Raw genomic sequence first — 72,089 nt, 5'->3', positions numbered from 1 at the left:
AAACCAGCAACATCACTACCACGAGGCATATGATGATGATGATGATGATGATAAGCAATTCATGCCTCGAGTGCAATTTGGGATTAGGTTCATGAACTTAGGGACTGATTTAAATTGATGTAAGAAACTTATCTTATCAGCAATAAGAGGGTACACTAAGCGAGTGTCACGTTGGCAGTTAACAGGTCAAGTCAACAAGCCTTAGCCACTTCAGCACATGAGATGACGGAAGGACTAATGCGACTAGATTGGTTATCTTTTGGGGACGAATTTGATTAATTTTATCTTTCGGAGACGAAAATGGAGATCGAGGTATCTTTTAAAGACGATTTTGACTATTAACTCAAATAACTTACAATTTATAAACGGCAGTTTTTTAAATTATCTAGCAATATTAACAATTAAATACCTAACAATCTAAAAAGCGTATTTAAAATTTAAAAAGTAACAACTTAAAAAAATAATAAGTTATAATTAATAAATAAAATTTTAAAATTAATCAACAAATTTGATTTATATTCATTATCCTATAACAATTTATAATTGACAAATATAAAACTAACGCAAGAAACTTGTTAGATTAGAAATGATTTATTTATTAAACTAAATAAAGATATCAGTAGAAATTAACGGAAGAAAATTGTTAGATTAGGAATGATTTTATTTAAAAAGTATAAACAAATTTACGCAAGATATCACTTTTTAAATTAACGTAAGAATATTGTTAGATTAGGAATGATTTTATTTAAAAAGTATTTAAAAATTTAAAATTATAACAACCCAATTATTATGTTATTACGTGAAAACTAATCTACACTTAGTTATAAATCATAATAATTATGTGAAGGGATAAGTATTATTTTGGTCCCTAAAGTTTAAGGTGAAAATCAAAATGTCCCCAACGTTATTTTCAATTTAAAATCGTCCCCAACGTTTTATTTGATGTTAAAATCATCCTTTTGAATAAAATATTTTTGTAAATGACCAAAATACCCTTATCCCCAACCTTTCACTCTTCAAGCAGAGAACATGAACCCCCCATATCTGAAAAACAAGTCTTCTCTTTTTCATTTCCTTCTTTCCAGAGGTTCCAGATCTACACGCCACATGAACCCCAAACCCTCTCTATCTCGAGAAACCCACTTCAAGCAGAGAACATGAACACAACTCTCGATCTCTCTCGCTGAACGGCGATCATGAAGGAAAGCATTCGCTAGTCCTCACCGGAACCTCCACTGTGACCCGTGACTCGCGACTGAAGCAACGGTGAAGACGCACTACAAGAAACATTGTTAAAATCGACGGCTTAGCCGTCGATAATATTAAATTTTGACGTCAAAATGAACGGCGGAGGTGGTCGCTATAAAGCTTGTCGATTTTTACTGTCTATAATATGAGTTTGAAAATTTTACATTCTTACTAAAATCGACAGCATTGCCGTCGATATTATTATATAAAATCGACGCCACTTTTGTCAATATTTGATTCAATAAAATCGACAACGTTTTCGTTTATAATATGCTTACTAAAATCGACAAGATTACCGTCGATATTGGATCCAATAAAATCGACACAGTTGCCGTCGATTTTATTATTTAGATAGCGACAACTCTTTTGTCTATATTTAATTTTTCTTGTCTATTTTAAAATTAAAAAGCGACAACCATTCCGTCGATTTTAATAGATATGTTTTAATTATTTTTTCTATTTGAAAAATAGTAAACAATTAATACAAATAAATATAGAAATAAAATTTATATAGAGTATAAATAACAAAACAAATAAACTTTTAAATATAAAAATAAAATTTATAGTAAATATTAGATAATGAGTCTACAAACTTATCAAAATATTAAATAATCTTCTAACATAAAAAACTCAAGACAAGATAAATAACTAAACCTAGGCTTATATTCATTTAAATTGCAATCCACTAATAATACAAAATATTCAACCACTATCTAATACAGAATACTAAACTCAGCTTTTGTGCCCGCACCCACCTTATATTACGAACCACCCAACTATCTAAGTGTTGACTACCTCGAATTCTTGCATGGGTGTCGGGGAATATTTCAGGATCATGTGTGATACTTCCATCAAGAGAAATTTCAATGGGATAGCGCAGGAGGTGGCCACAAGTGCATAATGGTTGTCCTGTATATCTGTTCCAATTGTTTTGAGCAAGCTGATGGACCCTCTTAATACAACCTTCAAGTTCAGGGTTGAGGAAAGTTTCTTCATATATGCCAAGATGCTCGTACCACAAGGACAAGCGAAAGCGATGGATCTGGCCCCTTGCACCATTTTTATTGGTTGCCAAATAGGAGGGTTGATAAGCTCCCATAGCAATTTCAGTGTCTCTTCCACCATTCATTGATCTCTCGTTGATATTAGCAGATCCAATGATTATGTATTCATCATCCATTGCCCAAAAACAAAAGAATAATACTTATCACTTGGTCGTAGCAGGGCATATCAAAATCTATCTTCAATTTCAAACATATATTACAACTTTAAAGTTATTGTGAGATAAAAATAAAATTTAAAGAGAGCTGAGGGCAGATAAAAAGTTGGTCAATGGATATCCTTCTCAACTTCATTTAAAAGATTAGATTATATAAAGAAAATATTCCGAGTTAGTTCCAAACTTACCTATCATCATCTTGGAATGCACATAAATCATAAATCGACCAGCAGTTTGGGCCTTCATGTAATGAGAACCTGATTTTCGTTTTGCTTTTTGCTTTTGTGTTTCTTTTTCAATAAGCCAAAGTGTATGACACAAGAGAAAAGCAGACGCAAATCAAAACCTGCAATAGTGAAAATTAAACAGCAGCACTACCGGTACTTTTAATTTGTTAAAACCCCTTTTGCAGGCAGGCTTGGGTAGAATAGGATTATAGACTCAGCCACCATCTGCATGTTTGGCAGCGTTTTGTGCTCTGTCAAGCAAAGCAGTGACAACTGACATAAAACTAGGATTAGAGGGGATGGAAGCAGATTTTACTCCCAATTTCTTTTCTTATATATAATAAAGCTTCATGTGACATATTCTGATGATGGCAAGTAGCCACAGGAGACAGATACTCATGCAATTTGAAGCAGAGAGACATGGAGTCTAGCGCAGGTTTAGTCACAGAATCTCATCAATGTTATGACTATTTACCAGACAATTCTAAAGACTAAATTGTTAGGAGAGCAGGACTTGAATGTCTTAACATGTTTTGAAACAGCATAGCAGCATATATAGCTCAATGAATAGGTAAATTTTGATAGTATAAATTATGCAGAGAGAGTAAAGAGAGAATACTTACGGTGTTACCGAGACCAATGGAATGATTGTTGAAAGCAGAGGCGAATCAACGGCAACGGTGGTAAGTCTGTTCCCACGTGTAGCGACGGGATCCATGCAAGTTAAGAGAGTATTGAAAGTTCAATATCATAAAAGGCAAAGTCCAGTATACATATAACATGCATGTATGAAATTAACTGTTCTACTAAAAATGTAAAAATATGGTGTCTATTTAATATGCAAAATTGCAAATAACATGGAACAGACTACAATACTAAGGCAACAATGCGGGAGTGGGACATTCAACAATTAACTAGGCCTTATCTCATTCAGTAAGACTGGAAACTTCTACACAAGTCAAATAATGCAATTGAGGAAGATTAAAAATTAAACTATCAATTAAACAATTGATCTGATAACACTCCTCCTTCTTTTTTACATTGATCATGTCAAGGAAAAATGCATAATGCACAGGCATTGCAAAACAACAAGACAATGGTGTAATTTGACCATTACAGATTTCAAAACCTTAGATAAATTACATGAAAAATGTAAAAGCTATTCACTCCTATATCAAACATCCTAAGTGAACTCCATAGAAACCTCACTTGCCTGCTCACCAAATAATGAAGAAATCAGTGATATAATGTGCTCCTCCAATTCCTCTTGGTACTTTTCTTTCTTGTTCTTTTTATTGACAGGAATCTTAACAACAAAGCACACAACCTGAATTTCAGTCCCATGGACCCATATTTTACTAAGGTAAATGCAAGAAAGTCAAGTACTAATAAAGTCACAAATTAAAAATGCTATGGTTCTGCTACAAATGCGTCGATGCAATGTAAAAACTCACATTTTAATATTATTATATCACAACACATGAACATGAATTGTATTTAAAGGAATAAGGCCACCATGCTTCATTAGTATAATAGAATTCTATTATTTCAAATGCAGGTGTAACTTCCTTTGAGATGAGATGAGAAGAGAAAAGAGAAGGTATTTGTATGATGAAAAAGCTGTACAGATATATCCATAGATTAAACAAATTAAAGCATACATCCGAATCTAAAAACTGGGACTTATGGTTATGGACACTAACTCATTATTAGAATCCCACTTAGTTTTCACTCCACCACATTAAAGTACTTTGCTAAAATAAAATTCATACATACAAACGCTATTTAATATATTGCTAACAATTAAAACATATATAATCATTTCAAAAAGAAAAAAAAATTGAAAAATGAAAAGAGTCCTGGAAGCAATGGCAATAGCATGATGATGATGGTGATGGATCATCTCTTGCAGCTTCGAGCCTTTAATAATGTTTCTCTTAAGCCACCAACAATCCATGTCTCTTTAGCAATATCCGATGAAATCCAATCAGCTGCACCCTCGTATCTCATCACCAACAACTTCTTGTTCTTGTTCTTTTTATTGTAATTATCTTGTTCTGTTTTTATTATTCTCTTTTCTTCCTCCATTAACGACTTCAAACTCTGCCCTCTCACCACCTCCACTTTCTCTTTTTCCTTTTTCTTCTTCTTCTTCTTCTTTTTCATTCTCTCCCTTCACCCAACTCTTCGCCGGAGCAGACCTAAAATATTTTGTTTTTCATTTCCGAGTGAAATAACATATTAGACATAAAATCAACTAATCTAAGACAAATTTTGTTTTTTTCAGGTGCTCATACAATTGGAAGAGGTCATTGCTCTCAGTTTCTGACCGATTATATAATTTCAACAATACCAGCCAAGCCGATCCAACTCTCAACAAAACTTATTTAGAAACATTGAAAACTAAATTGCAGCAACGATACCAATAATAATCCCGGTAACATCACGAATTTGGACACAATTAGGTCATAGTTTACACCTGAAATAGGGGATTTCCAATTGAAACTGAAGTTAGCTTTGAAAACGATACCTGGTTCTTGCAAGATCGATTAAGAGAGAACGGAGAAGGACCAAAGTAGGAGGAGCCACGGCGGCAACAGAGAGAAGGAGCGACGGCGGCGCGGCAGCAGTGGAGCGACAGGCGGCGCAAGCAAGAGTAGCGACAGTGGGAGCGACAGCGGCACGGCAGCAACAGAGCGCGACAGCGGCGCGAGCAAACAGAGTGACGGCGGCACAACCGTGACGCCGGCAGAAGAGAATGAGGGTTGTTTCTGAACTTGGTGGCGGATTGGTGAGGATTGCAGAAAAGAAAAGGATAAAATGAGGGTTGGCGAGGAATTTGGGGGAAAATGGTGTTTCTGGACTTGAAGGTGGGAAGTGGGCGCGGGATGGTATTTTTAGCAAATAAAAATCGACGGTATCGTTGTCATTTTAATTTGAAAAAAAGCAACGGTATTTGTGTCTATTTTATTCATTTAATCCACACCATTCATTTGATTTTAGAAAGTAATCTAAATCGTTTAAATTTATCGACGAGAAATTTGTCGATATTTTAAACATAAAAATAGACGTCAAGTCCGTCGATTTTAGAATAAAAGTATTTCCACCTCCTAATTCGTCGACACTATGACGATAGTTAAAGGAGGGTTTAATGCAACATAAAAAAATCGACGGTCAGGCTGTCGATTTTATTAGTTTATTTTTAATTATCTTTCCTTTAAAATATCGACAGCAAGCCGTCGAAAAATATCGACGGAAGAAATAGCCGTCGATTTTTTGCGTCGAAAAATACGTTTTTTCTTGTAGTGATGACAGACAATTGCGACGACTCATGACTACCTGACTCATCCTCGCCAGAACCTCCACCGTCACCGATGAAAGCTTCCTCCCCTCCTTTCCGTTTTCAGTTCCACTCCCGTTCAGTTCTTGCAGACAGATCCGAACCGTTATAACTTCTCCGGGTTGAGTCTCCGCTTCGAGTTGAGGCTCCACAAGAGCTCCGCACAACAGTGATTGGCGCCGATGACTCAACACCGGCAGCAGCATGCATGTCTTCCTCCTTCAGCGACAACGTTGGTTTCATGACTCGTCCTTCTTCAATTAACGTTTGTTGCTCTGTTTTGTTTCCTTTTTTGATTAATTACGTTTTTTATTAGTTGCATCTCTTGTGAATTGAGATATTGCACCGTTATAATTAGAGTGTTTTTGATTAATTACCTTTTTGAAAAAAGTTTTAATGATGCATCCCATTTTTTGTTTTTTTTTTTTAATTAGAGAAGAATTTGGAGATTTTTTATTCTTGTAATTAAATCTGAATTTTGTTAATGGAAGAAGAAGAGAATTTTAGTTCTAAATTTTGTTGATGGTTCTGAATTTGGTTAATAGAAGAAGAAGTAGTTTTGTTAAAGTTTTGATAATGGAAGAAGAAGAGGAAGAGTGAAAGGTTGGGGGGATAAGGGGTATTTTTGTCATTTACAAAAATATTTTATTTAAAAGGATGATTTTAATATCAAATGAAATATTGAGGACGATTTTGATTTTGACCCTAAACTTTAGGGACCAAAATAATACTTATTCCTTGTGTGAATTTATTGGAAAAAGATCCTCTAAAGTGACAATGTTAGTAAAGTGGTAAAGTGATACTTTAATCACCTTTGAATTTGTAACATTTATTATCTGTAAACTCCATTATCTTAGTCCAATGGTAATTAATAGCGTACTTTTTTCTCTAAAGTGACGGGACAACTTTAGAGGAGTCGGATCCGAATTTATTAGCTTAGGAATAAATTTGAATTAAAATAAATTTAAATTAATTTTTTCAAAAATTTTAATTTATAAACAAATAACTTAAAATTTAAAAAATAACAACCTAAGTAAATAATTTAAAATAAAAAAATACTTAAATAAAATAATCTAAAATTTAAAAAATAATAATCTAAATTAAACAACCTAATCATATAAAAATTATATTGTATTGTCTTATTGATAACAACCTAAAATTATATAAATTGGTAAATAGGTTACAAATTATATATTTTAGTGAATAAAATAATTATATTATTTATTTAAAAAAAACCCAAAAAAGTCTCTCTCATACAAGAAAAGATAATGATATTTAATACACAAAAATGAAAAAGAAAAATGTTGGAAAATACCATATATTCCGCAAAAGGTTAGCATGTAGATATTTTATATTTCACATGCAATTTTGTTAAAAGACACAAAAGGACTATTCCGGAACAACAGAAAACCCAATCCCCCTCACTCCTCAGCTTATATCAACAAAACCCTAAACCCCTTTTCCAGACTCACTCTCAACTCTGAGCTCCGAAACTTTTTCTTCTTCTTCTTCCTCGAAACGATGGCGACTCAGATCTTCTCTCGAATCATCCCCAAATCCCTAACCCTAACCCCTTTCATCTCTCGGTCACTCTCTTCCTCTACCTCCACCCCCCTCGCTGCTGGTTCCTTCCTCCGCCGCCTCCGCCCTCTTGCCTCCGTCGCCTACCCCACCCTCCGCAGCCTCCTCCATCCTCCTCGTTCCTCTTCCTCCCTCTTCTCCACCCGCGCCTCCACCTCCTCGCTTAACGACCCTAACCCCAACTGGTCCAACCGTCCACCGAAGGAAACTATCCTCCTCGACGGTTGCGACTTCGAGCACTGGCTCGTCGTCATGGAGAAGCCTGAAGGAGACCCAACCCGAGATGAGATCATTGATTCTTATATCAAAACCCTAGCTCAAGTCATTGGAAGGTGATCATCAGAAACCTAAGTCTTAGTTAGGTTTCATTTTTTTGTGGTTCTAACTTTTTGCAGTGTTCTTCTATGTAATTCGATATGCTGTTATTCAATTACTGTTGTTTACCTTCTGTAATTAAGAGATATGTAAAATGAAAAAAATATATTTTTTTTACTTTTAATACATTGAAAGGCTGCAACAAAAACTAGCTATTTGTTCTTAGGGTTGAAGAACAATTATTTCAAGGAAGTTAGGGAATGTGCTCGTATCCTGATATTAGTAGTTCATAAAAAAAGTAGAACACTAAATAAATGAACTCATAATTGGACTTTTTTTTTATTGAGCTCTGAAGAAGGGCAGTGCTAGATCGCTATTTGTGTTCTGTTAAAATTTGGAACTGTGTGTCTGCTGCTATTTGAGATGAGGATTCTTATGATTATTATTGTAATGGTTGTATAAAATGTTTTTGCGGTCTTAGCTCTGATCATTTGGTATTTTTTTTATTTTTTATTTTTTTGGGGTGCAGTGAAGAAGAAGCAAGGATGAAGATATATTCGGTTTCAACTAGGCACTACTTTGCTTTTGGGGCACTTGTATCCGAAGAACTTTCATACAAAATCAAAGGTTAATAAATATGCTTCCCAACTCTCTTTTTCTGGTTTCTATTTATGTTGTCTTTGCTAATAAGTTTTGATTTTTGTTTTTTGGTTGAAATTGCAGAGTTGCCTAGAGTTCGTTGGGTACTTCCTGACTCGTATTTGAATGTCAAGGAAAAAGATTACGGAGGTAAAGTCCCTTGTTTTGTCACCTTGCTCATGTTTGTTTGTGTATACACTCGTGTGCACGTGTTATGTTTCTTTCTCTTAATTCATGTACTCCCCCAACTGGAAAATCGTGATAAACAATTCTTAGGCTTTTTAACATGGTATGTCATGATGCCTAATTTTTATGGAGTTGGCTATTGGCTATTGGCTATTGGCTAATGCATTATGGATTTTTTGGTTCCTTCACCAGGTGAACCCTTCATCAATGGACAAGCTGTACCATATGATCCCAAGTATCACGAGGAGTGGGTTAGAAACAATGCCAGAGCAAATGAAAGGAACAGGCGCAATGACAGGCCTCGGAATGCTGACAGGTCAAGAAACTTTGATAGGAGGAGGGAAAATGTGGTGAACCGAGACATGCAGGGTAGGCCTCCCGTGCCAAATCCTGGTGCTGGTGCTGGTCCTGGTCCTAACATGAGTGGTGCACCACCCAATAACCCAGGTGCATACCCTCCCAACAACCAAGGCGGATATGCACCTCCTGGCGGCCCAGGTGGATACACTCCTCCTGGCGGCCCAGGTGGATACACTCCTCCTGGCGGCCCAGGTGGATATACTCCCAACAACCAAGGTGGATATGCTCCTCCTGGCGGCCCAGGTGGATATTCTCCTCAAAATGCAGGTGGATATGCACCTCAAAATGCTGGCGGATACCATCCTCAGAATGCACCAGGTGCCTATCCTCCCCGCAACCCACCTCCTAACACGGGGGCTGCTCCTCCAAACAGTGGCTATGGTCAAATGGGAGGTGTGCCACAGAATAACTATGGCGGCAACATGGGAGGAGGAGTGCCTCCAAACCAGAACATGGGCGGAGTTCCACCAAATCAGAACATGGGCGGAGTTCCACCAAACGCAGGATGGTCGAACAATGCTCCCAACAGGGACTACCAGCCTAGAGACGTTCCAAATAGGGATTTTGGAGGCCCAGTTGGTGGGAACACATACACTACCTGAGGTGTGATGATCTGCAGAGATTATTCTTGTGCTACAATGTAGATAAAGAAGAATTGTCCTGGAGACAACTTTGGGTTTATTTAATTTGGTTGAAGGAATTATTATATAGTATTCTTACTTTTAGTCTTACTTCACTTATTGCTCTACTTTCTAATGAACCTGCATGTCATGGAATTGAAGTTCACAATTTTTGAAGGTTAGATATAATCATTTGTTTGCAAACTTAATAATATTGTCTGACAAAAATGCAATTTAACTGGAAAAAAATTTCAATATATATGGGAGAAAATAATTTTATAATGTTAAATCTCTCCGAATGGTTTGTGTATTTGAGAAGTGAAAAACTATTTAAGATTATTGGTTATTTATAACATAATTGAAATATAAGATTGGGATAAAGTATTATTTGGGATTTTAACGTAAGTCAAATTCTAATTTACCATTTAATGTTTTAAATGAGTTCAATGTTTTTCGGTTGAATTTGACCTGAATAATTAATATATTTAAAAGTTAACATAAAGTTTGATTGCAAGGAAAATTGATTTAGTAAAGTTTTTAAATAAATTTTTACTTTTTAAGAGTAGTTTATAAAATTTAGTTTTTAAAGGTTAGTTTTTTTTAAAAATTATAGTATTTATGTTTGATAAATTAAATTAAAAATAATTTTTAATAAGCATAAATAATAAGAAGGTATTTAGTAAAATAATTTTTAAAATTTAAAAATATTATAATAAATATTAATATAAGAATTAAATTTAAATATTAATTAATGTATGAAGTTATAATAATTTTTTTAATTTTGATAAATATAAGCTAACTTGAAAAGTTTTTGCTTAGTATGTGATTTGGTAGTCCAACTTAATATGAAATTTTAGTACTCTTTCATCCTAAGAAAGAGAAAATATCTATATACGAAGTTTTAGTACTCCCGAGAAAAGAAAAAAAAAAAAACATCAAAATTTTGTTTACTTACAATTTTTTTATTTTATTGTTTTAATTTGAATATATTTTTGAGTTGATATTAAATTATTACTAAATCATAACAAAAATAAAAACAAAAATTAAAAATTAAAAAAAAAATATTTTTTATTATTAATTTTAAAAACTAAAATATCTTTTAATTTTAAATTTATTTAATTTTAATTAAAATTTTAACTTAATTATAAAAAAGGTAAAATAATTTTAAAATGATAATATTCTTTTAAAATAAGAGTTATTTAATTATTTGAAAGATTCAAAATTTATATTTAAAAGATTATATTATTTTTTAAAATTAAAGTTATTTAATTTAATTAAAAATTTAATTTAATTTAATTTTAAAAAGAACACAACTCATTCTAGGTTAATTATAGAAAATAAAAATATACTATTTTAAAATTAGAGTTGTTTAATTATTTTAAAAATTAAATATTTATATTTAATTATTTAAATTTAAATTTCAATCACACTTAATCTAGACAAACAAACTTGGAGGTCCAGCTGGTGGGAATACATACACTGCTTGAGGTGTGATGATCCGGAGAGATTATTTTTATACTGCAATGTAGTTAAAGAAGAATTGTCTTGAAGACCATTTTAGATTTATTTGATTTGGCTAAAGGAATTATTATGTAGTAGTCTTATTTCACTTATTGCTCTACTTTCTAATGAACCTATACGTAAATGTAAGGAATTGAAGTTCACAGTTTTTGAAGACTAGATACAATCATTTGTTTGCAAACTTATAATATTGTACGACAAAAATGTAATTGAACTGAAAAAATGTTAAATTCTAATTTAATCTTTAATATTTTAAATGAGTTTAATATTTTATGATTAAATTTGACATAAATAATTAATATATTTAAATATTAATATAATCTTTGATGGTAAGTAAAATTGATGTTGAGGCTTAATTTAGTAAGATTTTTATTTTTTAAGAGTAGTTTATAAAAATTAATTTTTAAAAGTTAATTTTTTTAAAAAATGATAATATTTATGTTTGGTAATTAAATTAAAAATAATTTTTAATAAGTATAAGTAACAAGAAATGTATTTAATAAAATAGCTTTTAAAATTTAAAAATATTACAATAAACATTAATGTAAGAATTAAATTTAAATATTAATTAATATTCGAAGTTATAATAATTTTTTTAATTTTAATAAGTATAAACTAACTTCAAAAACTCTTTCTTAACACGTGATTTGATACTCTAAAGAACATGAAATTTTAGTACTCTTTAATTATAAGAAAGATAAAACGTATATACATGGAGTTTAGTTTTAGTACTCTGGATCATGAAGAAAAAGAAAGAAGCATCAAAGTTTTGTTTAGTACAATCTTTTCATTTTATTGTTTTAATTTAAATTAATTTTATTTTTGAATTAATATTAAATTATTCATTTGTCTTGACATAATGTACTCCAAGAGAACATAATGTACTCCAGATATAAAATTCTTTTATATAATAAAAAATATATCTTTAAAAAAATATTAAATTATTACTCAATTATAATAAAAATAAAAAACTAAAAAATAAAAAATATTTTTTATTATTAATTTAAAAAGTTAAAATATCTTTTAATATTAAATTTATTTAATTTAAATATAAAAAGAATAAAATAATTTTGTAATTAATTTTAAAAAGAAAATATCTTTTAAGGTGAGAGTTGTTTAATTGTTTGAAATATTCAAAATTTATATTTAAAAGATTATATTATTTCTTAAGATTAAAGTTATTTAATTTAATTAAAAATTTAATTTAATTTAATTTTAAAAAGAGTACAACTCATTTTAGTTTAATTATAGAAAAATAAAAATATACTATTTTAAGATTAAAATTATTTAATTATTTTAAAAATTAAATATTTATATTTAATTATTTAAATTTATATTTGAATTTAAATTTCAATCACACCTAATATAGACAAACAAATTCAAAGACTCAGTTGGTAGGAACACATACACTGCCTGAGGTGTGTGACTATCTGTAGAGATTATTCTTGTGCTGCAACATAGATAAAGAAGAATTGTCTTGAAGATAACTTCGGATTTTTTTAATTTGGCCGAAGGAATTATTACGTAATAGTCTTACTTTAGTCTTATTTTTCTTATTGTTCTACTTTCTAATGGACCTGCATGTAATGGAATTGAAGTTCCCAATTTTTGAAGGCTAGATACAATCATTTATTTGAAAATTTATAATATTGTATGACGAAAATGCAATTGAATTTGAAAAAATTTTAAATGTATGTGTGAGAAAATTTTATTTAAGATAGATTGTGTGTTTCTAAAGCGCTATACTCCAAGAATGTTTCAGCCACAAGAAAAGAGATTTTCACTGGAGTCTCCTCCATCAGATTCGTCCAGGGCAAGTATTTAGGGGTGAACCTTAATCACTCTCGGTGACATACGCAACTTTCAACAATGTTTTGGACAAGATTCGGGGAAGGTTAGCGAGCTGGAAAGGGAGATTACTTAATAAGACAGGCAAACTCTGTTTGCTCAACTCGGTAGTGACTGCGATTCCTACTTATCGCATGCAAGTATCTCTCTTCCCTAAAGGGGTAACTAATAAGATAGAATCCATAATGCGAAACTTTCTATGGAAGGGTCAAGCTGATGGTAGAGGTCTGAATCTAGTTAACTGGAAAGTGTTGGTTACTCCTAAGAAATTTGGAGGTCTGGAGATCCTTTTTGTGCCAATATTGCTCTTCTTGGAAAACTAGTTTGGCAATTTTTTCACCATCCCGACAAGCTATGGGTTCAACTATTGACGGAGAAATACCATTCTTTTAAGGATGATTGTTTTAGTCGGTCTCGAGGAAGGAGATCTTATGTTTGGAAGAGTATATGTCGAGCTTGGGATATCCTGAAGGAAGGTTTTAGTTGGTGCATTGGGGATTTGGAACAGAACTTTTGGTTTTCTAAACGGAGAAGAGAGGGGCGACTGTGTCAGGAGATGGATTATGTCCACATTTCTGACTCGGATCTCAGGATCTTGGACCTTTGGTCATCTGGACAGTGGAACCTTGAGAATATATATTCTCCTCTGAATCAGTCTCTGCAGAGCAACATTAACTCTTACAACCTAGATGTTCAAGCTGGTTCAGAGGTCGGTTGGTGTTGGACTGGTGCGGCCTCAAAGGTTTATGATGCTCACAGTGGTTATTTGTGGCTCAGTAAGAAGATGTTTAGTTGGGAGGATAGGGGTAATTGGCTTTGGCTTTGGCGTCAACATGTTCCGGAAAAACACAAATTTTTGGCCTGGCTATGTCTTTGGGAGGCTCTTCCTGCTGCTGCATTTCGTTTTAGGAGGGGCATTTCGCACATGGATAGCTGTCCACGATTTTTCTCAGGTCAGGAATCGGTTTTACATTGTATTCGGGATTGTCCAAAAGCTCAACTTGTTTGGCAAGCTTTAGGGATCTCCGATCAACCAGTGGATTTGATGAGTTGGTTCTTACATAATAGCAAACAGCGCACCTTTAGATTCTTTTCTGGTCTCTGGTGGATTTGGTGTTCGAGAAATAACGAGATCTTTCATCCTCACGAGCATTGGACCACAGACAAGGTGATTGGTATGGCTTTGTCCTTAGAAAAGGAGTTCCCAAATATTTTTGAGTTGCAACGACTATCTATCCCCTCAACCATTAGTGGCTCTTGGATTCCCCTCAGTGAGTACTTTTAAGATTAATTGTGATGCTAGCTATCCTGTCAGTGGTGCTCGAGTTGGTTTTGCTTGTGTTAGTAGAGATTGGAAGGGAAGGTGGCAACGAGGCTGTCTGGTAACAATTGAGAGTCGTAGCATTTTGCAAGGAAAGTTGTTTGCTATTTGGAGAGGCTTTCTTTTAGCATGGGACTCGGGACAAAGAGACATTATATGTGAGATAGACTGTGTGAAGGCTTTTACTATTGTCAATAATTTACAAGATTGCTTTGGATTTATTGATCCTTTGGTGTTAAAAATCTGAGATATCATGTCTTAGAAATGGCGTGCTGATCTTCGGTTGATCTTGAGAGATGCAAATACAGTAGCAAACATCATGGCAAATACATGAGGACTATTTCTCCCCAAGTGGAGCTTCCATCGCCTTGAAAGGAGTTTGAGAGTAGTATTCAGCGGGACTGCCTTTCTTAAGCAGTTTCTTGTTTTTTTTTTCTTAGTTTTTGTTTATTTTCTTTTAAGTCACCAAAAAAAGTAAAAACGATTCAAGATGATTGATTATGAATTTGGATCCTCTAACTTTTAAATTTGTATTTTAGAAGGTAAAGTGTGATCTTGTACTCTTGAATATTTTCTCTCTCATGTTTATTCTTAGTCCCACCTATAAAATAAATGGTGAGAGACCACACTTTACTCTCTAAAATGAAATTCAAACTTTAGAGAATCCAAATCCATTGATTATTTATAACATAATTAAAATATAAGATTAGAATAAAGTATTATCTGAGATTTTAACGTGAGTCAAATTCTAATTTTTTCGGTTGAATTTGACATGAATAATTAACCTATTTAAAAGTTAATATAATGTTTGATTGTAAGTAAAATTGATAATTTTGAGGCTTAATTTAGTAAAATTTTTACTTTTTAAAAATAGTTTATAAAAATTAATTTTAAGAGTTAATTTTTTTAAAAGTTATAGTATTTGTGTTTAGTAAATTAAATTAAAAATAATTTTTAATAAGTATAAGTAACAAAAAAGTGTATTTAATAAAATAATTTTTAAAATTTAAAAATATTATAATAGATATTAATGTAAGAATTAAATTTAAATATTAATTAATGTATAAAGTTATAATAAATTTTTTAACTTTTATAAGCATAAACTAAGTTAAAGCTCTTTCATGACATGTGATTTGGTACTCTGAAGTAATATGAAATTTGAGTACTCTTTAATTATAAGAAAGAGAAAATGTCTATACATAGAATTTTAGTACTCTAGAATCAAAATTTTGTTTAGTTATCATTTTTTTATTTTTTATTTTAAATTAAATTTATTTTATTTTTGAGTTGATATTAAATTAATACTAAATTATAACAAAAATAAAAAAGATAAAAAAATTTTTATCATTAATTTTAAAAACTAAAATATTTTTTAAAATTAAATTTATTTAATTTTAATTAAAAAAATTTAATTTTTTTAAAGTTATAATATTTGTATTTGGTAAATTAAATTAAAAATAATTTTTAATAAGCATAAGTAACAAAAAGTGTATTTAGTAAAATAGATTTTAAAATTTAAAAATATTATAATAGACATTAATATAAAAATTAAATTTAAATATTAATTAATGTACAAAGTTATAATAAATTTTTTAACTTTTATAAGCATAAACTAACTTAAAAAGTTCTTTCTTGACATGTGATTTGATACTCTAAAGTAATATAAAATTTTAGTACTCTTTAATTATAAGAAAGAGAAAATGTCTATACATAGAGTTTTAGTACTCCGGAATCAAAATTTTGTTTAGTTACCATTTTTTTATTTTAATTTAAATTTATTTTATTTTTGAGTTGATATTAAATTAATACTAAATTATAAAAAAAATAAAAAAGATAAAAAATATTTTTTTATTATTAATTTTAAAAACTAAAATATCTTTTAATATTAAATTTATTTAATTTTAATTAAAAATTTAATTTAATTACAAAAAGGGTAAAATAATTTTGTAATTAATTTAAAAAAATAAAAATATCCTTTTAAGATAAGAGTGGTTTAATTGTTTAAAAGATTCAAAATTTATATTTAAAAGATTATATTACTTTTTAAGATTAAAGTTATTTAATTTAATTAAAAATTTAATTTAATTTAATTTTAAAAAGAGCACAACTCATTTTAGTTTAATTATAAAAAAACAAAAATATACTATTTTAAAATTAGAGTTGTTTAATTATTTTAAAAATTAAATATTTGTATTTAATTATTTAAATTTCACTCACATATAATCTTGACAAACAAATTCAGAGGCCTAACTGGTGGAAAAACATACACGGCCTAAGATGTGATGATATGCAGAGATTATTCTTGTGCTACAATATAGATAAAAAAATTGTCTTGAAGATAACTTCGGATTTATTTAATTTGGCTAAAGGAATTTTTATGTAATAGTCTTACTTTAGTCTTACTTTTCTTATTGCTCTACTTTCAAATGAACCTGCATCTCATTGAATTGAACTTCACTATTTTTGAAGGCTAGATACCATCATTTGTGTGCAAACTTATAATATTGTACAACAAAAATGCAATTGAATTGGAAAAAATTTTTAATGTATACGTGAGAAAATAATTTTATAATGCAAAATCTCCTCCTAGATTTGGGATGGGTTGTATATTTAAGAAGTGAACAACATTGAGGATTATTAGTTATTTATAACATAATTGAAATATAAGATTAGAATAAAATATTATTTGGAATTTGAATATTGGAGTCAAATTTTAATTTTATCTTTAACATCTCAAATGAATTTAATATTTTACGGTTGAATTTGACATGAATAATTAATATATTTAAAAATTAATATAACAATTGATTGTAAGTAAAATTGATTCACTAATTATTATTGATCTAAAAATTTTTTTACTAATTATTTGAGTCAAATTTAATAATAAGACAATATTAAAGCTTAATTTAGTAAAGTTTTTACTTTTTAAAAATAGTTAATAAAAACTAGTTTTAAAAGCTAATTTTATTTTAAATTATAGTATCTTTATTTAATAAATTAAATTAAAAATAATTTTTAATAAGCATAAATAACAAGAAGTGCATTAGATATAATAGTTTTTAAAATTTAAAAATATTATAATAAATATTAATGTAAGAATTAAATTTAAATATTAATTAATATTTGAAATTATGATAAATTTTTTAATTTTGATAAGTATAAACTAACTTAAAAAATTTTTTCTTGAGACGTGACTTGGTACTCTAGAGTAATATGGAGTTTTAGTACTCTTTAGTTATAAAAGAGAGAAAATGTTTATATATGAAATTCTAGTACTCCGTAATCAAGAAGAAAAATAAAAGAAGAACATCAAAATTTTGATTTTTTTTTTACTAAATAGAAAAGAAAGAAAAAAAAAGAGACAAAACCAAATTAATTAGTTAAGTTCATATCTAAATCTATTAGATGTTGAAACTTATTCTATGGTTGGCTCCAATTCGAGTGAATGTCCGCGCCAGAAGCAGCTGCTTTAGCCATACAATTTGCAACACTATTTGCATTCCTCTGAATTAAAAGAATAGAGACTCTCCAATTTCAATTCATAACCTCCTGTATATATTTTGCCAAATCCCATTCCGGAATATCCTTACCAAGCATTCTTTGGTTTACCAAGAAAAGAGCTTCTAAACAGTCTGTTTCACAAATAACCTCACGAAATCCATTCTCCCAAGCAAGAAGTAAACCTCTCCAAATTACATACAATTCAGCAAAAAGAATATTGCACACTTCGACTTTTCCAGTGCAACCTTTCAACCAACATCTATCAGGATTGCGAATGATACAACCAAAACCAGCATAGCCAAAAGGAGCAAAACAACTAGCATCACAATTCAATTTAACAAAATGAACTGGAGGTGGAACCCAATGCAAACAAAGCGAAGGAGGAGACAAAGATTGATGCATAGCAAAAATAGTGTGAAACTCCCTTACTGAACTACGAATCAAACTCACCACTTTACTAGCACTCCAAGAATCATCTATACTAAATAAGTCGTGATTCCTGCTTCTCCAAATCCACCAAATGGTCGAAAAGAAAAGAAAAACATCTCCACCCCTTGCACCTCTGTATAGCCAATCACGTAAATTTGAGTTATCTGAATACATGCTTAAAAGGTTCTAGACCTCCTTGGCACTAGGACACTCCCGAAGACAATGAAAAATGGATTCAGAACCATTCTGACACCGATGACAGGTGCTAGATAAAGCTAAGCCACGACCTAAACGAAACTCTGCCGCAGGAATAACATTACGAAGATTGAGTCAAATCAAGAACTTGTACTTCTCAGGAATATGCAGTCGCCATACCCACAACCAATTATCATGCTCATTCTAGTCAAACTTTCTTTTGGCTAGCCAACTGTACCCACTCCTAATTGAGTAGAGTGTAAAAGATAACTTTATAATCTTTTCATTTTATTGTTTTAATTTAAATTTATTTTATTTTTGAGCTTATATTAAATTATTACAAAATTATAACAAAAATAAAAAACTAAAATATAAAAAAATATTTTTTGTCATTAATTTAAAAAATTAAAATATTTTTTAATATTAAATTTATTTAATTTTAATTAAAAATTTAATTTAATTATAAAAAAGGTAAAATAATTTTGTAATTAATTTTAAAAAAATAAAAATATTCTTTTAAGATAAGAGTTGTTTAATTGTTTGAAAGATTCAAAATTTATATTTAAAAGATTATATTACTTTTTCAGATTAAAGTTATTTAATTTAATTTAATTTTAAAAAGAGCACAATTCATTTTAGTTTAATTATAGAAAAAAAATACCATTTTAAGATTAGAGTTGTTTAATTATTTTAAAAATTAAACATTTATATTTAATTATTTAAATTTATATTTAAATTTAAATTTTAATCACATCCAATCCAAACAAACAAATAGAAAATTAAACCCTATCTGACCCCGATCTAATTTTATCCTTCTCCGTAGCTCGTGTGTCTCTCCTGTGACCTGTCATTCCCGGAGCTTGCAAACACCGCACTGTGTAACAACTCTAATTTTTGCATTAATGCAAGTTTTTCTTAAAATAATATTTTAAAGCGATTAGTTTTATTTTGACGAGTCAACTTTAAACCCCAAAATAAAATAAATGGTAATATAATTTTATTATTATGTTATTTATTTATTTTACTTACTTTAATTATAATGAAGTCTAGATAATAATATTATATATTATCAAATTCGATTTTTATCAATAAAATTAATTATTAGTATTTTTTTATAAACTTAAAATTACTAATGTTATTTATGTTAGTAATTCATATATATTTAACTTTATATATTATTATTATTGTTATTATTTCAAAAGAAAAGAAAAAAGAAGTAGGCGGACCACTCCTTGAAAGGAAAAGAAAAGAAATATAGAATTACATTAAACAATGGCACTTTATTAAACACAACCTTAATCATCATCATATATTATCATCAGCATATCTTTTATTTCTTTTCTCAACGTGACCGAACAAAATGAAGAAAGAAAAAAGAAAACTTGTGATATCTAATTATTTATCATTATAAACATGACACCTAGCCATTTTATATCATATTAATCATCATCAATTCATTTTTCTGGTTTTCATTTCATGCACCGTGAGGAAGAGAGAAGGGTGACCGAGGGAGAGAAAGCGAGAGAACCGTAACCTCTATCAAATTTCTGACTTTGATTTCTTGCAATTCATAACCCCAATAAAAAATTTAATCCGAAAAAAGTATTTGTGTCTTCCTCCTCTACACATTGGTATTGCTTTTGTCTGATGAAAGTCAACGGTGACATAACTCCTCTACACTTTGAGTTCGGTCAACTGGAGTTCTAGGAGGCACAGAAGATTCCAGACGTTTTCTTCTTTGACGGCTCGATCAAAAGGCTCCTTCGAAATTTTGCATATTTTGATTTCGTACGAAGGTAAGATTTTGGTAAATTCTCACCGGTTAAATTAGAATTTGATAAGTGAATTGATGTCGTGATTATTTGTCGGTTGAATTTGATTGAATTTATATTGATATTTGTGATAAGTTTGAGGTTCGGAGGGTTTAAATGCAGCCAGGAGCTGAGTTATTCTGATGAATTTTATTTCTGGGTTACGATAGGATAATTTGAAAATGTTGGAATTTGTCTGATTTGATTTGTTGGAAATGATTTGGATAGAATTGGAGAAGGATGACAGAGTCCGAGTTTTAGGAGAGATACCGCCGAAATTTTGTTATAAACTTTAAGAATTTATTTGAAATTTTATTTAAAATAAAAAGATTGGATTTAAGAAATCGTATTATTTGATTTTCGATTTATTCAGAAAATAGTTATATGTGGATTATATTCATTTAAGAAAAGTATATATTCTGAGCTCGATTTATTTAGAAAAGAATTATTTTACGATTTTAAATTATTTAAGAAAAGTATTATGTTTAAGTTTGATTTCAAAATGAAATGGACTTATGTTTTGAACTTGACTCAAAGATTTTATTTGGAGAAGTTTTAGTGAATCTTAAAAGTAATTAAATTTTTATTGATTGATTTCATTTTGTAATAAATTGGAAAAAGTTAAAGAATTAGTTTTAACTTTTAAGGATGAAAGGGGGATTGATTTTGGTTTTAAAAGAAAAAGAGAAGATAAATCGGCACCTGTGATTATGAAATGATTAAAAGGTTACAAGAGGGTGACAGAGAGTAAATAGTTATAGTGTTGATGCCAACATGTTAAGCCTTGGGCTTTATGTGTGAATGATTGTACGGGGATGCCCGTGTATATGGAATGACTTTCAGGAGAAAGGGGCACATGCTTCAGTTGGAGAATCAGCGCCTGCAAGTACTTGCAGAGGTCATGTTTGACATACTTCAGGTGGAGAATCAGCGCCTGCAAGAAGTAGCACCTTGCAGAGGTTATGTCCCTGAAATGCCTTATCTGACTTGCGAGTAGGATTGCGTCGGGCTCGGGTCGAAACCGACAAATGAGCTCATTACCTGCACTAAGGATAGACATGCATCATGATTGTTTGAGCATATCTTCTATGAATTCTATTTTCTGTGATTGTGTATGTGTTGTGTTTGTTTTCTCTTTATGTTCTTTAGTTATTATGTTTGATGCGTGATTCGGTTGTTGCTGCTGACTGGGTATAGTATTAAAACGGATTTAACTAACCACCCTGACCCTACTAAGAACTCCCCAGTTCTTACCCCTGCTCTTCCCCCTTTAGATGGAAACAGGAACTCTAGTTAAATTACCTCTATACATACGAAGACCCAGCGAAGGATATGAAGGTGATAGAGATCTTGTCTTTTGGCTGCAATGATCGATCAGAGACAGTAAGAGTTGGTAGCATGTTTTGGGTGGCACCTACAGTGTAGCATAGAAATTTTGGTTTAGTCTCTCACTTTTGGATAGATCCACCGAGAGATTAGGAGCTATAAATACTGGCTAGGCTAGTTTCGGGCGCCAGCTTAGGGGCTTTTTATATGGACCAGGGCCCGAAGCGTTAATTATGTATATAGTAGCAAGATATGAAGGGTTGTACACTAACTCATGATATATATGGTAGTACCTTTATATGTATCTATGATCTATGCTATATGTTATGTTTATGTATAGTGTTGGCTTTGTGTATGTCTAATTAACTGCCCTCGCAAATCTTTTTATAAAGTAAAATTTTTCTTAAAAATTCGATAGCGCGCTAATTTGATTACAGTCTTGATAGTAAATAGTTAAAGTTTTGGGTAAGCAAGTTGGTAGCACCCAGTTTCTAGTATGATCATGACGTACTGCGAATTGGGTCGTTACAATTTGGTATCAGAGCAGTTCGTTCCTATTAAAGCCTGGGGATATGGACTGAATCATGCTTCATTGCATTCTCTGAGTTATGTTTCATGCATATAGGATATCCTTGTGATATGGATTGCATAACTATCGCTGTGTTTCCATTTTAGAGACTATTCACACTTTGCCTGAAATGTTAAGATTGATCACCTTAATATTGCATGTTGGGTGTGAACAGGATCTTGATGGCTGCACGGGGACGAGGACGTAGTAGACATGGTGCGAACCCTGTAAAGGAACCGACGAGGGGTGCGGATACTTTTATAGCTGCGATGAACACCATGGCTGAGGCTGTGCGTGTAACGACAACTGCGACAACGCAAGTAATTGACTGTTTAGGGGAGAAGAATGGAGATCGTAACGGGGGACGCAATGGTGAGCATGGTGGAGACGGTAATGATAATGAAGGCGCTGGAAAACACAATAACCCTATGACACTAGCAATCTTTCTGAAGGTGAATCCGCCCAAGTTTAAGAGGACGCTTGTTGCAACTGAAGCTGACAACTGGTTTCGTGGTATCGAGAAGTCATTGTGAGCATAACATGTACTAGAAAGACAACACGTGGAGTTTGCGACCTATATGCTGGAGGGAGAAGCTGAACATTGGTGACACAGAGTGTAACGCTTGTTGAGGCAGGAGGTAGAAGAGATTGATTGGGATACTTTTAAGGAGGAATTTTACAAAAAGTATTTTTCTAGATCTGTTCGTGATGCTAAAGAAATGGAACTAATGCAGTTGAAACAAGGGAATATGTCAGTGGCAGAATATACTCAAAAATTTGAGGATTTGTGTCGATTCTCTAAGATTTGTCAGGAAAACCCAGATGATTTTGAAGAATAGAAGTGTTTGAAGTACGAAGGAGGACTTCACAATGAGCTAATGCATTCATTAGTCCTGCTGGAGATACAAAATTTTGCAGAACTTGTCAATAAGAGTCAGCTGATGGAAGACTGTGAACATAAGATGACAGCGTCAAGGATGGGTCATCGAAGCTTACCGCCAAGGAACTTTAATAATTTCCATAGGCATGCGGTACAGCGGAAGGTTGATTTTAAGGTACCAGGAGTACCTATGCGAGGAAACCAACAAGTTAAAAACTTTCCTATGCGCTTTACTGCTGGGAATGGAAATAGGTAAAGACAGGACACCAGTAAGCAACCTCAGAGAGTCAAGAGGGCCTGATGTGTAGGCAATGTGGAAGGGATCACACCAGTAGGCCTTGTTATTTTGGAATGAGGGTCTGTTACAACTGTGGTGAACCGGGGCATATAGCAAACAATTGTCCAGAAAAGTCGGTACAAGGAGTAGCTAAATCGCAACAGCTAGGGAGAGTATTTACAATGACGGCTGAAGATGCTCGTACTCAGACTCCTTAACCCAAGGTCAGTATTGTGTCAAGACTCACTTCGTAACAGCACTTTATGATTCTGGTGCATTGCATTCTTTTATTTCTTTAACTGCTATACGTAAGCTGAGACGAGATGAGGAAACACAACACAGCTGAGGACTAGAAAATAAGATAAGAACCGACTACTCGCACCTATTACAGGTAAAGAAAATTTTGAGGGCAAAATTTTCTTTTAGAAAGATAGGATGTAACAACTCTAATTTTTGCACTAATACAAGTTTTTCTTAAAATAATATTTTAAAGCAATTAGTTTTATTTTGACGAATCGACTTCGAACCCGAAGTAAAATAAATGGTAATATAATTTTATTATTATGTTATTTATTTATTTTACTTGCTCTAAATGGAGCCTAGATAATAATATTAATAATATTATTATCAAGTCCGACTTTTACCGATAAAATTAATTATTGGTATTTTCTAATGAATTTAAAATTGCTAATGTTTCGTCAAATATCTTTTAATTTTTAAGTTACTAATGTCATTTATCTTAATAACTCATACATATTTATTTATTTATTATTATTATTATTATTATTATTATTATTATTTCAAAAGAAAAGAAAAAAGAAGTAGCCGGACCACTCCTTGAAAGGAAAAGAAAATAAATATGGAATTACATTAAACAATGGCACTTTATTAAACATAACCTTAATCATCATCATATATTATCATCAGCATATCCTTTATTTCTTTTCTCAACGTGACCGAACAAAATGAAGAAAGAAAAAAGGAAGCTTGTGACACCTAATTACTTATCATTATAAGCATGATACCTAGCCATTTTATATCATATTAATCATCATCAATTCACTTCCTTTGGTTTTCATTTCATACACCGTGAGGAAGAGAGAAGAGTGACCGAGGGACAGAAAGAGAGAGAACCGTAACCACTACCGAACTTCCGATTTCGATTTCTTGCGATCCGTAACTTCAATAAAAAATCTAATATGGTAAAAGTGTTTGTGACTTCCTTCTCTACACATTGGTATTGCTTTTGTTCGGTGAAAGTCGACGGTGACGTAACTCCCCTACTCCTTAAGTTCGGCCAACTGAAATTTTAGGAGACACAGACGATTCCGGACGTTTTCTTCTTTGACGGCTCAGTCAGAAGGCTCCTCTGAAATTTTGCATATTTTGATTTTGTACGAAGGTAGAATTTTGGTAAATTCTCACTGGTTAAATTGGTATTTGATAAGTGAAATGATGTCGTGATTATTTGTCGGTTGAATTTAATTGAATTTATATTGATATTTGTGATAAATTTGAGGTTTGGAGGGTTTAAATGCAGTCAAGAGCTGAGTTATTCTGATGAATTTTATTTCTGGATTACGATAGGATAATTTGAAAATATTGGAATTTGTCTAATTTGATTTATTGGAAATGATTTGGATGGAACTGGAGAAGGATGGCAGAGTCCGGATTTTAGGAGAGATGCCGCCGAAATTTTGTTATAAACTTTAAGAATTTATTTGAAATTTTATTTAAAATAAAAAGATTGGATTTGAGAAATCGTATTATTTGATTTTCGATTTATTCAGAAAATAGTCGATTTATTCAGAAAATAGTTATACGTCGGATTATATTCATTTAAGAAAAGTATATATTCTGAGCTCGATTTATTTAGAAAAGAATTATTTTACGATTTTAAATTATTTAAGAAAAGTATTATGTTTAAGTTTAATTTAAAAATGAAATGGGTTTATGTTTTGAACTTGACTCAAGAATTTTATTTGGAGGAGTTTTAGTGAATTTTAAAAGTAATTGAATTTTTATTTATTGATTTCATTTTGTAATATATTGAAAAAAGTTAAAGAATTAGTTTTAAGGATGAAAGGGGGATTGGTTTTGGTTTTAAAAGAAAAAGAGAAGATAAATCGGCACATGTGATTATGAAATGATTAAAAGGTCATGAGAGGGTGACAGAGAATAATAGTTATAGTGTTGATGCGAACATGTTAAGCCGTGGGCTTTATGTGTGAATGATTGTACGGGGATGTCCGTGTATATGGAATGGCTTCTAGAAGAAAGTGGCACATGCTTCAGCTGGAGAATCAGCGCCTGCAAGAAGTAGCAGCTTGCAAAGGTTATGTCGTTGGAATGCTTTATCTGACTTCACTGATTTTTTAAAAATTAGTACACGAAAAGTTGTTACAAGTTTTATTACTTTTATGGTTTGGTTTGCAAAAAATCAATGTATTGTAAGTAGTTACAAATTTTATGGTGATAAATATTAAAAATAAAAATAATTCCTTAAAAATAAAAAATATAATTAATTAAAAAATTAAAATAATAAAATATTAAATTTAAATGCTGAATAAAGACTGAATTTATTATACAAGTAGCATTTTTTAAAAATTAAAATAAATCCAAATTTTTTATTTTTTTTTTTAAATTTAAATCTCACGGAGTTTTAAAACTCCAAATATTCAGAGAGTGTTGTAACAATCACCCTCTTTTTTAGATGCTTTTAAAAGTATTTTTAATATTTAAAAATTATAAACACATGCTTATGAGTTTTTTTTTATTAAACATAAAACGAGTTATTTATGCTTTTGAAGAGCACAAACACCTATTCAAAAAATTTTATCAAACAAAATCTCAATTTATTTAAAATTTTTCGAGACAAAAATAAAATATTTAAAACGTTAAGAATTAAATTAAAATTTATCCCAAATAATAGGATTAAGATAGTATTTTATCCAATAAAATTCTCAGTACAGGTTTGGGTTATTCATGATTTAGAAGGTTATTATAATGACATGATTTTATCTATAAATTTTCAATAAAATTATGCTGATATGAAATTCATAGCTTTATATTTGTATAACTAAAATTTTGTAAAAACTTTGACACTTCATTCGCGGTTTTTTACTTTTTGGCTTTTCTACTAAAAGATTATAAAGGAAAATTTCAAACAATATTAAATATTTTAAAAATTATTATAAATAGATATTAAATAGTAAATAAATTTTTATTTTTTTATTAAAGATAAAAAAATTTAAACCCACAACTTCTTATATGAATATGAGAAGATTATGCCATAGAAAATTATTATAAATAGATATTAAATAGAAAATAAATTTTTATTTACCTGTAATAATACGAAGTTTTCATTTTTCAAGAAGTAATGTTAACATTCTAGGCAAAATATTAATTTCGATACATTCAATTAATTTTACATTTAAGTTTATCCAAGTCATTTAGTTTAGGGATAAGTATTGTTTTGGTCCCTAACGTTGAGCGTCAGAATCGAAACCGTCCCTGATGTAATTTTTTATTTAAAATCGTCCTTCTTTTTTTTTTTTTTTTTTTTTTTACCAAAGATAGGAGACTCGAACCCGCAACCTCTTAATTGAGTATGGGGAGACTATGCCATTTAAAATCGTCCTTAATGTTACATTTTATTTTAAAATCATCCTTTTTAATAATTTTTTCTAAATGACAAAAATACCCTTTTTTCACCATTTCATTCTTCTTGTTCTTCTTTTTCCTGGAGAAGAAATTCTCTTGTTCTTCTTCTTCCAGAAGAACAAATTCTTCTTCCATTAACAAATTAAAAAAACAGATTCAACAAAAAAAAGAACACACAACTCAAAATCAGAAATTCAAGAAATCCAAAAACAAATTCTTCTTCTTCCAGAAGAACAAATTCTTCTTCCATTAACAAATTAAAAATACAGATTCAACAAAAAAAACACACAACTCAAAATCAGAAATTCAAAAAATCCAAAAACAAATCAACAATGAATCCAAAAACAAAAAAAAGTAACAGCAATTCAGAAATCAAAACAAAAACAAAACCAACAATAAAAATTAGGAATTATGATGAACAAATGCATTATTCCAATCCAGATTCAACAAGTCAATATCAGATTCAATAAATTAAATCCAGATTCAATAAATCAACATACAACAATGATAAAATCAGTAAATAACAAATTAAAATTAAATTAGAAGTAGAAGCAGAAGCACTCAAGTAGAAGCAGAAGCAGAAAGTAGAAGACGAAGCAGAAGATGTAGAAGCAGACGATGCAGAAGCAGAAGCACAGAAGCAGAAAGTAGAAGATGAAGCAGAAGATGCAGAAGTAGAAGAAGCAGAAACAAAGATCGAAGCAAGAAGCAGAAGCGGCGAGGAGCAGCGGCGAGGAGTAGCGGCTGGGTAGATCGGCGGTGGCAGGAGCATGCATGAACGATGGCGACTCACTCCACGACTGAGTAGATCGGCAGCTCGAGCTCCCCTTCCCGGCGACGCACTCCACGGCGACGGCAGATGCAGAGGCCGAAGTAGGACCACCAGTGGGCTAGGTAGATCGGCGGTGGCCTCCTTCCCTCCCTCCTTCCCGTTTCCTTTCCCCCCACCCCAGCACCCCCTCCCCCAACAAACAAAAACGCGTTTCCTCTTCCCCTTCCCCCAAATTGCGTTCTTTTTTTATTTTATATTTTTTATTAAAAGAAGGGTAGTTTAGTAATAAAATAAATAATTTTATTAAAAATGACGATTTTAATACGAAAAAAAATGTTAAGGATAATTTTAAATCCAAAATTACGATGGAGACGGTTTCGATTCTGACCCTCAACGTTAAGGACCAAAACAATACGTATCCCTTTAGTTTATGTTGCGGTGTTTTGTCTTCTTCGTTTTTTTCTCCTCCTCCTCCTCCTTTTCTGTCTTCTTCTTTTTCTCCTTTTTTTTTCATCTTTTTTTCATTATCGTCATCGTCAACACCACCATACCACCACATCCATCTCATCCTTCTCCTTCTCCTCCTCTTCATGTTTCTTTTTTATTCGAATTTTTTTGATCTCCTCCTTTCTTTTCTTCTTTCTCCTCCATCATCATTATCATCAACACCAACAACACTAACATTTTTCTAGCATCTCTATTGATTCTGATTCTCTGTGTTGATCAAATGCACCGAAAATATTATCAAAACGAAATCATTGTATAATATCAAATGCACCAAAAATTATCCATTATATAAATTCGAATTCAGAAATCCTGCGTCTCGAATGAACCGAAAATACTATCAAAACGAAACCATTATATAATACCAAATGAATAAAAAATTATCCATTATATAAATTCGAATTCAGAAACACTTGCGTTTCAAATGAACCAAAAATTAGCTCAAAACGAAACCATTGTATAATACCAAATAAACCGAAAATTGTCCATTATATAAATTTGAATTCGATGATAACAATAACGACGATACGTATTAGAAGAAGACAATGACAATAACAATGATGATTATGATGATGATGATGATGGAGGAAAAGGATGAAAAGGAAGGAGGAGACAAAATTCCAATAGGAGGAGGAGGAGGAAGAAGAAGAAGTGTTGTTGGTGACGACAGTAACGAAATTGAAAAGTAATAAAAAAGGAGGAGGAGAAGAAGAAGAAGACGTAGCATTTGGAGTGAAGAAGAAGAAGATGAAAAGGCGCAATGAGAGAGGGGAAAGAAAACAGAAAAAAGAAACGCGTAACTCAAATCACATGAATAAACTTGGATATATAATTACTTAAATGTGAAAAATTACTCTAATTTCTTATCAAATAATAAAATTTATATAAATTCTTAGTTATGAAAATTATTTTGCTAATAGAAATACCTAAAAAGATAAAAGAAATATATATATATATATATATATATATATATATATATATATATATATATATATATAGCTGAACAAAATACATTCCCAATTTTTTCATTCCTTTAAAAAACAGATTTCCTCTTCTTGAGAAAGAAGCACACGCTAGAAAATTCACAAAATTCTGCAAATTTTTAAGAATAAATTTTGGGCTAATTTTTTTAATATTAGTAAAAAATGTATGTTAAATCAAATTATTTGATTTCAGGTAAGTTTTACTTTATTATAATTTTTTTTTTAAAAAAATACATTGATGTTTTGTCTAAAAATATTTTTTAATTAATTAAAAAACATAGTTAACATTTTTATTAAAAAATATTTTTTAAAATTTTGAAAATTATTAAAGTACAAAACCACATTGATATTTTATTTTATATTTTTTTTTTAAATTTTGAAAATGAAAAAAGCATCACTGTTTTGTTATTTTAACAAATTTAAAACTCCTACAATTTAATACAATACAATACACATATCGAGTTATGTTGGAGTTAATATCCTTCTTAACTCGATATTAAAATTTTTTTTTCCCAAACGTTGTTGTAAAAATACGAAAATATTTAGTAATAATAAAAATTTAGTCAAAATCGGTCAGAATTTATTTTGTTTAATATTTATTAATTATATTTAATTTGTCTTATTTAATATTTATTAATTTAAATAAGACAAATATTTTTTTTTTTGTTTTCTTAGTATTATCAATTTATTTTTACAATAGAAAAAAGTTTAGGAGCTAAAAATTTTCAGCTATAATTAGTTAAAATTTTTCAAAATTTATTTTATTTACATAACTTAATAACATTTTGATTTTTTATCTCACTCTCCTATCAATCCACTTATCATACTTTTAATGGCCCTATATATTAATCATATTAATTATAATATCATATGCCTAACTATCCTTTCAATCACTACTTAATGTTTTTTTTTTACAATTTGAATATCATAATTAAGAATATAATAAAGACTAATAATAATAAAGAACCGTAATAATAATATTCATTAAATGACTTTAATTTTAATTGATTTATAATTCCTTTATTCCATTTCATTACCATTGTAGGAGTGAAAAATCATAAACAGATATGCTACACATACAAGTCTTTTTAGTTTACAAGCCCAACAAAAACTACTCTCTCCCAACTCAAGCATGTTAAACACGCGCGTCACTCAACCGTTTTCAAAGCGCGCTACTCACCATTATGAGCGACTCTTCTTCTTCTTCAATCAAAACCGCAACCCTCGAGATTCAAGGCACATTCGAAATCAACCACAACTCTGAAGAAACTTTCAAACTCCTCGCCAACAGTCGACGAAATCAACAAGAAAATATCAAAATCTCCATAAGAAAAACACCAAAAAGAAAGAAGAAACATTATTCAAGCCTCAAGGTAATGTTTCAATGATCTTCTAGGTTTTTTATATTTCTCTTTCTGATTTTGAAAATGAAGCATTATATCGTCGTATTTCTCTTTTATTAATTAGATTTATATATATGTTCTTGGTTTAAAATTGATAATACTGTTCTGGTGAAACTGTTCAAGTCGTTTACGCTATTTTACGTACTTTTAGTGAATGGTCTAACGTATTTTTTCATCTTTTGCATGTTTGGAAGTCATCTTGCATACATATAAATTTTGTACTGTATTTCAAGTGAACACATATTTGGGTGTATATGGCAAATTTTTTGGGTGTATATCATGAAATTTGAATGTGATTGGTGCCCTCTAGTGAACTTTTGAACTTAAATATCATTTTGAACCCATATAATGTTATGTTATTAAAAAAAATGCAGGTGTATGTGTCTGATATATATATCAAGAGTATTCAACTGTAACTGGTGCTGTTGTACTTATACTTTAGCTTGTAGTGTCATTGTATGCATGTTTAGTTGACTTGAATATTATTTTAATCTCATATAATGTTGCGTAATCCAAAATATAATAAATGTGTATAGGACTGGATTTGGGTGTATAGGACTAGTATTTGGGCGTATCAGGCAGTTATTTGGGTGTATATTACTGGTATTTGTGTGTATGCCGCTGGTATTTAGCTGGTATTTTTATCTATTGACAAAATTTTTTATTCCTTATAGTAAAAATGATAAGCAATATTCAAGATGAAAAAAATACAATGTAAGCGCACACACACGCGCGCACGCGCACACACACACACATTAGAATAAGTCAATTTTTTCTAGTGTAAATATAGGTTATTTAAATGACTCTCATTTTGCTTTGTTTATAGCAAACCAAGGACTTGAAATGTGCCATACGACTATTGAGTGAAAAGTTTGAAAAGATGAGCGAGGCAAAGAAGGTCATCGTTCGCGAATTAGGATTTGGTGGTCTCATGCACATACCGCTAATGAAGGTGCCACACAAACTTTTAAAGGAGTTGGCTAATTCCTTTAATTTGGATAAAAACAAACTGGACACAAGCCACGGTTCATTTAGAATTAAACCCAAAATAATAGGGGCTGCCCTTGGCCTCAATACATCAGGTAACTGATTACAGAAAACCTTTATACTTGCACTCTCTGTAATCTATTTTTTGTAATATCTTATTCTGATCTCATATAATCAAGAAATAAATTTAGGTGTATATGGCTGGTATTTAGGTGTATTTCAAATAATTTGGAGCGTAATTTATTTTTTTTATAGGAGACCTATTTTCCGATAAAGTAAGTTTTAAGAAACTTTATGAGGAGAACAAACAGAATTTTAGAAGGTTCCAGGGAAAGACATTAAAGAATTTGACCGATGAGATGATGAATATCGGTGTTGACAATGACCAAGATCGCCTAATGTTCAAGAGGATTTTCATCCTCTATATTCAAATGGCGTTCTTGTTGCCAACTATGATAAACAAAGTATCTCCTGTCCACCTAGCTCCAATTTTTCTGATGGACAACATAACAGAGTGCAACTGGAGCACCATGTGCTCAATTTTATCATCAAAGACATAACCAATTACCGTTTGAAAAAGAAAAAATCGATTGATGGCTGCCTCTATGCCTTGATGATAGTCTATTTTCATCTAACAAAACACACAAACAAGAAAGGAGAAGCAATTCCTGGACTGCCCTGGGTTAGCCACTGGAATAGAAAGCTGCTGGTTGCGAGGATCAAAGCAGAAATTGATGGTCATATGGTAACTGAACAAAATACCTTCTCTAATTGGGGTGTATTTTATTTATGTAGATGGTGCTAACATTTCTACTGTTTCAGGGCATCGTCAAGAAGGCGGAAGTGAAAAAGAAGTTGAAGAAAATAAAAGAAAAAGAGAAAGAAAAAAAGAAAAAGACAAAAAAGAAGAAGGTAAGTTCATCCGAGAGTGATTCATCGGAGATTGAACTTGATTTTACCTCTGAGTCTGAGTCTGAACAAGACTCAGAGGAAGCAACAAAAAAAGGAAACAACCCACCAGGACAGCTAAAAAGTAAGTAATATTTTTTGGTATATTTTGTTATTTTTAGGGTGTTTTTTGCTAATGATTGTTTGCCCTCTAGAATGGTATCCAAAAAAGGAAGCAGATTTTGGAGGATTCCACTTCAGAAAGTGAAAGTGAATCCAATGATGAGTAAGATTCTGAAATTATCATTGCATCACTTTCTTTTCTGTTTATTATCAAAATTTGATGTATTAACAGAGTATTTCTCATTTAATTTCAGAAGTGAAGAATCGTCACCAATAATAAAACAAAAATCAAAGAAAAAAATTTAGACTCCACCCAAAAAGTATGCACTGCTTTCGAGAGTATTTTATCATCAATTTTATTATGTCTGTCTGATTCATACTTTTTTATTTCCAAGACACAATCCAAAAAAAGAAAGTACATTGTTAAGAATTTGTCTTTTGAAGAACAAATTCAATCCTATGATGTGTAAGATACTTTGTAAATCTATCTTACCCTTTATCATCATAATTATATTTGTTAACATGTTCTTTTGCATGTACTGTCAGAACTGATATTAGAACTGAAGATATAGAAGAATTCTTAAGAGAATCAAAAAAGAAGAAAACCAATGAAAAGGCTGCTGCACAACGGTATGTTGAATTTGGGTGTATATTACCGATTTTAAGGTGCTTTGGTTGCTGATAATTGTTTTTGCTTTCCCAGAATGAAGGAAGCTAGGCTCCCATCGACGGAAGGTCACTATGATTCATCCAAAACGTAAGATCCTTTATTTGATAGAATTTTGAGATCCTGATTTAACTAAATAGTATTTTTATTGAATGATATTTATTTTATGTTTAGAATGCCGGAGATAAACTTAGGAAGCGAGAATGATCCTTTATTTCAAGCACAAACGGATCAAAGCAGCGTAAACAAATCCACAGATAGCATGTAATTTCTGTTTCTAATACCGGTTGCTTAATTATTTTTTTACCATCTATTTCTAATTCTGTATATATATTTTTTTAGGAAAAAAAGCACTTTAATGTTTTATTCAAGAAAAAAAAGGCAGGAAAAAAAAGAAAAATCTGCAACTACATAAGTTCTAAAAAAATAGAGCATGTGTTTCTTTTCAATGCTTCAGGTGTATTTTGACATTATTTGGGTAGATTTTAGGTTGGGTCTGGAAGAAGAATCTGTCAGTGACCCAGCTCAACAGAAGATGATCGTTGTTCGGATGGAGACACATCCACAATCTGAACCACTTGATATGTGAGTTTTACAACTAAATTTCAACCTTCTAATCATCTATTTTAAGGGAGTTTTTTAACTTTTTATTTTTGTCTTGTTTAGAGTTCCGATTCAAGTATGCATGCCTCCATCGCAGACAACAGCAGCAAGCCCTGTCCAAATTGAACCATCCCCTCCAAAGTCCTCGAGCAAGAAAATTAGCGAAGAAACAATTAAGGAGTGAGAAAAAATATTCGGGTGTATTTGGTTATTATTTGGGGGTATTTTGTTTTTATTTGGGTGTATTTCATCTGAATTGAGCTGTAATTGTTTTTTTTATAATTTGAATCCTTTTGTCTAACCCTGAAACACTCCACAACCCCAGAAACCTACTGAAAGTACACCCACAGTGCCACCATCTCCATCTCAAATGTAAGTTCAGTACAATATAATTCTCTTTTGATATTATTCGTCTATTCTTATTCTTATAGTATCTTATATGTCAACATGCAGTAATCCACCCCCTGAAGCCATTGCTGCATTGATGATGATCGCCAACACAGCATTCTATGTACCAAAATAATTTCCAGCGCCATCATTCAGCCTCGGTTTCACTGATTCAAGTCAAGAAGAAACCCTGATTCAAGAGGGCCGACCAGGATCTGAAAAGGAAAAAAGCCCTGAGACACCAATATTAATTGAGGAATTAGAGAGTTGGTTGAGAAAATTACAAACACTGGGGTTAAGGCAGTATTAGAGTTTGCAGAGGCTAAAAGTCTCCCGCTCGAAAAGCAGCCTGCTGGCCAAAATTTTGAAAAGTTTGAAACTCCTGCAAGGAGGAAGGAATTGCCGGCCGAAATCAACAAAAAGTGCTAACTTTGGGCAACACATGTAAAGACATACGGGGATGGAGGTACTAATGAGTATGAGCCAGTTTGCACCCTCAATGCCCAACAACCATTACTATTGTCCAAAATCTACTTCGCATCTCTAAAAGCTAGTACATATATCGAAGCTGAGGTAATATTAGAATAAGATTAATAATTTTATTATGACATGTAACTGCAATGTTGATTGATGTAATTAATTTGAATTTTTTGTTTTTCTAGATTGTCACTGCTATGTGTCTGATTCTGAACAGACAAAATATTAAAAGATTTGAAGAAAAAATTTACTGTCTCCCCCTACTATTGTGGTAAGGTTTATTGAACTCAATTTTGAGTGTATTTATGTAATATTTTGGGTGTATTAAATATTTCTTTTGCTGTTTCACAAATGCTGCAGAACATGGCTATTGGGAATCATGGGGGAGGGGGGAGCGGGCGAGTTCTTACCGCCAAAATTTAAAAAAGCCATTTATGATTGAAGACTACAAAATATTCATACCTTTTTTGGACCTGAAAAAATTAGCATCTCATCCATATGTAAGTTTTCAGTTCTAAAACTTATCACAATTCTTTAGTTATGTGCCAATTAAACTAAAACACTGTTCAATGTGGCCATACTTAAGATATTTGCACCTGTTTGCTACACAGAGCATTGGTGGATATGGGTGGCTGATGTTAGAAAGAAAAATTTTTTTATCCTTGACTCGTATCACAAAAAGTGTCCCTCCGAATCCAGAATGAAGCTTAATAAATTTGTTGTAAGTTATTTCTATTGTTTGTATTTTAATATTTGGGTGTAGTTCTGTTCAAAATAAGGTGTACTATGGGATCCTTTAGGTGTAAGTTATTTCTGTTTTTTGTTTTTAGGGGGTATGTGATTTCCAGAATGAGGGTATATGCTGAGGGAGCACCACTCAAGAAAGACGATCATGAAATTGAATCCTATACATCAACATTTCAGGCAAAAAAATACAGTATAAATCTTTCTCTCTGAAAATTGTGTTTTCCATTGCTGTCCTATTTTAATTTGCTAATTTATTTTTGGTTTCCAGCTATGATTGTGCTGTTTATGTAATGAAATGACTTGAAATAATTGATCCTCAAAACATTAAAAAGGGGAAATATAACTAGGACAATTGGACACAGGTAATTGTGTTTAAAACTCTATAACTCTCTATTACTTTACTAAATTAACAGAGTTCATTAAACAAATATTATTTTAAATTGTAGGCGGAGATGGACCACTTTTGGATATGCTTCACAGATTCTATTTTATGAGATGAATCGAGACAGAGATACAGCAATTAGAGAAAGTGAAGCAATAAGATTGTCCAAGCCATCCGCAGTGTTATTGAGTCCATATTGTCAAATAGAATTAGATGATATTGATAGTGATTAGTTTGAGTACTGTATAGTCTTGGAATAGTTTGAACAGTTTTTGTAAATTTTGTGAATATTTAATTCAATTTTATTATAAATTTTTTTTGCATAAATTGTCTATGCTGTATTCAAAAGTTATCAATTACAGGTTCAAAAATGAAGAAAAACAACACCAAACGTGCTAATATACCCAAATATAACTGGTATACACCTAAATTGAGTCCTCACATATTTCCATGGAAAAACCAACCAAGAGGTATGGGAATTTAGAAATTTGAATTGTTAACCTCTTTAGGATTTGATTGTATATGTATAGTAAATTTAAAACAAACAAATATAAACAAAACACTAATTTCTAACACAAACAGCAGCATCTAAAACATATAAAAAAATAAAAATGTCAAACACAAGAGAATGCAGAAATACACCCAAAAAATTGAGTTGCACCAAAATACTGTCACTATACACCCAAAAACATATCCCCTGCTATTGGATCCCTAAACAGATAATTCATAACATGTCCGTGATATTGGCTAGAATTTGGTTGCACCACTGATGCACCATCAAAAAGGTTCAACTGAAAAAAATAAACTCACATATTAGCAAAACTATTAACAAATAAAATAAACTCAATTACTCCTTGTTTAAAGAACATCACTTTTACCTCGCTTGGAGCTTTCGTTTTCTTTTTCTTTGAGGCATTTGAATCTGTTTGTCCAACTTTGAACCTAGCTTATTTTTTGGGACGTCCTCTTGTTCTCACCCTTGGAGGGCTTTGAGGCTCGTTAACGGATTCCAAGTTAGCATCTTCGTGAGATAACAAACATGTCCCTTTCCTTTTGGCTTTCGATTCTTGCATCTCAACCACAACGTTATCGTAGGCACGGTGGAGAATGGCGGTGATCTCCTCGGATTCTTATGCAAATTCGCATATATTTTGCGAACGAAACAACAATTCGTCAAACCTCTTGCTTCTTGGCTCCAATAGTGGCCCGTCGTGGCTGTTCTTAATATGTGTGTGTCTCCTCTTTACGTTCTTACTCTATCGTTCTAATATGTATCTCGGTGACACTTTGTTTACTCATTCAAAGCTTAACACGCTTAGGGCGTGACGACACAATATCCTTCTTGACTCGAATAATAAGTACTAGCATTTTACTTGGGCTGCTACTGAGTCGTATGTAACCGCAAACTTGTTGAATGTTGAGTTGGAAACTTGTTCTGTAACTTCGTATACTGAATAGTCTAGAGCAAAGTTCGTTGATCTTGTGATGCAATTCACCTTCCCTCTGAATTGTGCTTGGATTTTCCTAAACTTTTGGTGAGTGTACACATGTTGAAACTAGGCTTCTATGGAGGATTTTTTTTGCACAGGATATGACGGTGTAAAAAATCTGTAACATCTGATTCTCTCTCTCTTTGCTCCCTGCTTCCAAGGCAATTATCGTATTGTTTGACGAATTGGATAAATGAGCTGTTCCGGGTAACGAACTTGTTAAAAAACATATGCATGCTCTCTCTCCTTTGTGTGCTTCTCATCCCGGTTCAGAAGTGGTGATCTAGATAAATTGAAATCTATATATGACGATCTTCGTAAAGCTCTGCAAAAAACACCCAAATCAAACTATAATACACCCAAAAACATGCAATTTATACCTCTGCTGCAGATTTTAAAAGACATTACCTGAAAGCCACTTGTTGTCCACAAGACCATACTTCAGCAGAAAATCAATCCAATTCCTATCAAATGATTCTTTGGTATGAGAGTTCCAAACAACATGGTTCATTTCTTGTTCGATTTCTAGGTGTCCCTTGTAGCTGTTTAATTTGCTTGGAATCTTCTTCATGATGTGCCAAATACACCAACGGTGAATAGTTGTTGGCATACAAGCCTCGATAGCCCTTTGCAACGATGCGCATTGATTGGTGAGAATCCCTTCAGGAGCATTTTCTCCCATGCAACGAAGCCAAGATTGAAATAACCATTTAAATGATTGAAAATATTTGTTTTTCATCAAAGCGCATCCCAAAAGTGTTGACTGACCATGGTGATTCACCCCGACAAAAGAACCAAAAACCAGATTATACCTGAAACAGATTACGACAAAACAGAATTCAAACCATTAAATACACCCAAATAATGTAACTATACACCAAAAAACATCCAATATAGACCTCTACAGCAGATTTATAAAACAGCATTAATTCAATATCATAAACCAGAACAACATATTACCTGTTTGTATTGTAGGTGGTGTTGAATAAAATAACATCTCCGAAATACTCATAGGAAGCTCTGCTCCTTGCGTCCGCCCAAAAAGCAATCTTAATCGACTGATCGTCCTCGAGTTCAAGCTCGAAAAAGAAATTCTGATTCTTCTATTTCATTCTTAATAAGTATTTCTTGAATTCTTTTTCATCGTCTAGTTCTGAAACATTCCATACTTCTCTCGTGATGTAATTTCTCACGTCTTTTTCGATAAGATTTAACTCGCGGTGACCCCCGGTTGCTGCCACAAATGATTGGTAAGTTTTGCTTAGTCTGATATCGGCTTCCTCGTTATTCTCTATTGTACGACGCACGAACATGCTTAGATCCCTGTACTGTTTGAGCATCTCTGCTTGATTTGGATAGCAGAGATGTGAATGATGCAACACGACCTTGGAAATAATCCAAACACCAATGTCCTTCAATATGTGTATATAAATTTTTGTAGGACAATTTAAACCAGCTGAGGGGTTTCTCTTCTCGGTCGGAGATATTTTCGATTTTCATTTTCCTTCTCTGCTACATGTAATCAATTGATTCTTAATTTCGTTTCCCTTTTTATTTATGCTCTGAACTCTTGTAGAAAAACCTGCAGCCTTCGAATAATCCTTGTAGAATTTTGCAGCATTTTCAAGCGTATTAAAAGTCATCCCAATCTTAGGAACAAACTGCTCATCAACATTACAGAGGGGCTGTAAAGTACACCCAAAATACACTATATTAAAACAAGCATAATGCAAATACAATTATAAAACCATCATAAAAAATAACAAAAATCTGAGTCATAAATCATCATTAAAGAGAAACTAAAACAATTCAACTAAAAGAATAAGACAATTCACCCTCAGTCAGATAAAAAGTCATAAACTGTAAATACACCCAAATATTTCTGATTTACATTCGAAAGTCTGATATAAAATGCAGAAAATTCATCAGAACTAGTACATTAGATTCAATTCAAACAACGAACAACAAATTTCACAGGTAAGGTTCACACATTATTAAGCTCCACAATCATAAACTACTAACAAAAATATTAACTGGAATTAAACCACACCTCAGGAACTTTATTGGATTCAAATTCAAAATCCACTTCGTTTTGGTTCAGCTGACAATCTGAATAAATGATTTCAGAGCTTGATTTAAGAAAGAATGGAAATCGAGAAAAAATGAAAAAAGAGAACAGAGAGAGAAACACAAGTAAACATCGAAGGAGAACGCATAGAGGAACGCACGAAAGAGATCGAAGAGAGAAGGTAAGAAAACACAAAAGAAATTCGAAAAAGAAAACCAAATCCTTTCGAAAAAGGAAGTTATATATTCGCGCATTCATTGATTGAAAAATCTATTAAGAAGGCGCGTGGACTAGACGTGCTAGAAGAGACGCGTTTTAGGAGTAAGGGATTTTCAGGACTTGTAAGACTTATATAGCAAAAAGGCTTGTATGTGGAGATTAAGTGAAACATAAAGAGCTTGTTTCATTCATTGTAATTGCTAGAAAAATCGTGAAGGCCGTATAGGTTTAGAGACAAAAATTACTTTATTGTAATTGAAGCACAATAGGAACATCTATATTAAGTACCTAAAAATCACGACTTTAGTTCAATTGGAAGCACAATTGGGATAGGCCAAAAAAAATTATAACAAGTCATAGTTATCATTGCAAATAATATGGCATTTGAATTTGACCTTAACATGGTACCTATGTTAGAAGGAGTTGAAAAATAATTTGAACAATAGACGGACTCACCCGATGAAATTGTTTCCAGTCAACCAATTTTTAAGAATATAGAAAACCACACTAGCTCTGATGAGGTATGATAATAAACTGATTTAATTTTTTTTTGTTTTTATGTGCATTTATAATTATACTGTACTAACTAAATTCATACACATAACATCTATAATTACATACAACTAACATCTAAAAATTAAATTAATATTTATTAGATATTACATCCATATACATATCATTTTTTAGTTATTGCATAAGTAACTATCAAATTGCCAACAAGTTATAGCTCAAATGGCATAGTCTCTTCATACTCATCTAGAGGTCGCGGGTTCGAATCTCAATCCTATCTTTTGTAAGAAAGTTAACACGCGGGTTCGAGTCTCAATCCTATCTTTTGTAAGAAAGTTAACACAGATGTTTTTAAATTTTATCATAATTGAATTTGAAAAAATAATCAAATTCTTAAATTAATTTATTCAATTAATAAATTTACTCGTAACATCTATAAATTCATACACATAACATTTATAATTTTATATTAATAACATACATAATTTTATACTCATAATATTCATAATTTTATACATATAATATCTATAATTAATAAATTCTTATAATTAATATTACCAAATTTTAAACTATGCGTCTTATTGTATTTTTCAAATTATCTCATATATGCACTAAAAGTCTTGATTTTAATTATTTTAATATTTTTTATTTAATATTCATATGTATGCTTATTTATTGATTTTAATATGACGAGTATAATAATTACTTTTAAAAATTTATTTTTTAATTTTTGTTTATATTTTTTTTTATTTTCTAATAATTTATAAGTAAAATATGAGTTGTATAGTAAAAATTATTAAAATTTTTTAATTTAACATCCATAATTTTTATAGAAAAATTGTATTTTAATGAATAATAATAAAATTGAAAGATATTATTAGGGATTTAATTTGGGTGAAACTGAAATTAATTTTGAAAAGAACATTAATGACTCGAACTACCCAGAAAAAGAAGAAAAAAAGAAGGGTGGATGATAATAAATGTGAATGATAAAGAGGTATACGTCACTTCTACTTGTGACATTTCTATACTATTTGGCTACTTAGCATGACCGAAAATAAATATATAAACAATAAAAGAAAAAAGGACAAATAAGTCCCTGACTTTTTTTTTCGCAGATATTTTTGTCCCTGACCATTGAAAAATACTTTTAAATCCCTGATGTTCTTAAAAGTTGGACAGATCAGTCCCTCCGTCCAAGCCTCCGTCAGACCCAACAGAAAAGTTGGCTCCCGTAATGCTTGTCAGTTGTCACGCGTACGTGTCGCCTGGCAGACTTCCCTTTCACGCGTACACGTGACGCGTCGCCATGAATTAAGCAAATCCTCATTTCTTCCTGAATTCTCCACTTTGCATGCTTTTTTGCATTTCTTTCAAGCCATTCTTGCCTTCAAAACTTTAAATCACTCAAACAAACATATCAAGGCATCGAATGAGAAAAAAGTAAATTAAATTTAGCCCTAACCCCATCACAACCCTTGAAAAGACCTCTTGATATGTGTATTCATGCATTGAATATATGTTGATTGGTAGAAGATAGAAGAGAAAGCCTTAGAAAGCAAGATTAGTAGAGAATTGAGAGAATCGACCCTCAAACACTAGAGAGATTAGAGTGCAAACACTTCCGGTGAGGGTTTGATACTCAATCCATTGTTCCTTGCTTTCACGAGATTTCTTCTTACAAGTATATTTATACTTCATTTTGAGATTTGAATTAGTGGAATTCATAAATCATCATACTATCTTAGCCCTACTTGTTCATATATGTTCTTGGAGATTGATTCATTTTTAATCAAGTAGGTAGACGCATTTTGCATATTAGTTGATGAACCACAAGAGTTTAGCATGAGGACATGCTAATGTTTAAGTGTGGAAAAGTTGATGAACCACAATTTTATGGTTTATATTAATATTGTATTGAATTTGGTGGATTTAAGAGTGATTTAAAGTTTTGAAGGCAAGAATGACTTGAAAGAAATGAAAAAAAAAAACATGCAAAGTGGAGAATTCATGAAGAAATGAGGATTTGCTGAATTCATAGCGACGCGTACGCGTGACATCAGATTTTTCCGTTGGATCTGACTGAGCCATTTGGACAGAGGGACTGATCTGTCGAACTTTTAGGTAGCGTTTGGTGGAGAGACAGAGACGGAAAGACTGAGACTAGGAGATAGAGACTAAGAGACAGATTGAAATAAATCTCAGTATTCTGTTTGGTGCAAAATGGGAGACAAAAATTGAAACAAGAAAGAAACTCTAATTTAATTTGCACAAAGAGTAAAATTGAAATTAATTAATTGAAATGAGGATATTTTAGTTATAAAATGTTATTAAAGTTTCAGTCTCTATCTCTAAAAATTTTAGTCTCCTATATCTCTACTTTTTGGAGGTACTGAAATACTGAAATTTTGGAGACAGAAACAGAAATTTTAGTACTATTCTCTGAACCAACAAACATAATATTGAGTCTTAGTCTCTCAGTCTTTGTCTCATTACCTCAAAACAATAATCACCTTAAGAACATTAGAAACTTAAAAGTATTTTCCAATCATTAGAGACAAAAATATCCGTGATAAAAAAGGTTTGGACCTGTTTGTCATTTTCTCGCAATAAAATCAAGTGGGAAATACAAATATCTCCGATTCTCCATCAACATATTTATCCATTGTGACTTCATAATGCAGTGAGGACTCAGAGTTCAGCTGAATTCACAAAGATGATTCACAATGGAGTCTGTAACCTCCGCACCTGCCTCCGTCTCCCGGAGACCTCGCTTTCTCGATCACCACCGCTTTCCCTCGCTCTTCGCCGGCGATACCTTGCCGGCGCTTCCGCCGCCGCCAAGAAGGAGAAAGAGAAGGTGATAGTCATTTCCGGACCCACCGGTACCGGCAAGAGCCGCCTGGCTCTTGAGCTCGCCAAGCGCCTCAACGGGGAAATAGTCAGTGCCGACTCTATCCAGGTTTAGACAACCAAACCAGCATCTTTGGCGCCTTTTTTTTTTCTTTTTCTTTTTTCTGCTTGATAATTTGAAATTGTTCTTGTTGTTGAATGTCTTGCTAGTTTTAGACTTTTAGAATTCTGAATTTCAAGATTCACATGATCAGTGAAAAAATTCTGTTGAGCTAACTTTTGGACTTCAGCTGTTGAGAAATTATTGTGTTGTTATTGTTAGTAGCTGTAGTAGTAGTAATAGTAATGTTTCATTGTTGGTTTTATTTGTGTTAGAATTATTGTCATGTGTTTTCAGAGATTAGTCAATAAGAGCGAAAATCATTCGTTCGTCCAAAGCTTAGATAATTCTGGATTTCTGGCTGCTTGCTATTTTTCTTTTGATATTATTGTAATCATTGTTATTATTATGCAGGGGAAACATATTATGTTATATTGTACCAAGATAATATTTTGGTGAACTGAGTTATGAGAACGGTAATAGGTTGATTTTTCAAGGGAATACCATGGAAATGATGCTTGTCCATCTCCTTGGATTTTGCTGTATTTGTGTTACTTCCTCTTTGACGTAGGAACTTTTTGTGATGTAACAACTGTTGATGTTGTTGTTTTGAGTTTTTAATGAAAATGGTTTCTTGTGCCGCAGGTATATCGGGGTCTTGATATTGGATCTGCAAAGCCTTCCCAAAATGATAGAAAGGTGCATACCTGTGACATCATCTGCTACTCTGCATTAGTTTATATTAGATAGATTTTCACTTTATTCCCTGAAATTTTGTATGGATTGTCTGTTATGTCAGTTTTCCTTTATTTTTATCAGTAGATCATATTGCTTGGTGTAATTGGTTGACTAATTGAATCAGATGGTTTGGAAATGCACTACTTATTTTATTTGAAATTATTCTGGTAGTTAACATACTCTCTACTGACAGTAAGCTGTGATGAGGTTGGTAGAGTTTTGGTTTAGTTTCAACAAACAAGGTTGTTTTTTTCTCTAAAATAATTATACATATGATTCATATTTGACAAATGCTCATGTGATTTTTCAATTTTAAGTTTTGATGACTGCGAAGGGGAAAAAAAAAGGAAAAGATGAGAATTGATGACTAAGTATATACTTATCTTTCAAAAGGAAAACCATCTAAAGAGGGTAGCTTCATAATTAGTGAGACATATTCATATGCACATTCTAGTTCAGATCTTCCTTTAATATTATTCTTTCTGGTTTCTTCTCTTGTCCATGGTTACTCTATATTCAAGAAGTTTCACAAAACTCCAGCTTCTATCTTCTTAAGATAATTGTTAATTATGAAGGGGCGACATGAATTTTCTTTTTCCACCCAGCTATAATAATTGGTAACCAAAATCTGAAGTTCAATGACTAATAATACAAATATGAATAGTTTGGATGTGGTGGTCATGTGTAAATATTATGGAGGACCATTGAATCCTTGATGGCTGTGTCTTAGACGAGGCATGGAATACATTGCTTACGTTCTAATCTTTTGGCCATACTCTGTCTCGGCACAAAAAATTCAACCCATCTCAAGGATTTTAACTGCTTCAAGTAGTGAAATTCTGAATGATGAAGCTGATCGAATATATTCATTTTTAAAGTTTTGAAAATGTAAATTTCTTTGAGAATATGTTCATTGTTCACTGAAATTTGCATTACTAATTAGTGCTAGCACTGAATTACTGAATATCTGGTGACCAGTTTTATTCAACTGCAAATATAATTAAGATAATTTGAAATCACTGTTTCTATTTGTGTTTTCTTGTCAGGAGGTACCACATCATCTGGTTGACATACTGCATCCATCTGAAGGTGTGTTGTCTGTTTGCTGGCTATATTTGTTTGAGTGTCTATTCATTAGGATTATCATCACTGCATATTAGTTCATCTCATATTTGATCTTTGAAGAGCTTATTTTTTCTATAGGTAAAACTAATTATTATTTATCAGACTATTCTGTTGGACAGTTTTTCGAGGATGCAAGGCAAGCTACAAGATCTATTCTTGACAAAGGGCGTGTTCCCATAGTTGTCGGGGGCACTGGACTGTATTTAAGATGGTATGCCTTTTTCTGCCACCTATTGTCAACTAATTATCGTTTCAAATGGACCTGCTTATTTGTAGTACAGTAGTTGTATGATGTATCAATAACAAGGCAATATGAAAGCATAAATTAAAAATGAGACACTTTTCTTATTTTGCAACTTGCTGAATGAAAAGGGTAGGAAAAGCTTGGTTTGACATTAATATAATTGTAAATCAACACAAAAAGATGTTGCTGATGTGGTTCCAATTGCTGCAGACTTGTGTTCTTGAAGGATGTGGATATATGATTATATCCCTAGGATATTATTGTAATTCACTAATCTTTGTTAACACACTGATAACCAGCTACAGGTTATAGTAGTTTGTCTTCTTTGAAATCTTGTTAGAAATGAGGAAAATGTCTTATTTCATTTTTATTTTATTTTAAAATATTAAACATCATAGACTCACTTAGATTATCCAAAATTCTTATGGTTTTTTCAATTATGTAATCAGGATTAACAATCTGCCACTGGTACATAGGAATTAATGCTTTTGTTTTATATATCACAGTTTCATATTGTTCATTAGCTTTTTTGTTCTTTTCCTTCTCCCCTTGCTAAAACCCATTATTTCACTAAGCATCATAAACTCCTTTCAACTGCTGCTATAGGGCATTCACTATAGTTGTGAATTATCACTGTCTTATCTCATTCCATTATTGAGTTTCTTGTTTATAAATATTAAGTAGTTATAAACAATCTAATGTGGCACATTTGATACCTATGAGTTTTGCTGTTTGAACTTTGATTTTAAAGGTTCATATATGGAAAGCCAGATGTGCCTATAGCTTCTCCGGAGATTGCATCCAAAGTACATCTAGAGTTGGCTGAACTACAGAGAAAAGAAGAATGGGATGCAGCTGTGCAATTGGTTGTAAAAGCCGGTGATCCGAAGGCCCAACTTTTACCAGTGAATGATTGGTATCGCTTACGGCGTAGCCTGGAAATTATTAAGGTAAGCTTGCAATTTTATAAGCTGCATATTAGCAACTTTGAATTCTGCATGGTTTCTAAGCCTTTCTGGCTTTGACAAAAGGTCTTCCAGAAATAAAAAAAAATCTTGATGTTAACATTTTAATATCAGTTCTCGTCCTGCATTTATATATCTTATTCATTTTATTGCAACTGTGTAAATATAAGCACAAGAATAATTATTTTACCAGCCTTAACGGGTGTATCTCAGACTTAATTTTTCTCAATGCGGAATCTGCTTAAATGTAACAATCAGCTGATTTTTACTTGTGAATTATTTATACTTGTATTTTTCTGTGGATATAAATTTGAAGAGTACATTTGAATGAATTACTAGGATCACTTGTATTTTTCTGTGGATATAAATTTGAAATGTATGATTTGAATGGATTACTATCTGATATATGTTCGTAAATTTACTCTCTTTTATTCTTCGGAATGGCAGTCCAGTGGGTCACCTCCTTCTGCTTTTCGGGTACCATATGATTCTTTCAGGAAACAGGATGACTTTAGTGTTATTGATGGTTCTGAGTCATCTAGGGCAAACACAACAGAAGAAACCAATATGTCAGATTTGGACTACGAGTTTATGTGTTTTTTCCTTTCTGTCCAAAGACTTGACCTCTATAAATCACTTGATTATCGGTGTGAAGAAATGCTATTAGGTATATCATAAACTGGAAACAAACACGATTTATACATTCTGTTGAGCATTCTTCTGTGTTACTTCTCTGTTGATATGTAATTATCTTCTTGGATACCAATTTCCTTGCAAGTTGGAAGTAAATTCATTAAAAGGTCCATGATGATAATAATATATGCTATGTTGTCTGTCAATATCATGAATATTCAATTCCAATAATTGTCTTAGTTCACTTTGGCTACAGGAAGGGATGGGATTCTATCTGAGGCTCAGTGGCTTCTTAATTTGGGTCTTCTTCCAAATTCGAATTCTGCAACACGAGGAATTGGTTACAGACAAGTATACTATCTCTATATATTTTGTATATACATTTAACTTTTTATATTTGCAAATTTTCATTACTGAAATAGGCTTGAATAATCCACATTGCACGACAGGTAAAACATTAAAGTTCTTTTTGATTTTTGAACTATACGTGATTGAACCAAAATCCATTCAGAATTGAACTGATCTTTGAACTGTTTTGAGGTAATACTGTGGTTAAACCACAGTTTAACTGGGTTTGTTATGTTAAAGGAAATAAGCATGGATGATGTATGCATGCTGAAGATATAATCATAAAAAAAAATTTGAAAACGTGTGTTATGAAAATAAGAAAATAGTGTATATGAAAATTAATACATATATAAAATAAAAAATTATGCTCATAGGCTATGCAAATAAATGCCTACTATAAATTATGGAGTAACAGACTAACATGAATATTTATATAGTATGATTCTTTATTAACATGAGTCAATAATTCCAGGCCATGGAGTACTTATTAAGTTGCAGAAAGCTAAATGGTCAGAGTTCAGTAGGAGAATTTTACAAGTTCTTATCTGAATTTCAAAAAGTATCACGGTACTGCATTATATCCTCTACAAGATAACTGTTGCAGAAAAATTTTCTTCTGTTATTCACATACACTCTGCTGTGTGTCAACGCTAAATCTTATTTGGTACTAACTGATTTTACTACTCCATGGTGTATAAAGTTATTAAAAAAGCAGTTGCTTCCTTTTTCTTTTGTATTCCCCCTGCTTATCATCATCTCCCTGTTTTTTGGTATTTGATTTCCATTTATCTTTGATGCATATTATTGGCTATTTAGGAATATTCCTTGAAATTTTCCTGCAGGAATTTTGCGAAGAGACAGCTGACATGGTTTCGAAATGAAAAAATATATGACTGGCTTGATGCTTCTAAACCTCTGGTATAACTATTGAACCTTTCTTGCCACTGATCATTACTGCATGTGCATATATAACCATTCTCTTGTAATTTCTTATTTATGCTAGAACAACTATAAACCAACTTAACCTTATGTCCTCAGCCTGACCTGCTTTAATTACTGCTAACCAACATCTCTTTATGTCCTAACTGGTGGGATGGGATCTAGGGAAAGCTTTTTGGATTGTTTTCTTTATTTGAACTTCTGACCTCTTCAATTTACAAGATCATAACCTTATTGTTATGGCTTTAGATAACACACTTCTCGCTATTTGCTTTTCTAGTGCTGCTGTGCCAAACATTATTAAATTCCTTTTCTTATACTTGAGTTGTGGTTTGCTTCTGACCGTTTTCATTTTGCCCCATGCATTTATTTTTCTGTTACCTTATGTTGATCTTGAGATGAATAACTCATGGCAGGAAACAGTACTCAACTTCATTGTTGATTCATACCAGAACAGGAGCGGAAGGCTTGTTGTGCCCGAGAATCTAAGAATGCCACGAGATATTTCTAATCACCGAGAAGCTAATTTAATTAAGTCCTACAGAACCAGAAATAGGTAGTTTAGATTGTGTGCAGAAGATATGTGTACAAACACAATATTGAATATATTTCTTGTTGGAACAACATTAACATTTAGTTTCTTGTGAAGGCATTTTTTGAAGCGGGAAGATTCTTCTCATATTCTGGACTGGATAGGGGAGACCCAAAGGTGAAGTAAATGGAGCTTCTCTTTCTGGATTCATCATCAATTGGCCACAAATTTGATAGTTTTAATGATCTCCTAAGTTCTAATGATAAGCTTATTAATTGTCCTAATTCAAAACTTCATTCACAATGGCAGGAGTTATAATTTATACAATATCTAAGGATTATTTAGTAGATGTGAGTGGGATTCAGATTAGAAAGGTTTTTAGATGTACCAATTATAAGAATTTATCATTTCTCTCTTTTTTTTTGGTGTTCAACTATCATTTCTCAATTTGAAATTACAAGGAAAAGAGTATTATAACTAAAATTTTGAGTTATGCTCTTCTTTCTCTCCTTTTTAAAAATTTTTAATATTTATTTTTTATTATTTTTTTTGTCAAAAAATTGTCTTTATTAAGTTCAATTCGGTTCAATTTATTTTAAGAAGCAGGAATTGAGATCTATGACCGAAACATTAGCTGAATGTAATATTTGTTGTTTATTTCCATTGCAGTGGGATACGAAGACTGGAAAATCCAAGAGAGGCAAATTACGAGAGAGTCTGAAAGGAGCACCTTAGGTATCTTGATATACAAATATTTAAGAATTGCTGCATTTTATATTCAAGGAAGATGATCATTTGTGACTCTTGAATTAAAAGATTTTAATGTTATAGTGACAAAAGATTTTATATATGCTCTATTTGTTCCTTATTATACAGCACTATTATTTTTTGTGCAATTTAGATCAATGTACTTTTAACACTAACAGAAAGATGAAGATAAGGACCCTTTTGTTAATAAAAAAGAAGAAAATATTAATGTTTTGGTGTTAATTAATTTTCAGGTCGTGTAAGGACATACAAGTGTCTAGCTACTTTTTTTCGAGATGAGTATTTATCTAATTTTCTTTTTCTTTTCAAGTTATTCACTTTGCTATTTGATCTACGCGATTAGAGTGTGTTTGGAAAGTGTTTTTAATGTGAGAAAAAAATTCTATTCTATTGAAAAAGGAATTGATTTCTATTTGAAATTTAATTTCATGGTTTGGAATGAGTTTAATATATTAGTAGAATTGAATTCAATTTTTTGGTTTGGAATGATTTTTAAATGAGTAGAATTATCTTATTTTACAACTTTACTTTTGAGAAAACCATTTTGAATAGACACTCACTTATAAATAGGGATATTTTGTACATTTCAAATATTAAGTTTTAGTCTTTTAGAATTCTCTTTTGGTCTGATTTATAAAGATGATTTATGATTTATTTCAATACATCTCTGATTTGATTTATGATGAATACAAAACATACTTGCGTGCTTGATTACTATGCCATGGCTTCCAAGGGTCATGCAAGTCCAAATGTTCAATGGTATTGACTTTGGTTCTTGAACAAAATGGAGGTAATATATATCAGTACCCTGTTCCATCTAATTGCTAAAAATTGTTCTTAATTGAAGGTTAACTCAAATTAAGCCAACTGTTTCCTTGACATTTAAGTTACTCTTAAGATAAATGGCTACTTCAGTTATGCCAGGATAATTTGTTCTAATTATAGTTCCATTGCATGAAGTGAGTACTCAAAACATTAGTAAAAGGATTATTAGTTGCCTTCTTAGTAGTGAGTATCACCAACAGAGGTGAATGGTAGGGGTAAGAAAATTGGAGTGTGTCAACCCTTGCTGGATCAGATCCTCAACATTACTAGTTTTGTGATTCTAGTAGGTTATCGTTGCAGATTAGTTTCGTACCTCGAACAACGAGTAAATTACCAAAAATGCACCAAAAAGATTCATGCGCTGACAAAAATAATTTCAAAAGATAAACAATAAAAGAGTTGCTGATAGATTTAAAAAGTTGACAAAGGTCTCCAATGGTCAAATAGTTCAGTTTTTGTTGACAGAAAAGAATGAATTACGTCATGTAAGATTGTCACATAAACATTTTTGTGTCATAACAACGTTTTTCGTCAACAAAAATGGATCTATTTGACAATTAATTATTCTTGTCAAATTTTAAATCCTTCAAGATTTTTTTGTTATTTTCATCTTTTGAGTTATTATTGTTCAGGCAAATAAAATATCTTTGGGGTTGTCTTTGATGGATTTGATGCATTGATGAGTAACATACCAACTTGACAAGACATATCTCTATGACTCTATATGCTGGTATGCTATAGCGCAAGTCTTTTAGGCTAGCAATCAAGATAAAATGTATTCTTTCGGGTAGTGAATGATGGATACTTTTTTCCTTTATTACCGAACTCAGCTTATGCTTACAAGGATAATATCCTATTCAGATAAAATCAACCCAGAAGTCAGGCTTATTTCAAGATAAAATCATGCAAAAGACAAAACTGTCTAGTCACTCAAAGTATCCTCTAATAAGCCAATAGGAATGAATCTTTTTATATAAAACTTAATATTATTATTGATTAGATAATTTTGTGGATATCCTACGTTGACTCCATCTATTTAATTCATGATAAAAATGAACAAAAACCAATTTAATATTTTTTTATAGAAGGGATTCATTCTCAGTAAATACTACATACGCGGGGGGGATTTTGTGCAACTTGAGCTATATGGCCAATAATAATTAACACTCATTTTTTGGTGCAAAAGTTTACATTCAAAACCACAACCATTAATTTCCCTTAGAAATTAGGTCACAATACAAGATTGATGGTGGGATTTGGTGTGTGAACCTTGATAGAAAAATATTATTATGGTTTCAATCAAGTATCATTCGGAAGGCGAAAAATACAAAATATTTGTGTGGACACTAGAATGTTCACAGAAAATATTCAAATAACATTTTTTATAACCCTAGTGATGTTGAGGATCTGGACCAGCCGGTGACACCCTCATCACTTTGTCTCCGGCCAACATTAACCTTTTCTTGTAATACTCTATACTTCTTCGTGCATTGTTGACCATGTCATGTAAGTGAACCTCACTGTAAATCCTTTTATTACCAATGATGTTTTTGTACTCAGGGAAATGTCTTCCCTCCGATCTCACTACAAGCAAAGAAATTATAACAACAATCATAAAGAGAATAACAAACTCTCTTCTTGGCATCATTAAAGTAATAGACATTATCTTGCAGCAAGAAGCAAGAACAATAAGCTCAAGTGCCTATAACGTAAAGCTATCAATGAGAGTGAGTGAGTGAGTGAGTGAGTGAGTGAGTGTGGCTTGGAGGATAAGAATGGCACTCCCATTTATACACATGTATCCGAGGCTGAATGTGATGCATGTGGTAGGAACTGTTGGAATTCCATTTACAATAAGAGCTTTATTGGTAGCCTTGTAAGCATATTCCAATAATCCAAAACAACTTGTCATATATCTCTTTTTGGGCTTCATTCAATTTTCCGTATAAGGTTATATTGGTTTCTATAAATGTAGTGTCTATTCCTAATTGCATTATATGCTTAATTCATTCAATTTGATTCTTCCTCTTATTTTTGATTATTTACCACCTAGATCAACCGTGACTTGTTGATTCATCCTCCCATTAAGCATTAGCCACCTAGCCTTCTATTCATCATATATTGTCGTTCTCACCTCTAACTAAACCATTATTTTATTGACTCCATTAAGAGAAGAAAAGAAAAAAGAAAAAAGAAAAAATGAAAAGAGTATTAGAGGCAAGATTCCTTAGACTCCAGTCCAAATCCTTTTGCAAATTTGCGTCATATTAATGTATGATGTGTGTGCTTTCTCCACAAATCACATGGGCCACGCCAGAATTGCCTCAGACAAAGAACTGCTTATTCAGCTTACATGCCGTCTTTGTATTTATATGGCCATATACGCAATTTTACACCAAAAGAAGATAAAACCCTTCTTTTGGTGAATTAAAAGTTGTAAGCTGAAGTCTATAAAAATAGAATTTAATTTTGATATATCGGAAGTGTAAATAATTTTATACATACACACGGTATAACATTTAATAATATAACATTATATGATTGTATAATTGTATAAAATATTTTATACTGTTAATGTATTAAAATTAAATTCAAAAAAATAAGAATGTTAGTGTGAAAAAAGAATACAAAAGAAAAATGATGTTATTACATTAAGCAAAAAATAAAAGAAATTTGATTTTACCTATTAGTTCAAAATCTTACAAATATAAATATATAATTAGATAATAAAATGGAAGAAGAGACAAAAGTACACCTGAAAGTTCACACGCTGGACACGATTACATTTCAATCATTTAATGAGTCACGCGTGGACATCATTTATACACTCCGGCGGACACATTTACTCTTCCGGCCATCGACGTGTGGCGTCGTTAAATGATTGAAGTGTAATTGTGTACACAAGTATGAACTTTCAGGTGTATTTTTGTCCCTTCTTCCTTAAAAAAATAAATACAAAAAATATTGTGTCCACTGAAGTATAAATAATATACACGCGTGACTCATTAAATGATTGAAGTGTAATCATGTCTAAAGTATGAACTTTTAAGTATACTTTTGTCCCTTCGTCCTAATAAAATAAAATTTTTTAATATTATTCATACATAACAGTTAAGCATTGCGTTTCGTAAGTGGACAATGGGATGCGGCCCAATGGTTAAGCTTGATTCAACCTTTATGGTACAAAGAAAATATACTTTTTTGTTTTCTGAAAAAGATAGTCATGCATTGACATTGCATATTTCATAAAATATCATATCTTATCTGACAATGAGAGGTAGAATATTTTAGAAGCCAAATTGAAAACTGACTTAATGTAATACTCAATAGTTAAACTTATAATTTAGTAGTTAAATCTCTAGTATTTAAATTTGTAATTTGTATTCGACATTTGTCTCTCTTCCCTTGACATCTTTGTTAGGATCAAGGTTCAGAAAACTGGACCGATTATCAAACCGCTTTAGCTACTGATTTATTAGTTTATTGGTCTAACTGGTTTAATTGATGGTTTAACTAGAAAAATTATTTCAGAATAAAATAATAAATAAATTATATATAAACATCATAAAATTTAATTATAGTCTAATATAAATCTTAAATATCTTCCAAATTTAAAACATATGAAATGTCAACCAAATTCATATGATCTTATCAAAATACAAAGTTAAATAGTGAAAAGAGTAATGGTGCAAACAGCAACAATACAACTAGAAATAATCATTAATCACTCCTAAATTAATTCAAAATAGTAGCATAACAAATAATCACCCCTAAATTAATTCAAAACAGCAGCATAACAAAATCACTAACAACAGTAGTCCTAGGAGGAACATCCTTAATCACCACAGAACCAGCACCAATCTTAGCACATTCACCAACCTTAATGTTCCCCAAAATACAAATCCCTGCACCAATCAAAACCCCATCACCAATCTTTGGATGCCTATCACCAGAAGCTTTACCAGTTTCACCCAAAGTCACACTATGCAAAATTGACACATTGTTACCAATCACTGCAGTTTCACCAACCACTAATCCAGTTACATGATCAAGCAGAATCCCGCTTCCAATCTTAGCACTGGGATGAATACCAACCGCGAAAACCTCGAAAACTCAGTTCTGGATCATAACTGCCAAGACTTTTCTTCCTTGAAGCCATAGCTTATGAGCAACTCTATGAGATTGGCATGCTAAGAAGCCTTTGAAGTTCAAGAAGCAATGCACATGGCTTATGCAAGCAGGGTCTCTTTCCTTAACTGCTTTGAGATCATCCTTCACAGAATCCATAATTTCTTGGTCAGATTTTAAGATCCCAACAAAAAGATCAAAGAGTGTGTTACTTGGAAGGCTTGCACTGCTTAATCTGTTAGCAAGGTAATTGGCCAAAGCAGATTCCAATGAATCATGAGACAGAATTGAGGATTGGTAGTAACTATTCAGAATAGGTTCCTCATTTACATCAAGTTCAGCCTCTTCCTTCATCTTCGGCCATAGATCCACAGCTTCATTTTCTTGAACTTCCTCAACAAAAGTAGGGGTAGTTTGAAGAGTTTTCACCTGGTACTTACAAACACCATCAGTGAAATTGTTTCTGAAGATTTTTGACCCCTTGCATTATTTTTGACACCATCAGTTGCTTCTTGATTAATACTATTTTCCATAACTGAAATTAATAACACCCACAACACAATGAAATTAAAAACAACCACAACACAATGAAAATTAACCATGTTCTTAACCTAAAGCAGGAGCCAAACACAATGAAAATTAACAGCATGTTCTTAACCACAACACAAGATCATATCTGCCTACAGCATTCTGCCATTCAACACAACACAATTCTGCCTACAACATTCAGCCATTCAACACAACACAATTCTGCCTACAACATTAAGCCATTCAACAATATTGCAAAATAGAACCATACATTCTAACAAATTAACAAATACAAAGCATTCAGCCATTCAACAAATTAACAAATACAAAGCAGCAAAACACAAAAACATCAACATTAGGCGTTCTAGAATCAGAACCATACATTCTAACATAAAAGATGAAACAGAGAAGATGAAACAGAGGAGTCACTCACCTGGGTGCTGACGAAGCAAAGACCAGCAAAGACGAAGCGAGAGGCTAGCGAAGACGAAGCGGCGGTGCTGAGGACCAGGCAACGGCGGTGGCGCTGACGACCTGAGGACCGCGGGTACGATGGAGGGCTACTGGGCTGGGAATGCTTCAGAGGGCTAGGGTTCAGTGGTTCACCGTTCACGTGTAGAGTGAGACTGAGATGAATGAATGGGGAAGAGATCAGGCGACGGCGGTGGCGCTGACGACCTGAGAACCCCGGCGACAGCGGTGGCTACTGGGCTGGATTTGGGAATGCTAGGGTTCACCGTTAGTGAGAGTGTGAGACTGAGATGAATGAATGGGGGAAGAAGGGGGGTGGTTCTCGAGTGGTAATCGGGTCGGGTTTCATTTTTTATATTTTTTAAACAATTAAAAACGGCGTCGTTTTACTGTTTTAGAAGAATCGGCCGGTCATCAGTCCGGTCTAACCGGCCGATTTTCAGTCGATTCATCGGTTTTTTTGCGGTTTTTTCTCCAGCGGTTATTAGAAGAGGGCCGGACCGCTTGCATCGCCGATTCGCGGTTAAACCGATCAAACCGGCAGGTCCGGTCCGATTTTCAGAACCTTGGTTAAGATACAAATATTAATGAAATGTTCTGAGCATAATTTGATTAATTACTCAAATTAAAAAGAAATACTTAAACCGAAAACCATAACTAGCTAGCTGGTTTACGATCTAATCTGTCCAGTATGTTGCTTGGTTTGTATCTTGAAAAGTTGAAATATTAAATGGAAATGTATAACTTGAATTATCGTCAGACTGATCTCAATCAATATAAGATAAATGAATCAATGAATTAAAGTAAGATTTAAGAGGAGACAATCAATTTTATAGATTATCCTTGTATTCCTACTTTAGTTTAATGAATTGTTGCGGCACCTCCTTCAATTAAAGTAGGCTTTATCCCTAACGGTTTGTCGGTTTGTATGAAAACTAACATGTTAGTTGGATCAGTTTTTTCGATTCTAAAGCACATACCTCATACCCCTCAACTTCCGCTCCTACTGCCAGACAATATTTTTTTGAGTCCTGTTAGGGAGCTAATGGACTAGATTTTGGGATTCACCAAGGATCGAATTCTTCACTTTTCGGATCTAGAGCTCTAATACCATGTTATGATACCACTCATCGCAAAAGTTTCAACTGATGAAAAAAGGTAACACAAATGGTTATATCTCTAATACCCACTCATACTTTTCCTATTTTTTTTCTTAGGGCCTACATTTTGGTCAGTTATAAGGGTTAATGATTCATTTAATTCTCATAGTTAAATGAAGAGTTATTTTAATTTTTGCAATATACATGAGCTTTTTCTATTTTTGGTGTCTTCAAATACATAGTTATTTTAATCACTGAAAATATATTTGTAAATTAAACAAAACGTTCGAGAGACAATAAAAAATTTACCAAAATAATTCAAAGTTTGCTTATTTTACATTCTTTAATTATTGTTAATCTTATTTTACATTCATTAATTATTAGTAGAATAGTAAAATACTATTATATGTAATAAATGTATGATTATATATGTTACATTATAGATGTTTAGTTAAATAAAATAATTTTAAATTATTTTCTCTCTAATATTATTGTAAATTGAATTAGTCCATTTAAACATTTTTAATTCTAACACTATTTGTGGAGTTGTGACAATGCATGGCATTTAATATGAAAAGTCATCCTACTCGACAGAAATCAGTCATTTCGTGGAGTATTATGATCAATTACTACAAGAAAAACGCTGAATATTGTCGGATTTAGCGAAGAACATTAGCGGCGGGTTACCGACATATTTATCGATGAATTTGACAATAAATTTGTCGAGTAAAAAAGTTACCGTCGGATTTGATTTTCCGACGATAAATCCGCCGGTAATAAATAAAGGGAAAAAAAAGAAAAAATTGACGCGAGCATTACCGTCGGATTTACTAGCGGGATTTATTCGCCGGTAACCTTGATTAATGTAACGTTGCGTTTTGGACTTTGGTCACTCGCAAAGCATTACCGACGAATTTTTTCGATGATAAATTTGACAGTAATCTTGCCCTAAATTTACAAACCCCCTCTCCCCACATTTTCGCATTACTCTCTCTCACTCCCACTCCCACACAAAGAGGTACAGCATTGCCCCTCTCCCCCAGTCCTCTCACTCTCACCTCGGTTCACCGCTACCACACGCCTGCCTCCATCACCGCGCCTCTTGCCAGATCCACTACAACGTGTGCTCGTGAATTCCGGATCCACCACATGCTTGCCTCTCGTCGCACCTCCTCTGCTTGTCGTCCCTCGCGTGCTCGTCGCTAGCTGTCTTGCTCCCTCTATCTCGTATTCTGCTCATCCGACATTACTGCACCCACGCCTAGTGAGTGCTCAGGTCTCGCCACACCGCGCCGCTTCCTCATCTCTCCCTTACCTCTCTTTTATGCGTGTTGCTGCCTGTACTGCACTACTCGATTCTGCAGCTACAACAACAGTCAACATGTAAGTTTTTTTAGTTGTTCTAATATTTTATGTTAATTTTTAATAGTTGATTTATTAATTAGAATACGATTTATGAATCTGATTAGAATATGGAAGATGTTGAACTTAAAATGTTGAAATGGTTGAAATGGTATTGTTGTTAATTTTATTGTTAAATTGGGTTAGGAATTAGGTTTGCTGACTATGAATATGCTGATTTTGTTAATTGTTGAATTAGTTTATGAATTGGTTTTGTTGATTATGAATACGAATTGGTTGCTCTGAAATCGAGAAATTGAACAAGATAATGAAATATGTGATTCAAATGCTAGTGTACCTTCTTCTTTGCAAAACATAAGGATAATGAAGTAGTATGTCTAATTTGCTATTTTGACTATCGGTGAAACTGTGAATCTGAGTAGTGTAGCATATTATGATATTGCCTTTAAAGCTTAAGCTACTTTGCTTTCGCAACTGTACTTAACAGCCCCTTGGTGAATTGAGATTATACGGGCAAGTGCTCATTTCAAATGATTGAAATTATTTAAATACAAATATTTTTCTTATGATCATAATTAATTGCTTTTTTTATTTCACTTGGGAGATCAATTCTGATCCTCAAGATAAATATTCTATTGGAAGTAAAGTTCAGGCTATTTGTAGTGAAGATGAAAAATGGTATATTTAGCAATTAATTTCTTTCGATACTTTGTTAAAAGTTGAGCGAGTTGCTGAAACTACAAATCTGACTATCAAACGGAAAATTGTATAAGCGATAACTATCGATGTCCAATCACAAAGTTTACCGACAAAGCTTTGTATTAAACCGGATGACCCTAAGAATGTAGTAAGTTATTCAATAAGATTATCATTTTCTAAGGTTTTTCCCTTATCTATAAAATTTATTAGTTTTTATACACAGAATGCTTGCTACTAGCATTAATGGTGTGTTTGACTAAACTGCTTTTGCTATCTAGATAGTCTTGAGTTTATCTCTTGCTCTCTCTCCGTACTTCTGATAATTATTTTTTGGATGACTACCAGATCGTCATTCATGTCGCTGTGCCAGCCATGATGTTCTGTCTCTCAGTCTTTGTGCCTCCGTGGCTGCATCTTCCAATGGAGTCTAGGTATTATTTGTTCATTCTTTGTTCTGATTCTTTATTTATTATGATTTTTAAAATTTTCAAATCTTAGGATTTTATTTATTGAACTCTGTTTGTAAATTGTGTTTACTTGCTGAAACTTGTAAATTCTTCGTTCTGGATTCTTGGGATTTTTTTTAGTTTTGTTTGTAAATTCTTTTTATTTGCTGAAATTTGTTGTTATAACCCTAAACATTTTACCCTCAAGTTTCGAAGTCAATTGTTTAATATGCATGAATTATATATTAATTTTTAAACAAATTTTTTTAAATTTAAAATTTAAATTTACTATCAGATTTACCGTCAGTTAAATCTGGAAGTAGTTATTAATTTAAATATTAATTTATAATATATTACCGTTGGATTTACCAGGAGAAAAATCCGACGGTAAAAATTACCAGCAGAAATATTCTGACGGTAATTAGCAGTGGACGAAATAATCTACTGGTAAACAATTACCAGCAAGATTTATATCGTCAAATTTATTTTGACGGTATATTACTGGCAAATTTTTTTAGTAATTCTGACGGTACTCAACATTTTTCTTGTAATGAATTAAGTGTTGATATTTAATAGTTATTGTGACTAAAATGACTCATCTATGTGATTATGGTAATTAAATTAAGCATTAACCCTAGTTATAAAATAACATACAAATATTATCACAACTCATAAAAAATGATATTTGAATAAATATTAGTGTATGACTATAGTCAAGGTAAAATTAAGGATATTTGAGTCCTTAGCTTGGAACAAAACGATTTCTCACACAGCTAATGAAATGTCAAACTGAACATGCTAGATTGGTTAAATTTCTGCTAGTATAGAACCTGAATCTTGGAGGTTCATTTTGGATAATTCTTTTTTTCTAAGGAAATTCAAATAATACTTTTTAATTGATTGTAATCAGAATGTCCGTAAATTAGAATTTTTTATTTTAATAAATAAATTAATTATAATAATTATTGATATAAATAATTTAAAAAATATTTACCGAAATAAATACTCCTCTCTTATCTCGTTTACACAATAAACGAGATAATTTTATACGTATCTCGTTTATAGTGTAATCGAGATATGTGTAGTTTTTCAATTTTTGTATATCTCGTTTACAGTGTAAACGAGATACATGTTATCTCGTTTACAATGTAAACGAGATATATGTATTTATAAATAATTAAATATAATTTTTAAAAATAATAAAAAATATTAATAATTTAAATTGGACAAAACTCTTAAAAATAGAACGTTTCAAATAATAAAAAAGATGGACGATTTTAAATAATAGGAAAAATAAACAGTTCATTTTAAATGATAGAAAAGATGAATTGTCCATTGAAAATAAACACGTCAACTTACGTGAAAGTACATAAGTGCACCATTAAACTGTCTACTATTAATATGATTAACTTTTTTCTAATTACCCACTGGGAGCCACTTAGATGAAGAAGCCTAAAACGTCTTTTTTTAAAGCTGTTTTTTAGTAATTAAAATTTAATATATATAATCGATTAAATCATGTTATTTTTGTCAAAATTAGGCTAAACAAATTGATTTAACCGAAAAAATGGTGAATCAAATCTTGAATTGGTCTAAATTAATATTTTTTTTTATAAAAAATGACTACAATACCTTTATTATAGAAAATGATTAAAATACTCTTATTATATATATATTTTAAAAATTCTAAATTCTAACCCTACGATAGAAAAATAAAAGACTAAAATTTAGGATTCTCAAAATTAATATATATAATAGAAGTATTTTAGTCATTTTCTATAATAGGGTATTGTAGTCATTTTTTATAAAAAAAATAATATTAATTTAGACCAGTTCAAGATTTGATTCACCATTTTTCGGTCAAATCAATTTATCTAGTCTAATTTTGACAAAAATAACACGATTTAATCGATTATATGTGTTAAATTTTAATTATTAAAAAATATCTTTAAAAAAAGACCTTTTAGGCGTCTTTATCTGAGTGGCTCCCTTATCCACTATTATTACCATTGTTTCTAATTGACAAATTTTTTAAATTCTTTATGTACTCTCTTGAGTATTAATTTTTAAATTCAAATTATATATATTTCAAATTTTATTTGTTGTATAGGAGTACATAAAAATTTAAAATATAATTTAAATATAATATTATTTCAAATTTTGTTTAATTTGTTGTATGGGAGTATATAAAGTTTGAAATATACTTAAATTTTGTTTGTTGTATGGGAATATATTTAAAAGATGGGAAGCATGAAGTTGATGCACGATACATAGAGAATTAAAACGGTTATCTCCCACTCTTCCTCTGTTTCATTTATTCTCGTCAACCTCTCCTAACAATGGATAAACGGTTATCTCTCACTCTTCCTCTGTTTTATTTATCTCCCTAACACACAATTAAAACGGTTATCTCCCAATTCTTTTTCTGTTTTATTTATCCATCAACTCCACGCTTCCCATCTTTTAATTTTTAGGAGTGGGCACAATTACCGTATTTATTCTCATCATAGAACTTGAACATCAGTTTTTATTTTTCAAATTTAAATCAATCCAATTCGATCTATAATTTAATCTAAAATTTTGGGTTAAGTAAATTTTTTGTTCCTAAGGTGTGAGGCCAAAATCAAAATCGTCCCCGAACTTTTTTTGTTATTAAAATCATCTCAACGTTACAAAAACGTTATAAAATCGTCCTTTTGAACATAATAATTTTTGAAATGACACAAATATCTTTTTTTATTATTATTAATTACCCCAGTCCCACCCACCCATTACCCCCACCCCCTTCCCACTGCACCTAAAACAGACCAACTGAAACGAAAAAAAGGAACAAAAAAGGAAGAAAAAAGAAAAGAAAAGGAAGAAGAGGGAGGCGACGGTGGAGAAGAGGGCAGCCTTCTACGGCGAGAAAGCTAAAACTCAGGTCCAAACTTCCCCTTCAAACTTGGCCTCTGTCTCTGGTCGTTCCCTTCTCCTCAGTTCGACAACGACAACGATGATCTTGCTCGTCGGTAGCATCGTCTTGCTCAACCTCTTCTCCTTCTTCGATTCCCCTCTCTCTCTCTCTCTGTGTGTGTGTGTGTTTTTATTCTGCTTCTAGGAGGTTTTCAGCAAGAGTAAAGTCGTCTGCTTTAGTGCTTTTGGGGTTTGTTTTGAGGGGAAGTGCTCCATCGACTTCTAGTGGCTTCTGTGTTTTATTGTTGCAGAGGAAAATATTGTATTTTTTGTTTATCTTAGTACAAAATACAGAATATAGTCTTCAATTTTCTTTTTTTTTTAATTTTTTGAATAACATAAACATGAGTTCTTCCTTTTTATTTTTTTTAATTTATGTTGTTGCTAATTTTGTGATTGTTTCTATTGTTGAATTGTTGATTTATTTTGTGATTTTTACTGTTGTTGGATTGTTGATTTATTTTGTTGGATTATTGCTCTCTTTCTCTGCTCTTCGTTCTTCTTCTTTTTTTTTTTGAAGAATATATACATGAGTTCTTCTTTTTTAATTTTTTTAATTTATGTTGTTGCTAATTTTGTGATTGTTGCTGTGGTTGTTGCTGGATTGTTGATTTATTTTGCTATTGCTGTTGCTGGATTGTTGATTTATTTTGTGGTTATGGGTTAAGGAAGATTAAGAGTCTGGGAGAGAGAGAGAGAGAGAAAAAGAGGCTCGATGATGATGAAGAAGGGGGATTGGGGGTTAATGGTGAAGGGAAGAGTTTTTTTAAGGACAAAATCGTCAAAAAATATTATTTATGGACAAAAGGATGATTTTACAATATTTTGTAATGTTGAGGATGATTTTAATAACAAAAAAAAGGTAGGGGACGATTTTGATTTGGCCTCAGACCTTAAGGACGAAAAAAGTACTTAACCCCAAAAATTTTTTATGTACTCTTTTTGAGTACTAATTGATCAAACATATCAATTTAATCTCTTCTACCAACCTTTTTAAGTACTAATTGTATGCTAAAAATTTAGATTATTGATATTATTAATATTTTTTTATTATTTTTAGAAAATATATTTTTATATTTACAAATACATATATCTCGTTTACACTGTAAACGAGATATATAAAAATTGAAAAACTACTTATATCTCGTTTACACTGTAAATGAGATACGTACAAAATTATCTCGTTTACAGTGTAAACGAGACAAAAAAAAGATATTTATTTCGGTAAATATTTTTCAAATTATGTATTTTTTAAATTATGTATTTATGCTCCTAGAGTATTTAAGGAATTTTCTAAGGTTTTATTTGAAAAAACTAATGCCAAGGACCATTATGAGACTTTAATTAATAAAAAGAACTAATTATATTAAAATTATTAAAAAAGACCAAATAGAAATTATATTAAAGAAGAACCAATAAATAAAATTTAAAATGATAAAATTATCCTATTATTCTCTTGTCTTTTCTTTGTTCCTTATTTCGTGTTTTTTCCTTCTCCATCGTCTCACTCTCCATCGCTGCTATGCTTTCTTTTCCTTCTTTTTGATATATCTTCTTTGTTTCTATCGGCTTCATCTTTTTGTACACAGATGTGCTTTTGTTATTGTTGGGACTCCTTCAATAAATTTCTCTTTGTTCCTGAATTCTCCATAAATCTATTTTTTCAGATGCACCATACAACTTTGGCCAATATTACTAACTTTTTTTTATGTTATGGAATTTGATGGATTTTGGGCTTTATTACTTGTTTAAATTTATTGGAGGTACCTAGGTTTATTTATTTGTCTATAATAAACAGAAATAAGCATTACCAAAGACCTATATTCAAATAATGCTCTCCTCAGCTCACTTGTATTTTGAAAAAGTTGCCCTTCTTCTTTTATAAGATCATTTCACTTAGCAGCATCATCGATAGTGTAGAGTGTAGAGACAAATTGGGTTGTACAAAGAATTGGTGTTAGTGGATTTTGACCATCAGTATTGAAAACGTTGACTCCTTGAGTTGAATTACTTAATAGTGTGTTGATCATAAAAAAAATGGCAAATTACTTTTATAAAATCCACTAGTCATTAATATAACAAAAAATTGTGAAAAATAAAAATTAGTTTGAAGGCATATCTATTATAAAGATTATCACTATTGTCTCATGAAGTCTATTCTCATATTTGGTCTTTTCTACCTCTATGATGTATATATGAATTATATCATCATTAAATGAGATCAATTGATTAACACTATTAGTATCAATGAGATCTATGAGTTGAGATTGGTTAAATTTGACTGTGTAAGTAACATATTTGTTTTAAATATTTTTTTGGGTTTGAAGCCATATCTTATGCATTAAATTTGAATACGTACACCTTTCTTTAATTAACGATTCTTTTTAATAATTAAATATTTCTTACCGTCTTCGATGAAATATGTTCTGAACTACAGCTTTCTTAGTGAAAAATAAAGATTCTGCTATGCAAGCTAAAGAAGAGAGAAATGTGTCTATTGCATTAATGGAGAAATCACACCTTTACAGAAACAAAAGGTACAACTATATATAGCCAAAAAAAAAAGAAGAAAAAAAATTATACTAGCTATCTCTTCATATTCTATTATACAGCTGTCATGTATTAGTGTCACACAATACCCAATAAACAGAGAGTATTGGAAGCACTTGTAGTATTCATATATTAATAGCATCCTTTAAGTTGGGAGTGTACAAATTATACATTCCAAGCTTACTATATATCTCTTCAAAAAGGCCTGGTGGAAGTGTCTTTGTAAGAACATCAGCAAGTTGTTCTCTTGATAGAATTGGCATGAGCTTTAAAGAACCGACTTGAGCTTTCTCTCTAACTTTGTGACAATCAATCTCAATGTGTTTCATTCCTTCATGAAACACTGGGTTAGCCGCAATATATCTAGCAGATTGGTTGTCACAAAATAATGTCAATAGTAACTTGATTTTGAAGTCATTCAAGATGTACATAAGCCAAATTCCTTCACAAGATGCAAGAGCCATTATTCGATACTTTGCCTCTGAAGATGATCGAGCAACTATTTGCTGTTTTTTATTTTTTCAGGACACTAAAGATCTTCCAAGAAAGAAGAAATGTCCGGACACTGATCTTCGGGTATCCGGACATGTACCCCAATCAGAATATGAGAAACCACGTAGGGACAAGTCACAAATAGACTTAAAAAATAATCCTTTTCCAGGAGCTCCTTTCAAGTACTTCAACACATGTGAGGTTGCTTTAAAGTGCTCATCTGTGGAACAATCTAGAAATTGACTTAACTTGCTAACAGCAAAACTTATGTCAAGCCTGGTATTAGTGAGGTATATCCACCTTCCAATGAGTATTCTATATGGCTTAACATCATTTAATAATGTTCCTGATGACTTTGAGAGATGAATTGAATAATTCATAGATGTGCTGGCTGGTTTTGAATCTAATAATCCATACTCTTTTAGGAGATCAAGAGTATACTTCCTTTGATATAAAGCTATTCCCCTTTTTCTCCTTGCAATTTTCATGCCCAAGAAGAATTTTAGTTCGCCTAAATCCTTGATTTTGAACAAAGTGTCGAATTTCATCTTCACACGTTGGATCTCTTCTATGTCATCCTCCGTTAGAACCAAATCATCGACATAAACAAGAATATCAGTGAAACTTGTTAGAGAAGATTTGGTGAAAAGAGAATGATATGCCTTTGATTGTGAGTAACCTGAAGTAATCAAGACAGAGCATAACTTAGAGTTCCAATGGTGATTTGCTTGCTTAAGGCCATATAAGGATCATTCCAGCTTGCAAATCATTTCTGGCTGTGCATTTAAACCAGGGGGCAACTTCATATAGACTTCTTCAGGTAGATCACCATGAAGAATGGTAGTGGTCACATCTAATTGATGAATAAACCAGTTCTTACCAGCTACAATTGCTAAGAGTACACAAAGGGTAGTCATTTTGATTATAGGACCAAAGGTATCAAAATAGTCATACCCTTGTGTTTGAGTGAAATTCTTGGCCACAAGCCTTGCTTTGTGTCTCTCTATAGCCCCATTAGAGTTATACTTGGTTTTAAATAACCATTTACATCTGATTGCATGCTTCCCTTTTGGTAGAGTAGTAAGTTTCCAAGTCTTGTTTTCCTCCGATGTTTCAAACTCAGCTTTGATTGGTTTCTGCCAACAATCACTCAGAATAGCCTGCCCATAGTTTTTTGGTTCCGGATTTGTGGAAATTGTAATGGAAAGGACTTTGTGTGATTGTGATAGAAAATTGTAACTCAAGTAATTGAAAATAGGATACCGTTTTGTGATTGATGATTGGACCATACTATCAGAGACCGTAGTTTGCATACATTCATAATCATCAAGATATTTTGGCTTGTGTCTTTCTCTAAGAGATCTTCTTAGTGAAGGAGGTGGATTAATATCAGCGGGCTGGAGATTAGATTGGTTTTCATCATATGATGGGGTAGTACATGATGCTGGTGCTGCTGGTAAACTCAAAGAGATGGGTAAGGTTGGCTGTGGTTGAACATCAATTGTGTTGGAAGGAGTGTTTGGCAATGTATGTTGAATGGGATGTAAATCTAAGGTATGGAAAGATAATATGTTGCTATTAAAGACATCTATAGGATCATGATTATGTAGTGTAGACTTAGTGTCTTGATTAGAATTGGAAACATGTTCAAATTGATGAGAAACTTGATTATTCTTATATGGAAAGAAATTTTCATTAAAAATTATATTTCTAGATATGAAAAATTTTTTGTTATTAATGTCCATCAAAAGATATCCTTTTATTCCTGCTTTAAAGCCAAGAAAAATGCATTTTCTTCCTCTTTTATCTAATTTCTTTCTATTTACAACTAAAATTGAAGCAAATGCAAGACATCAAAAAATTTTGAAATGTTGAATGTTTGACATTTTACTAAAAAAAATCTGATAAAAACTTTTATTATTAATAGATGAACTAAGCACTCTATTGAGAATATGTACAATATGAATGCAACACATCTCCAAAAAATTTTAGTAAGATGAGTCTTAAAAATGAGTGCTCTAGCAATATTTAAAATATTTTGATGTTTTCGTTCTACAAATCCATTTTGTTGAGGTGTCTCAACACATGAAGTCTGATGAATTATTTTCTGTTTTTGTAAAAGAAACTCATGATAAATTCAACTCGATTATCAGTCCTGATGTTTTTTTTATTTTTGTTTGAAATTGGATTTCAATTAGTTGCACAAATTGTTAGATAAAAATAGAAGTTTCACTTTTGTCTGTGAACCTGCTTTTGTCTTCTACTATTGTTAAAAAAATACTTATGGCCAGCAAAAGATGGGGTAGAAATAGGTCCCCAAATATCCATGTGCACTAAATTAAATAAATTAACAGATTTTATTTGATTCAAATGACAATCTTCTTTGTTTTGTATAATGACATGTTTCACAAGGTTCATATTTTAATGGATATACAATAAAAGGATAACTCTTTTTCATTTACTGTAACCTATCAATTGAGACATGTCCTAACCTACAATACCAAGTTTCATGATTTATAGTGTCTGTGATAGCAGCAACACTAACTGAATTGCTGGTGTTAACTAGTTCTCTATTCTTTGCTTCTAAGTTGACATAAATTGCATCTGTATTAAAGATATACAAGCCATCTCTTTGTCTAGCATGACTAATCATCTTCAAGAAAAAGTTGTCTTGTATCTCACAATGTGTATTATTAAATAAGAATTGACAAGATAAAAAATTAGTTGCTTTAGACACAGATATGAGATTAAAATTGAAAGAGGATACATATAACATATTTGTAAGGTAAAGATTATGGGTTAAAATTATAGTTTCACTAATTATTGCTGTGGTCTCAGTTCTATTTAGACATTTGATTAATACAGGATCTATTGTGTGATGTGAGTGAAAAGTATGAAGAAAAAAAAGTAACATGTGCAGTGGCACCAGTGTCAATTATCCAGTCATGTGTGTATAAAAGAATGTGAAAAATTGATAAAATATGGTGTATACATGTTGAAAGAGCTGTGTTTAAGGCTTGTGTTTGAAGAGAACTATGAGCAGGATCACCTTTATATTGCTGGAATAGAGAAATCAAGACTTGTTTTTTTATCTTTGGAAAACAAGTTGTCTAGGCTCTTACTATTCTCCTCTTGAGTTGAATGCACATCAGGTATGTTGCCATCTCCACATGTTCTCTCAGCAACAATCATATTGTTCACATTTGCTACTCCAAATCTCTTTTGCAAATAAGGAGGAAATCCATGCTTATGGTAGCAGGTCTCTATAGTGTGTCCAGTCTTTTCGCAATGAGAACAACTTCTCATCATTCCTCTTCCACTACTAATTCTACCTCGGCCTCGGCCATGGCTTCCTCTACCACCTCAATTTGTGATATCAGAATTTGCATTCAAGGTCATACCCAATCCTCTATTGTTTTTATTATCAGTTCCTCCAATATTGACAACATTAGCTAGCACCTTTTCTTCACTTTGATCTGAGTTAGTTAATTGTCTTTCTTATTGCAAAAGCAAAGAGTAGATGGATATCAGTAGTGGCACCATCAACATAATCTATGATTTTACTGTTGTGTATTGCTCATTTAATCCTGTCAAAATTCTAACAACATGTTCTTGGTCTCTATATTCTCTTAGGTAGCGTTTGTTTGCGAGACAGAGACTGAGAGATAGTGACTGAGAGACAGGAACTTAAAAAAGTCTTAGTATTATGTTTGGCATAGAAGTGTACAGGACTGAATTATGTCTCAGTATCCTGTTTGATTTGAATTAAAACTAGATACTAAAATTGTTAAATTTATAAAAATACCCATAAATTTTGTATGCAACCTTAATCCCAAATCCAAATTCATTTTTTCAGAAATGTCGCCCTAACCCACTCCAGCCATAACCCACTCTAGACCTCTTTTCGTCTCCTCTCCCCAAATCTTCCGGTCTTCCCCATCGCCGGTAGAAACGCAGAAGACTACCGAGCAACGACAGCGCGTCTGTCTCTAGTGGTTCAGAATCGCATCTTGAAGGCTCTGACGATCTTTTCATTGCTGCGGATTGCGTGCTTCTGGGTCTGCACCGCTATCATCGCCACCGTCTCGGAGCTGTGTCTCTTATCTCGGGTGTTTGTCTCTCAACGGACCTGGCATACATAGAAGCCTAGAAGTCCACTTATCAAAGGTACGATTCTTATGTGCTTATTTGCATATTGAAGAAACGAAGCCTAGTGTGTTTGGAACCTGCTGTATTTGCGTGTTCGAATCTCTTTTTCTATTTTTCCAAGTTCAAAATTGCTTATAATTTTGAAATTATTTTAGAAAAGTGAAATGGTTATAAGATCATGTTTTGAGATTTGCCTTTGTCTGCTAATTTGTTTGCATCTTCACATGAACCTGTGACCTTTTGTGGTCCTTAATACAATAAAATTGGGAAATTGGGGTTGTTAGAAAACTGCTCAAGTTGACTTGGTTCTGGTGTTGATGTTGTGTGAAAATTAAATACTACTGCCTTTTCTCCATTCCCTTTTTACATTCTCTTTTTCTTTTCTTTTCTTTTATGGCATTCTATTGTTATATCTCTAGTTGCAATCTTTGAAATAATTAAGCTGCCTCAGTTCTTGACTTTGAATTTTCTTTATCCTGAAAAAAATATAAATGAATTACTTTCTTGCTTTACTTTTCATCAGTTACAAGTCTCAAATAGCATTGCCAACTCAGGTAAAAAATATTATGCCTGTCCTATAAGACGATGTGGATGGTTTAGATGGGCAGGTCCAAGTATCCAACATTCTGAAGTTGCAGATGATCGCTCTTGTCATTTGAATTCCAATTTGAAGTCGATCGAATGAATTGAAAATCTGCATAATGATGTTGTATTTATGAAAAGTTCTTTCAACTTTTTGTTTCTGTAGTTTGTATTGTCCTGGTCATAGTATTGTTGTTTAAGTTGTAGTTTGACATTTGAATTGAAACATGCAAGTGACAAATTGTGTAAATTAGTTTGACATAATGAATGAGCCACAATTTCTCCTGTAGTTCATTGGTTAAAGAAAAGGACATTATCATCACCATCAAATATCTACTCATTCACTCCTCCTTCCCCACTAAAAATCCCCAAGACAAGATACAAAGCTCAAATATTTACACCCACTTTGCATTCCTCAATAATTAGTACATGTTTTAGTATATAAACTAAAAAAAATTAACCTTTATATTTTTTAAAATATAAAATTAGTACATGTTTCAGATTGTTGGTTTTACATTATGATCACATGATTATGATCACATGACAAAATGATTATGTGTTGGTTGGTTTTACATTATGATCACATTATGATCACATGATTATGATCACATGACAAAATGATTATGTGTTGGTTTTACATTATGATCACATGACAGCAAGTTGTTGCAAAGGCAAAATGAAATTAAAGTCGTTTTGTTCATATTAAAAGAAAATATTGTACCAAGCATGGCCATGGGAGTTAGGAAACTAAAAAAAATTGTACTACACGTTAACGCACCTACTCAATACATACCAAAATAAAAGCAATACCAACATATCTAGCCAAATGTATACCAAATATAAGTTTGTACCTTAAACCATCTAATGTATAACCATCTAATGCATACTAAAACCCTATAGTGAAAAACTTAATGCCCTAAGACAAATCCACATAACAAGTGTCGATCAACAGTCAACTTCAGATAATAGAACGCACAAGGGCAATCTTCTATGAACCTCTCTAAAACATCAACTTACTTTCTCTTCCTTCTATATCACCTTGTGCTTCTTCCACTCGCACTAGCTTCAGAATGTGAGGCTTGTCCTTGCACTGCTGTCCCTCCATCGATGTCTGGATGTGGAGACATCTCAGAGTCATCAAATTCAATTGCTTGGTCTTCAATCTCTTCATTAACCTGTTCCTCTGCATCAAAGCCACTAACACAATAGAAATGATAATATCAATTTATCTCTCTCATTTCATAAACTGAAAGTAATTTTTTTTAGTTCCTTTAAGCAAATCAAAGTCTTCCAAAAGGCAAAAAAGAATAGAAGCTAATGAATAATAAGAGGAAATTAGTACTTCTATCATTGCATTAAGAATTAAAATGTGAAATGGTTGAGACTTGAGACAAATAACTGTGCCATCATTATCACCTAAGCTATATCAAGCATATTTATATGAAAAATTGAAAGGAGACATAACATCAAAAAGCAGGTAAATTGATATAAATCAAGCAACTAAACCTGAACTACATTACAACCTTTTTAACATTATATAAATCAGACATTCTACTTTGTTTTTTCAACAAAGGAACAAAATCTAAACTACATTACAATACTAGGCAAAGAATTTCTTCAACTTCAGTGCTACTATTTCACATCATTAACAAAATAATGACAAACAAGCAACTAGTAACTTGTCTCGTTTTAAATTTTAATTTTCCCAAATCAAAATAACCAAACAAAACAAAAGCTTAAGAGGTTTTGAGTACAAATACACCTTTCAAACACAAACAAATTTGATTTAAGCATTACACAAAAGTAATGGTTAAATCCACAGATCAAATTGAATATCAGAAGAGAAAAGTCCTATTACTAGGTCATGAACAAATTCGCAGATTAGGGCACGACCAAAAAAATGAAAGGAATCAATAAATTAAACAACATTTGGATAGAACTAACCTGGGTCACAACAACTAGGACGACGAGTTGGTGGTTGACGTCGACACCAACAGGGGAGAGGCGGCAGCTTCGTTCTTCGATTGTCCTGTGAAGGAGAAAATGAGGAGATGAGAACATGAGGGCTACGAAGATGAACTTGAAATGGCAACTCACTTACCTAGCGGTGGCTAGGCCAGCGGCGACGAGGTGGCTGTTCTTGAAATGGTGCTTTAGAGGCTGCAGTGATGACCTTGAAGAAGAATGAGAAGATGGAGTCACGAGGGTTAACAATGAAGCCCTGATCTACATTAGGGTTAATGTTGAAATTATTGAATTAGAATGGGGTAAT

The 72,089-nt window shown here is 31.9% G+C and overlaps 3 protein-coding genes, 1 long non-coding RNA gene and 2 pseudogenes across 6 annotated transcripts; 3 read left to right on the top strand and 3 right to left on the bottom strand.

Moving 5' to 3' along the window:
• Nucleotides 1-118, top strand: part of LOC107610816 (chaperone protein dnaJ A6-like) — a 3,295-nt pseudogene extending 3,177 nt beyond the window's left edge.
• Nucleotides 119-1,787: 1,669 nt separating this feature from the next.
• LOC107613842 (uncharacterized) lies at nt 1,788-5,596 on the bottom strand. 2 transcript variants are annotated; one of them, XR_015896706.1, is made up of 3 exons: nt 5,225-5,596; nt 3,908-4,895; nt 1,788-3,383 (listed from the first exon to the last, which is right to left on the bottom strand). It is a non-coding gene; the product is annotated as an uncharacterized LOC107613842 (long non-coding RNA). The 2 variants fall into 2 exon arrangements; XR_001614194.3 differs by having other exon boundaries at nt 1,788-4,895; nt 5,225-5,590.
• Nucleotides 5,597-7,409: 1,813 nt separating this feature from the next.
• LOC107613300 (multiple organellar RNA editing factor 8, chloroplastic/mitochondrial) lies at nt 7,410-9,944 on the top strand. Its single transcript, XM_016315245.3, has 4 exons — nt 7,410-7,947; nt 8,460-8,557; nt 8,654-8,719; nt 8,948-9,944. Exons 1-4 carry the CDS (start codon nt 7,556-7,558, stop codon nt 9,715-9,717), a joined length of 1,326 nt encoding a protein of 441 aa, XP_016170731.2. The 5' UTR covers nt 7,410-7,555; the 3' UTR covers nt 9,718-9,944.
• Nucleotides 9,945-42,892: 32,948 nt separating this feature from the next.
• IPT9 (isopentenyltransferase 9) lies at nt 42,893-49,948 on the top strand. Of its 2 annotated transcripts, XM_016315753.3 has the most exons (13): nt 42,907-43,247; nt 43,884-43,937; nt 45,023-45,065; nt 45,204-45,312; nt 46,097-46,295; nt 46,758-46,977; nt 47,200-47,294; nt 47,764-47,858; nt 48,134-48,209; nt 48,647-48,786; nt 48,880-48,939; nt 49,432-49,497; nt 49,764-49,948. In XM_016315753.3, exons 1-12 carry the CDS (start codon nt 43,002-43,004, stop codon nt 49,481-49,483), a joined length of 1,389 nt encoding a protein of 462 aa, XP_016171239.1. In that variant the 5' UTR covers nt 42,907-43,001; the 3' UTR covers nt 49,484-49,497; nt 49,764-49,948. The 2 variants fall into 2 exon arrangements, with proteins under 2 accessions (XP_016171238.1, XP_016171239.1); XM_016315752.3 differs by lacking the exon at nt 49,764-49,948 and having other exon boundaries at nt 42,893-43,247; nt 49,432-49,637.
• Nucleotides 49,949-51,598: 1,650 nt separating this feature from the next.
• Nucleotides 51,599-52,135, bottom strand: CLE5 (CLAVATA3/ESR-RELATED 5). The gene has a single exon (XM_016314074.3). The coding sequence runs from the start codon at nt 52,016-52,018 to the stop codon at nt 51,746-51,748; it is 273 nt and encodes a 90-aa protein (XP_016169560.1). The 5' UTR covers nt 52,019-52,135; the 3' UTR covers nt 51,599-51,745.
• A 1,985-nt stretch (nt 52,136-54,120) lies between these two features.
• On the bottom strand, nt 54,121-54,852 carry LOC107611995 (serine acetyltransferase 1, chloroplastic pseudogene; annotated as a pseudogene).
• Nucleotides 54,853-72,089: the final 17,237 nt, after the last annotated feature.

Source organism: Arachis ipaensis, chromosome B8 (assembly GCF_059453495.1).
Source record: "Arachis ipaensis isolate K30076 ecotype BB chromosome B8, ASM5945349v1, whole genome shotgun sequence".
Taxonomy (NCBI): Eukaryota; Viridiplantae; Streptophyta; class Magnoliopsida; order Fabales; family Fabaceae; genus Arachis; species Arachis ipaensis.
The sequence above is the reverse complement of the archived record's forward strand: the minus strand, read 5'-3'. Positions and strand labels throughout refer to the sequence as shown.

Bases quoted from the DNA above. Each gene is read 5' to 3' on its own strand.
- LOC107613300 (XM_016315245.3), top strand. From the start codon at position 7,556: ATGGCGACTCAGATCTTCTCTCGAATCATCCCCAAATCCCTAACCCTA. The intron at 7,948-8,459 runs GTGATCATCAGA...TTTGGGGTGCAG, and splicing joins CTAGCTCAAGTCATTGGAAG to TGAAGAAGAAGCAAGGATGA. The intron at 8,558-8,653 runs GTTAATAAATAT...TTGAAATTGCAG, and splicing joins ACTTTCATACAAAATCAAAG to AGTTGCCTAGAGTTCGTTGG.
- IPT9 (XM_016315753.3), top strand. From the start codon at position 43,002: ATGATTCACAATGGAGTCTGTAACCTCCGCACCTGCCTCCGTCTCCCG. The intron at 43,248-43,883 runs GTTTAGACAACC...CTTGTGCCGCAG, and splicing joins TCAGTGCCGACTCTATCCAG to GTATATCGGGGTCTTGATAT. The intron at 48,210-48,646 runs GTATAACTATTG...AACTCATGGCAG, and splicing joins TTGATGCTTCTAAACCTCTG to GAAACAGTACTCAACTTCAT.
- CLE5 (XM_016314074.3), bottom strand. From the start codon at position 52,018: ATGTCTATTACTTTAATGATGCCAAGAAGAGAGTTTGTTATTCTCTTT.